At 41.8% G+C, this 72,089-nt stretch overlaps 2 protein-coding genes across 3 annotated transcripts; both read right to left on the bottom strand.

Moving 5' to 3' along the window:
- Positions 1–28,076: 28,076 nt before the first annotated feature.
- Positions 28,077–49,936, bottom strand: LOC139420701 (divergent protein kinase domain 1C-like). The gene is made up of 4 exons (XM_071170925.1): positions 49,083–49,936; positions 37,725–38,408; positions 35,336–35,500; positions 28,077–31,263 (listed from the first exon to the last, which is right to left on the bottom strand). The coding sequence occupies exons 1-4, from the start codon at positions 49,296–49,298 to the stop codon at positions 30,994–30,996; spliced, it is 1,335 nt and encodes a 444-aa protein (XP_071027026.1). The 5' UTR covers positions 49,299–49,936; the 3' UTR covers positions 28,077–30,993.
- Positions 49,937–64,384: 14,448 nt separating this feature from the next.
- Positions 64,385–67,554, bottom strand: LOC139420700 (tubulin beta-5 chain-like). Of its 2 annotated transcripts, XM_071170923.1 has the most exons (4): positions 67,498–67,554; positions 66,877–66,985; positions 66,244–66,354; positions 64,385–65,503 (listed from the first exon to the last, which is right to left on the bottom strand). In XM_071170923.1, the coding sequence occupies exons 1-4, from the start codon at positions 67,552–67,554 to the stop codon at positions 64,440–64,442; spliced, it is 1,341 nt and encodes a 446-aa protein (XP_071027024.1). In that variant the 3' UTR covers positions 64,385–64,439. The 2 variants fall into 2 exon arrangements, with proteins under 2 accessions (XP_071027024.1, XP_071027025.1); XM_071170924.1 differs by lacking the exon at positions 66,877–66,985 and having other exon boundaries at positions 67,521–67,554.
- Positions 67,555–72,089: the final 4,535 nt, after the last annotated feature.

The raw sequence follows: 72,089 nt of genomic DNA, 5'->3' as shown, positions 1-72,089 counted from the left end.
CAAGGTATTGGAGTGGCCATCACAAAGCCCTGCCCTCAATCCTATAGAACAATTTTGGGCAGAACTGAAAAAGTGTGTGCGAGCAAAGAGGCCTACAAACCTGACTCAGTTACACAAGTTCTGTCAGGAGGAATGGGCCAAAATTCACCCAACTTATTGTGGGAAGCTTGTGGAAGGCTACCTGAAACGTTCGACCCAAGTTAACCAATTTATAGGCAATGCTACCAAATACTAATTAAGTGTATGTAAACTTCTGACCCACTGGGAATGTGACGAATGAAATAAAAACTGAAATAAGTCTCTCTACTCTTATTCTGACATTTCACATTCTTAAAATAAAGTGGGGATCCTAACTGACCTTACATACCTAAGACATGGAATTAAATGTCAAGAATTATGAAAAACTGAGCTTAAATGTAATTGGCTTGTCATGTTCGTCGTAATGAGGAGACCAAGGTGCAGCATGACAAGCGTACATAACAGTTTTTTTAATAAAAGAATGAACACTGAACAAACTATCAAAACAACAAAACGAACCGTGAAGCTAATATGTGTAGTGCAGACAGACCTAAACATATATGGGAGGGTCTGGGTGGGCATCTAACTTTGGTGGCGGCTCTGGCTCTGGACGCCGCCCCTTTTCTTTACATTGAGCCCTCCGCCCTTGTAGCACTGACCCGTGGATCGTCGCCGGAGGCTAATTACTGCTGATCATCGCTGGAGACCCCGGGCTGGGGACCGTCGCTGGAGACCCCGGGCTGGGGACCATCACTGCATGGATCATCACAGGAGGCCCTGGGCTGGGGACCGTCGCTGGAGACCCCGGGCTGGGGACCATCACTGCATGGATCATCACCGGAGGCCCTAGGCTGGGGATCGTCGCTGGAGAGCCCGGGCTGGGGACCGTCGCTTGAGACCCTGGGCTGTGGCCCGTCGTGGGAGGTTACGGACTGTGGCCCGTCGTGGGAGGTTCCGGACTGTGGCCAGTCGTGGGAGGTTCCGGACTGTGGCCCGTCGCCGGGAGGTTCCGGACTGGGTACTGTCGCCGGACGCTCTGGACTGGGTACTGTCGCCGGACGCTCTGGACTGGGTACTGTCGCCGGACGCTCTGGACTGCCGAGGCGCACTATAGGCCTGGTGCATGGTGCCGGCACTGGTGGTACCGGGCTGGGGACACGCACCTCAGGGCGAGTGCGAGGAGTAGGAACAGGGCATACTGGACCCTGGAGGCGCACTGGAAGCCTGGTGCCGGCACTGGTGGTACTGGGCTGGTGACACACCTCAGGGCGAGTGCGGGGAGGAGGAACAGGACGTACTGGACTGTGGAGGCGTACTGGAGGTCTGGAGTGTAGAGCTGACACAACCCGTCCTGGCTGGATGTTTATTTTCGTCCTACAAATGCAGGGCGCTGGCACAGGACGTATTGGGCTGTGTAGACTCACCGGAGACACAGTAAGCAAAGCTGGCGCAGGATATTCTGATCCAAGGAGGTACACTGGAGACCAGAAGCGCTGAGCCGGCACCCCTCCTTCCTGGCTGGATGCCCATTCCAGAGCTGGAATAGAGCGCACCGGGCTAGAATAGCACACTGGAGACACCATGCATTCTACAGCATAACACTGTGCCTGACCAGTAACACGCTCTGCACAGTAAGCACGAGGAGTTCGCTCAGGTCTCCTACCTGACTCAGCCATTGTCCTCGTGTCCCTCCCCCCACCAAAACAATCTTGGGGCTGCCTCTCGGGCTTCTGTGCTAGCCGTGTACCTTCATATCGTCACCGTTCCTCTATTCTTCGGTATTTCTCCTCGTAGTATTGCCGTTCCGCTTTCGTTGCCCCTCTTTCCTCCTCAGAAAGGCGATACTCCCCCGGCTGCGTCCAGGGTCCTACCCCATCCAATATTTCCTCCCAGGTCCATCTCCCCATTAAATGCTGCTCCTCCTTTTCACGCTGCTTGGTCCTGTTCTGGTGGGTAATTCTATCACGTTCGTCATAGTGAGGAGACCAAGGCACAGTGTGATTTGAATGCATTCTTCTTTTATTAACGAAGAACATTAAACAAACTAACAAAAATAACAACCCAAACGTGTCGCTATAAACAACGAGTGCTGAAACAGGCAACTAAACATAGACCGTAACCCACAAAATACCCAAGGAATATGGCTACCTAAATATGGTCCCCAATCAGAGACAACGATAAACAGCTGCCTCTGATTGAGAACCAATCTAGGCAACCATAGACATATAAACCCCTAGAAATACAACACCCCCATGACATACAAAAACCCCTAGACAATAAAAAAACTAAACAAACCAGCCTTGTCACACCCTGACCTAACCAAATAATAAAGAAAACAAAGACAACTAAAGTCAGGGCGTGACATGGCCCTGACAAGGTGTATGTAAACTTCCGACTTCAACTGTACCTCAATTATGGAATGATTCATTTTGTACATTTTATAGTATTTAAAGCTGGTGCAGATCTGGGCAATATTTAATACTTTTTTAAAGTGCCCTGCTGCAGCAAAGTACAGGTAACTGACAAAATGAAGGAAACACCAACATAAACAATCTAAATAGGGTGTTTTGGCCACCACATGCCGCCAGAAGAGCTTCAATGCGCCTTGGCGTAGATTCTACAAGTGTCCAGTACTTTATTGAAGCGATGCGGCACCATTCTTACACAAGAAATTCCACAATTTGGTGTTTCGCTGATGGTGGTGGAAAATGCTGTCTCAGGAGGCGCACCAGAATCTCCCATAAATGTTCAATTGGGTTGAGATCTGGTGACTGAGACACACACTCACGTAGAATTAGTGCTGCCACTTTGACTGATTCGTTTTCGGGCCGGGCACACATAGGCACTAAATTGACATATTGACTTAAATGGCAGCATTGCAATGAAGACCCAGGAATCTGCAGGTTACCCCTGGATTTCTTAAAGTATCTGTCCAGTGTTCCAGATTTTTATAAAATATGACCTAAAATGTATTACAATATGAATGAAATAGATGTCCTTCCAAAAAATTACAATTAATCTTTTCTCTTTGCCCCTGCTTGGCCTGCTAGGAAACAACAGAGTGGTCTGGGCATGTATTGGGCATATACTGGTAAAAACAAGTGAGACACTCATACACTTGGATACACAGTATGCCCGGCTCTACTTTTAAAAATAGATTTTTACTGTACAGTTACTTTAACATGCAACTAACGGAAGGTTTACAAGGAGCTCCGAGCTAAAATAACGCTGGTTGCAATGAAAAAACTGCGGAACAAAACTAGTAGACCAGCTGATCTGACGGTGTTATTTGTCATGCCGGCTTTATAATAGACATCGGAAATGGCATGGGAAATGGTAATAGTCTGCATTCACTACTTCCGGCCCATTAAAATAACATTCTGTTAGGACAAACGATGGAAGATAGACGGAAGAATATGACATATTACAAACAAAATGAAATGATTCGACTGGAAATCTAGTCCATGTCAATTACGATGATTTATCCAACATGTTGATTTGCAGACAATTACTTATGCCTGCACCAAGTGATATGGAATGCAGCAACATGTGTGATAGAAAACTTGAATATCATTATAAAATTAAGAATCTGTTTGGTTAAGATACCGACTTCCAAATGATACGAAATTACTCTCCCTACCAAATTTCTTTCCAATTCAGAATGTTTTTTCTTCAGTAGAGTGCAATATGCCACAGAGTGTTATACATTGTTCTACAAATAAATAATCTCCATTATCCACACAGCATAGGAAATGCTACTCATAATAGCTTAAACACGATAAACATTTTTGCAACTTTGAATAACTTTATTAGAATGCAATATAATTTCATTCAAAATACAACACAATCACAATCAGTTTAGTTTCAAATGTCAAATGTGTAGCCTACAGTTCAGGAATATTTCCTTTCCCCCTCTTGATAAGAAATTAGCATATTTTTTTAGGACAAGTAAGGTCATTAATGAATTTGTCACGACTTCTCCCGAAGTCGATGCCTCTCCTTATTCGGGAGGTGGTCGACGTCGCCGGTCTTCTAGGCATCGCCGATCAATTCTTCATTTTCCATTTGTCTTGTCTTGTTTTTTCCACACACCTGGTTCTCAATTCCCTCATTATGTGTTGTGTATTTAACCCTCTGTTTCCCCCATGTCTTTGTGTGATATTGTTTATTCTGTTTCATGTTATGTGCACGTTAGTCTGTTGCGCTGGGTTATGTTAACCCAAATTGTTATTTTGTGTTTATTTTTGCCGTGTGCTTTTGGTTCGCCGTAATAAAAGGCTCCGTTAGCTACCCAATATCTGCTCTCCTGCACCTGACTCCCTTACTGACAATTACGCACACCTGACAGGATTACATCAATTGAAAATGAAAAATGTATCGTATACCATGAAAGTATCCAAAAGGGCCACTAGATATAACTTGTGATAAATTACATAAAATACTTGAAAGTTACAAAAATTCTGGCAGTTTGCTGGGAAACTTAGAAAGTTTCCAGTAATATACCCTCCCTTTGCAACCCTAATCAGGACTAAAAGATAACCCCCGACATCCGTGTTATGGAGTGGTAAATCGGTGGTGGATGATGGTTGCCAGTGAGATCAGCTGTTCCAGTGATTTTAGCGCGTATTGATGGTTTAATGAGAGCTCAGTTGGCGATACCCTAGTGGCCATCAGTGGTTGCCATTGGCTCTATATACTTTAGGGAGGGCCAGATGAAATCTACAGGGTTATTAATCTCCAAAAGAACTTTACAGTTACTGCGTAGTTAATTACTACAGAAGTAATTTATCGTTTGTACCTGCATTGGGTTTGGTTTTATTTGAATTAATTACACAGGTTAGATAAACTATGGAAGTCCGAATTTAGTTTCTCTTTTAAAAAACACCCATTGGAGACAGGAAATTTGCTTACATCTCCACACAATCTACAGAAAGTCCATTTTCTCTGTACAATAAAGAATACTAGCGATCGCAACCCATAATGTAAGGAAAACACTCATGTAAGAAATGTCTCGACGTTTGAGGTGCTCCCCCTCATAAAAAGGTGAAGGTTTCTCACTACTGTGTCTGATGAAATCACTCTCAACTCTCGTAGGCTTCCTTAATCTCCGAACTCTCCAGACGTTCCTTATCTGTCGATTCAAGAGCTATAATTCGGGAACTCAAGTAAGCAAAGTCAGCATCCAGAAGATGACATTACACAAAGATTACAGTATACCTGTCAGGAGATTCTCTACCGCCTCAGATTCTTTGTCGACTTACAGTGGGAAGAGTAGTATGTAAAACGTGCTTTATGAAATACATTTGATTGATTGATTGATTTATTCTCTGTCCGAACGTGTCCTGTTTGCTACTCAGCTTTTGAAGACCCTGCAGGCCTGGCTGAAGAGCATCGGAGTGGTGGTACGACTCCAAGGACAGGAAAGTGGAGCTGGTGTCAAAGGTCATGCGTTGCCTGAGTGAATCTTGAGTGGTGAGGGCCACCTTCCAGACAGACACAGCGACGGGTCACATTACACTCTGCAACATCACTGAGAACGAGCCGGTTTTAAGATAATTGATAGTGAGCTTTGCATTGCTATCATCAGGTTTCACCATGGTTTCAGGTTTCACACTATGGTGGTCTTGTCATGGAGTTAGTAAGATGTTTCTGGCATTGAGGTTCAGGTAAGAAAATATGCTTTTAGCTAATATATTTAGTTAACATATAAAGAGTAAGATATCTTATTTATATAGTTTTGTTTTATATATGCGTGTTTTTATGAATCCCCATTGCTTGCTTTTCTTATTGTTCAGTACATAATTTTATGTAGTGTGTCTGAGCTTTATTCCAGAAAAGGTAAAAGCTAATGTTTGTTAGTTTAGTTTTCATTTGCAGAGTTCTAATGCTTAGTCAGTATTTATTCAGATCCTTTGAAATTGTGCATACACATTGACTGCCATAATAAAACAAAGATGTTGTTTTACATAGACAGAAATAGACAGAAGGATTCCCCATCATATGCCGCATTGCACTTTCTGCTTTCTGCAAAGTGAATGTTCTCTGACCAGACCTGAGATCCATTACAATTAGAAATCTTTCAAAGACTAAGAGTAAGAGTATTTGCTTTAACGTGCATGGAGTGCCAGGTGAGTGAGGTTTGCACTTTGGGGACATTTCTATTGTTTCCATTGCAACAGGCAAGCTCAATAAAGCACAAATAAAGTATTTGGAAATGATATCAAATAGAATTTGAACCCAGGTCTGCCATTGTCCACATTTACTTGTGTTATGTTTACTGAGCCAGCAAGGCAACTCACGTATTCTGTTCAATGCCTCTCTCAAAGACAGAATTCTAGAGTGTGACGGCTGCTGTGACAGCAGAAAAGCGTGGTCTAACTAAGTATGATGGAAAGCGCTGCGATGGTTGTTTGAGCCAGCTGTAATGATACCCTCAGTATGGATTGACGGCAGCAGAAAAATAAGCATTTGAGTGAAATGTAAATGAAGGATGCCGACTTTGATGGCAAGCGTCAGAAGCCAAACTGTATCACTTTCAAAGAGGACACTTTAAGCTCTTTCTTTATGGTTTATTCAGACAAAAGCTTAATGATCCGTACAAATCTGACAGCTATGCATTTAGTTAGGGTTCACGACATGGCAAGATTCTACTTTTCTTTCAAGGTTTTTTAAAGCCATTATTTTGGAGGGCTGGTGTTTCATACATCAAAGTTTTTAATGTGAAACAGACTGGATTGATTTTTCCTCTTCCCTTTCTTGTCTTTAAGGGCAACTGTTAGTTATTAGAGTATATGGCCCCATGCATCATGGCTCTTTTATGGATGCATGTGCTCTTTGTGACAGTAACGTGATATTACTTTGATAATTAGCCTGCTAGTCATTACCAGCACTACTGTAGTTGTGTTTCAATCTTCTTCTTAATCAATCCATTAGTCCAACATATCTTTTGTCAAATATGGGTTGCATATCTAATTTCCAATGCCTACGGGTACACAAAATGCAATGGGGTGTGATTGGAGGCCAAAATCACATCAAGCATAATAGTCTTAAAGGTCCAATGCAGCCTTTTTTATCTCAATATCAAATCATTTCTGGGTAACAATTAAGTATCTTATTGTTTTCAATGAGATGGTCAAAAAGAAACAAATATAGCTTCTTAGTAAAGAACAATTTCTCAAGCAAGAACTTTGATAGGACTGTCTGGGGAAAACTGAATACTGGCTGTTTACATTTTAGTAATTTCGCAGACACTTTTATCCCGGAGCAATTAGGGTTAAGTGCCTTGTTCAAGGGCACATTGGTATATTTTTCACCTAGTCTGCTCGGGGATTCAAACCAGCAAACTGTTCCAGTGCTCTTAACGGCTAGGCTACCCACCACCCTGCTGTTACTGGCAGAGAGGTTGTAAATCTCTTTCTTATTGGTCTAATAATGAATTTACTGCATGGTAATGCCACCAGGCACCCCAAAACTCCATCCCACCAAAACAGGCTGACATGTTCAAACAGATCGTACACTAAAAGTGAATTATTGTACTTTTCACAATTTCACAGTATTATTCAAAATTCATACTGTGGGAATATACACTGCTCAAAAAAATAAAGGGAACACTTAAACAACACAATGTAACTACAAGTCAATCACACTTCTGTGAAATCACACTGTCCACTTAGGAAGCAACACTGATTGACAATAAATTTCACATGCTGTTGTGCAAATGGAATAGACAACAGGTGGAAATTATAGGCAATTAGCAAGACACCCCCAATAAAGGAGTGGTTCTGCAGGTGGTGACCACAGACCACATCTCGGTTCCTATGCTTCCTGGCTGATGTTTTGGTCACTTTTGAATGCTGGCGGTGCTTTCACTCTAGTGGTAGCATGAGACGGGGTCTACAACCCACACAAGTGGCTCAGGTAGTGCAGCTCATCCAGGATGGCACATCAATGAGAGCTGTGGCAAGAATGTTTGCTGTGTCTGTCAGCGTAGTGTCCAGAGCATGGAGGCGCTACCAGGAGACAGGCCAGTACATCAGGAGACGTGGAGGAGGCCGTAGGAGGGCAACAACCCAGCAGCAGGACCGCTACCTCCGCCTTTGTGCAAGGAGGAGCAGGAGGAGCACTGCCAGAGCCCTGCAAAATGACCTCCAGCAGGCCACAAATGTGCATCTGTCTGCTCAAACGGTCAGAAACAGACTCAATGAGAGTGGTATGAGGGCCCGACGTCCACAGGTGGGGGTTGTGCTACAGCCCAACACCGTGCAGGATGTTTGGCATTTGCCAGAGAACACCAAGATTGGCAAATTCACCACTGGCGCCCTGTGCTCTTCACAGATGAAAGCAGGATAACACTGAGCACGTGACAGACAACGTTCTGCTGCCTGCAACATCCTCCAGCATGACCGGTTTGGCAGTCATGGTGTGGGGTGGCATTTCTTTGGGGGCCCTCCTGCCCTCCATGTGCTCGCCAGAGGTAGCCTGACTGCCATTAGGTACAGAGATGAGATCCTCAGACTCCTTGTGAGACCATATGCTGGTGCGGTTGGCCCTGGGTTCCTCCTAATGCAAGACAATACTAGACCTCATGTGGCTGGAGTGTGTCAGCAGTTCCTGCAAGAGGAAGGCATTGATGCTATGGACTGGCCTGCCCGTTCCCCAGACCTGAATCCAATTGAGTGCATCTGGGACATCATGTCTCGCTCCATCCACCAACGCCACATTGCACCACAGACTGTCCAGGAGTTGGCGGATGCTTTAGTCCAGGTCTGGGAGGAGATCCCTCAGGAGACCATCCGCCACCTCATCAGGAGCATGCCCAGGCATTGTAGGGAGGTCATACAGGCACGTGGAGGCCACACACACTACTGAGCCTCATTTTGACTTTACATTACATCAAAGTTGGATCAGCCTGTAGTGTGATTTTCCACTTCAAATCCAGAACTCCATGGGTTGATAAATTTGATTTCCATTGATAATTTTTGTGTGATTTTGTTGTCAGCACATTCAACTATGTAAAGAAAAAAGTATTTCATAAGAATATTTCATTCATTGAGATCTAGGATGTGTTATTTTAGTGTTCCCTTTATTTTTTTAAGCAGTGTATTTTACAGGAAATTATTATGTTTTTGATTGCACTGGGCCTTTTAACAAAGCTGAGATTTACTTTGAAGTCCAAACTCTATGAATACAGGTCAAATCAGTTATTGATATTGACGTGGTGGCGTTGCAGAAAGATCGCAATGCCATGAATCAAGAGATTATGAATTCATATCCCATGTTGATTAATAATTACTGTATAAATAAGCATACAAAGTGTGTCAAATATGTAGGTTGCAAACACTGCGAGCAACTGTGTGACGTTCTGGGTACATCCTTTTTATTTAATTTTGTTTAACGTTTATTTAACTAGGCAAGTCAGTTTAAGAACAAATTCTTATTTACAATGACAGCCTACCCCGGCCAAACCGGGATGGTGCTGGGCCAATTGTATGCCGCACTACGGGACTCTCAATCACGTCCGGATGTGAAACAGCCTGGATTCAAACCAGGTACTGTAGTGAAGCCTCTTGCCCTGAGATGCAGTGCCTTAGACTGCTGCGCCACTTTTGTTTGTAGAGAATTACCTGTGAAATGTCACGTGAAAAATATCAACGTGAAACTTCCTATGAAGTAACATGACATGTGAAGTGTTCCAAAACCACATGGATAGATTCACATGATTTCAAATGTGGAAGGTTATTTTTGATCACGTGAAAATCCACGTGAAATTTCATGCGAAATATCTTTACGTGAAGTGTTCCAAAACTGCATGGTTTCACATAATTTCACAAAATAGAAGCGTGAACATTTCACATGTGAAATCATGTAATTTCCATATGTAAAATCATGTGGATTTTTCCATAAGGGACTGCTTTGTTTAATGTTGACCTGTATATGCTTGGAGAAAAACAAGGACATGTCGACGTCAATGTTTTCACAACAAGGTCTTTCTCAAGACCAGTCTCAATGAAAAGTGCACTGTTTTCATTGAGACTGGTCTTGAGAAAGGCCTTGTTGTTTTTCTATATATCCCCAGGGGATTCGCATCCATTGTGTAGCGCATATCTTTCTTATTTCTACCCATATACTGTATGCTGCCATTTCTATCCAGCCATTGATTTGAGCATTAACTCACTCGGACAGCTCAGTAAGCTTTCTCTCACGGGTGGTTTTCCATGTGGTGGGAACTGCTAATCAGTTTAGAAGCAGTCTAGCTGCTCTCTTCTTAGCTGACACAGTTAGCAGGATATGCTCCTCATGCTTCCTGCATGTCAGTATGGGTAACACCACCACAGGAAGATAAGCATTACCACGCTTTAGTCAGGCTGTGTTAGCGCTGTAGCAGGTGTCAGCTGGCTTCGTTCACCCACCCCACTCCATCCAAATACATCTGATTAACCCTTTCTCTGACCCCCGAGTCTAGATGCAAGCTGGTAACAACAAGGTGGTCTTATGGGATACACAGTCTCCGATGATGGAATTTTTCCAAAATGTGTCACCCAAAACACTCCCCCCTCACAGGTTGATCAATAATGTTGGAAGTCCTTTACTGAACCGGTCTCTCTTGCAAAATAGATTTGTATCTAAAAGAGAATACATTTTATTAATAAAGGTTCAACAAAAACTAAGTAGAGACCATAACACTCACTGCATTGCTGTGGCTCTTGAACAAAAGGGTTGGACTTGAGACGATCATGAGGTTGTACTCAATGGGCAGTAGAGGGGAAAAGAATAGGTGGAGAAGTCTAGCCTAACAAAAAGGACTCGAGTGTAACAAGCAGATGGATGTGAAACAGCCTGGATTCGAAGTAGGTACTGTAGTGAAGCCTCTTGCACTGAGATGCAGTGCCTTAGACTGTCCATTAAAACTGTTGCGCTCCCATGGTTTATGATGAGAATTTCACAGTTATATTTTTGGGGAGAGAGCAGTTCATGTAATGTATTAGTTTTTGTTGTGTTAGCTGGAGAGTCCATTTCCACACTGCCATGGGGAAGGTAGTTGGATGTTGATAGAGAAAGGCCAGCTGCATAGGCTATGGAAATATTTTTCTGGTTTCAAAAAGAAATCCCTCAATGAAAAATCACTGCCAAAACTGGCACTTATTTTGTTTTCATAGGACTCAAATTATTGATGAAAAAAGATTTGTTACAGAATATTAATATAATTTTGTGACCTAAAAATGCAGGTTTCCGTAGACAAAAGTAACAATATTACTGTCATGATGGATTAATGTTAGTGTTCTGGGCTTTTCATTTGGGTCCATACAGTATATATACTAACCAAGTATCTGTTTTGCATTTACATCCAGCAATGCTACATTTCTCAAACAAATTATGTAAAGAAAGACCGTTGCCAGTTTACCACCTTTCTCAATTACGTTCTTGTATCATCGCTCCCCAATGGGCTCGGGAGAGCCTAAGGTCGATTCCTGCGTCCTCCAAAAAATGACCCGCCAAACCACGCTCCTTAACCTGGAAGCAAGCTGCACCAATGTGTCAGAGGAAACACTGTTCAACTGACAACCAGAGTGAGCCTGCAGGCACCTGGCCAACCACAAGGAGTTTCTAGAGTGCAATGAGCCAAGTAAAGCCCCCCCGGCCAAACCCTCCCCTAATCTGGACAATTGTGTGCCGCCCTATGGGACTCCCAGTCAAGGCCAGTTGTGACACAGCCTGGGATCGAACCCAGATCTGTGGTGATGCCTCAAACACTGCGATGCAGTGCCTTAGACCGCTGTGCCACTCATGAGGCCCAAATGTTGCCAAATCTGATTGTGCAATAGCAAATTGGGGTTTTATGGCCCAAGCCACTGTGACGAAGAATCATCTATGGCCTTTAGAAATATTCCAGACTATTATGATACTGTTCCCTCTTATGTAATGTGTCCAAATTAATTTTACGTTAAGGTTTGGATTCAATAGAAATCACAAAGGTCTTGCTCTGCAGCTCACAAAATGATTCATGTGGCGTAAGTATTTCCATGATTTGTCTCATGGGGATATTTGCATTGTTCATTCAAAAGGTGGTTATGTCAATTCAACTTTAAAATACATTTCAATTCCATACAGGTGAAATTATTTTACTCCTCTGCCCTCCCATTAATTACAAACATGTTAGTGCTCCCCGATCCTGACTTACATTTCACTACATCTGGTCGGCTTGTCTTTAGGCGACCGCTCCCTCTCTTAAACCATCCTCGCTGTACTTTCAATGGAGATGGCTCAGCTAAATGTTGGGGGCGTAGCCAAGAGATACTTCCCCTAATCGTGTTATTTCCCCTGTGTGACATTCTTTGCTTCCTGACCTGGCTTTCCTCACCGGGGGACGAAGACCGTCCTGCCTCCCGAAATAAAACAGTTCCCACCTGGGATGGGAATCTGTCCTTCATGGATACATGCTATCACTTGGACACATCTGACTGTACTGTAAAGGGACAATGTTTTTACTGAGAAACGGATATGGAAGATGTCACGGGAAGCAAGGCATCATCGCGAGACAGCCTCACACCCTCTCTGATGTCTCAATGTCAGCTCACGGTTTACAAAGGCTTGGAACAGATCATCTCAAATGCTTGAAGGGACTACTCACAGCTGTAGATGAGGCGCTGTCATAAATGTGACTGATTTAGGGCCAGTGGGATTAGGCGGACGCTCAGGGCAAATAATCTGAGAGCTGAAAATATAGTAGAGAAAGAGCACAATTCATAACACAACCTCTTTGAAGTCCTCTTCAAGCGGTTCTGCTTTATAAGCTAAACTTTTCACCTCAACCTAATCTAACATACTTGTCCCCTGAATGTACGGTCATTGGAACAGACATTACTGGTATTCATAATAATTAGCATTTCTGTATTTTCCTGAAGGGTTCGAACTATGATGATAAGGATGACCGACACAGTACCGTTCAGAATACATGTTGTGACTTAGTATGTGACATTATTGGATATGGCCTGTTATCTACTGTGGAGACTACTACTGGGTTTCACGTTACTTGATCTAAATATCTTTAACCAAACTTGAGTTCGGCTGCATCCAAATCTCTTTAAAGACATGCTATGGAACTTTGGCTACTACTAAGTATTTTTAAAACGTCCCGATTTGGGCTGGATGTGTCAATGTGTAGTTCATACATGCATAATCTATGAGCCCAATTACTGTTTAACTTCAATTAGCAACAAAATTCCTAGTTTGAAAGCGACAGTTTTTATGGATGCTGTGCTGTGCCATTGTCCTAAATGTCCCCCCACATGGGCCAGCCCACCTAGCAATTTCAGTTCAACCATTGAGCTTCAGCCCCTCGCCATATGAGTGACAGCTAGAAAGAGGGACATCATGCACACAAAGAATATCGAGAGAGAGAGAGAGAGAGCAATGATGTGGTGCACAAATCTGCACGTATGTGACGTAGTACTTAATTTTCGGGGACAACTTTTGGCTCGTGAGCACTACTTTCAGAATTACTGGCTAAAAAGTACCGGAGCATCTCTTTAAGCGTCAGGCCTTGGAGCAAGTGGAAACTTGTCATCCCAAAATGTATGGATTCCTGTATGAAAGCCTGCTCCTAAACTCAAAGCATTATATTGAATGCATGCTATTTATTTTAAGTTCCCAAGAAGCTGACACCACGCCAGACATCACATGGCCACCTCTGTTTTTGTGAGATGGAAACTAGATTGTTGCAAGCCAAGGCTGATATTAATTGGAATATCCTTGTTAACCCTGATTGCCACCACAATGAAAAGGCTTTATACAAGTTGGTAAACAGAAGGATTGTGGGAAATCCTCTAATTGAGTAGAGCTTCAGATTCGCGGAGATGACAGGACAGGTGGGGACAGGCATGGAGCTTCTGCAAACTTAATCCAGCCCCTGGGGAGAGATCAGACAGGTGTTGAGATAGACCTGCCTCAGGTGCAAAACATTGCCAAGGAACTGAAGAATTTGACACTGCTGTACTAAACACAAGAAATCGGATCAACTTTGGAGGAAATTACAACATTGTTCATTTTAAGAGTGTGCAGATGGAGATAGGACTGAGCTCACTCTTTCTTTAGCAAGTCGTGCACAGTGGCCTTCCTGCAAGATCTGAATAAACAATGTTCCTTTTTTTGTAGGTCACTACCATTCAACATACTCAGGCACGGCCCATGTGGTTGTACATTTTTTATTTTTATGACAACTTTATTGTCTTCAAATGAGGTTAATGATAATAAATGAGGATGATACATACTGTATAACAAATGTATCAAATGAACACAATCAAGCTTTTTCCCTTTTTTTATTTGACTTTACAAAGGTTACACCGAGAAAGGACTCATTCATTTGGTGTGTGGCTGACCTAGAAAGTAAAAAAGGTACTGGCAAGCACACAAAAGTTTCACTCTGTCTGAGCTCACGGAGTCCAACTCCTGCCTTTGTTGGGTGACATTTCTCACACGTCGCTCCAATGGGTTGCCCTGGAAACGTACTGTTTTCACCGTTTTTGTGAGGCCAAGCTGTCCCTTTGGAGAAATCAGTTCACCTTTTATACTGAACAAAAAAATTGCAACAGTTTCAAAGATTTTACTGAGTTACTGTTCATATAAGGAAATCAGTCAATTGAAATAAATGTGTTAGGCCCTAATCTATGGATGTCACATGACGGGGCAGAGGCACAGCCATGGGTGGGCCTGGGAGAGCATAGGCCTAACCACTTGGGAGCCAGGCCCACCCACTGGGGAGCCAGACCCAGCCAATAGGAATGAGTTTTTCCCCACAAAAAGGCTTTATTACAGACAGAAATACTCCTCAGTTTCACCAACTGTCCGGGTGGCTGGTCTCAGACGATCCCGCAGATGAAGAAGCCGGATGTGGAGGTCCTGGGCTGGCTTGGTTATACGTGGTCTGCGGTTGTGAGGCCGGTTGGACTGTCAAATTCTCTAAAACGACATTTATGTTAGGGAAATTAAAATTAAATTCTCTGGCAACAGCTCTGTTGGACATTCCTGCAGTCAGCATGCCAATTACACGATCCCTCAAAACCTGAGACATCTGTGGCATTGTATTGTTTGACAAAACTGCACATTTTAGAGTGGCCTTTTATTGTCTCCAGCAAAAGTTGCAACTGTGTAATGTGTAATGATCATGCTGTTTAATAAGCTTCTTGATATGCCACACCTGTCAGGTGGATGGATCATCTTGGCAAAGGAGAAATGCTCACTAACAGGGATGTAAACAAATTTGTGCACAACATTTGTGAGAAATAACGTTTTTGTGCTAATGAAACATTTCTGGGATCTTTAATTTCCACTCATGAAACATGGGACCAACACTTGCATTTCTATTTTTTTGTTCAGTGTAGTTTGATTCTTCAACCTACTTCTCCCTGTGATGATAGTCAATGCCCTTTATCTCTGACATTGAACATTGGTGCATAAGGTGCGCGTTACCGGAGCAGTGAAGTAGAGATTGCCCAGATACCCATCAAAGGTGCGTGTCTCTGTTAACATGCTTTTTGAGGTTCTTCTGTGCTGAGTACCCCATAATTTGGTGGTGTTCGACTACACCTTAATTAAATTCCATTTAGAAATGCCTTCGTAAAGTATTCACACCCCTTTACTTTTTCCCCATTTTTGTTGTGTTACAAAACGGGATTAGAATGGATTTACTTGTCATTTTTTTGGTCAACAATCTACACAAAATACTCTGTGATGTCAAAGTGGAAGAAAAACAAATATAAAATTAAAAAAAACACTCATATCTTGATTATATAAGTATATAGCCCCCTGAGTCAATACATGTTAGAATCACCTTTGGCAGAAATTACAGCTGTAAGTCTTTCTGGGTAAGTCTCTTAGAGCTTTGCAGGCTGAACTGGGTCTTCCTCTAGGATTTTGGCTATGCTTAGCTCTATTCTCTTTATTTTTTTCAGAAAACAACTCATACCCATAAGCATACCCAGCATACCCATAACGATGCAGCCACCACCATGCTTGAAAATAAGAGGTGGTACACAGTGATGTGTTGTGTTGGATTTGCCCCAAACATAACACTTTGAATTCAGGACATAAAGTTAATTTATTTGCCACATTTTTTGCAGTTTTACTTACGTGCCTTATTGCAAACAGGATGCATGTTTTGGAATATTTGTATTCTGTACAGGCTTCCTTGTTTTCACTCTGTCAATTGGGTTAGTATTGTGGAGTAACAACAATGTTGTTGATCCATTCTTAGTTTTCTCCAATCACAGCCATTAAACTCTGTAACTGTTTTAAAGTCACCATTTGCCTCATGGTGAAATCCCTGAGTGGTTTCCTTCCTCTCCAGCAACTGAGTTAGGAAGGACATCTGTATCTTTGTAGTGACGGGGTGTATTGATACACCATCCAAAGTGTAGTTAATAACTTCACCATGCTCAAAGGGATAGCTTTTTTATCTTCTATTTTTTTACCCATCTACCAGTAGGCACCCTTCTTTGCGAGGCATTGGGAAACCTCTCTGGTCTTATGGTTGAATCTGTGTTTGAAATGCACTGCTCGACTGAGGGACCTTACATATAATTGTATGTGTGGGGTACAGAGATGAGGTAGTAATTCAAATATCATGTTAAACAATATTATTGTTTACTCCTGAAGACATTTAGGCTTGCCATAACAAAGGGGTTGAATACAATACACTGACTCAAGACATTTCAGCTTTTCATTTTCAATTAATTTGAAAACATTTGCGAAAAACACCATTCCACTTATTGTGTCTAGGCCAGTGGCAAAAAATATATTGAATCCATTTAAAATTCAGGCAGTAAGTAAATGTTTTTTTTTTTTAAAGTCAAGGGGTGTGAATACTTTCTGAAGGCACTGCATAGCTCATTGGGTTAATATTTAATTTAATTTAAACCTCTTAAGGATCGGACCCTTTAAATTATTTTTTTTGCCTAAAACGACATACCCAAATCTAACTACCTGTAGCTCAGGACCTGAAGCAAGGATATGCATATTCTTGGTACCATTTGAAAGGAAACACTTAGATCCTTAGATCTACCACATTAGATCTGGTAAAAGATTATACAAAGACAATTATTTTTTTTTTTCATCAACTTTGAAATGCAAGAGAAAGGCCACAATGTACTATTGCAGTTTAAGCGCAATGTAGATTTTGGCCACTAGACTGCAGCAATGTATGTGCAAAGTTTTAGACTGATCCAACCATTGTATTACTGTTCAAAATGTTGTATCAAGTCTTCCCAAATGCGCCTAATTGGTTTATTGATACATTTTCAAGTACATAACTGTGCGCTCTCCTCAAACAATAGCATGGTATTAGCTACTGTAAATTGGACAGTGCAGTTAGATTAACAATAATGTAAGCTTTCTGCCCATATCATATATGTCTATGTCCTGGAAAATGTTCTTGTTACTTAAAAAGTCATGCTAATCACATTAGCGCACATTAGCTCAACCGTCATGTGGGGGGGACACCGATCCCATAGAGGTGTTTAACCTTCATTTAACTAGGCAAGTCAGTTAAGAATAAATTCTTATTTACAATGACGGCCTACACCGGTCAAACCTGGACGATAATTGGCCAATTGTGCACCGCCCTATGGGACCCCCAATCACGCCCGGTTGTGATACAGCCTGGGTTCAAACCAGGGTGTCTGTAGTGACACCTCAAGCACTGAGATGCGGTGCCTTAGACTGCTGTGCCGCTCCGGAGCCCCAATCACCTGGCCAACAGTGAGTGACATGATCACAATGGACAGCGTTGGCAGTTGTGAGGAGCGTCAACATCTGTGACAAGTTAGAGAAGTGTATCCATGGATCCCATGGATAATGTTTCATGCTCCACTGCTTTTCCCATCCATACTATGCCAATGAGGTGATGTATCATGTGTGTACGCCTCTCCTCTCCTCCTCATAACCTGTACTGCACCACAGACAGACTGGCTGGCCGGTGGCAACGGAAGTGGTTAGTCAATGAGGTCCAATATTTTCGACTTCATTTGCGGTATGTACAGTAATGTGATTGACTGGGATAGAATCTGGGTCTGCTGCACACCACAGCAATGAAATAACCTGCTGAGCAAAAGCTTAGGCAAGTCTTCAGGTCTACTCATTACATGAGTGTTTTCCATTGTTCCACCTACAGTAGCATAGTGAGCATAATAAGATTTATAAACATTGGAAGGTATTTTTCTATTAAAATGTTATGAACTTGCATTTGCATCTGGGAAGCCTACATCTGGGAAACCTACTGTAACAGCCACTGTTTGGGATCCATGGATATAGTTCTCTAATTTGTCACAGATGTTGACGCTCCTCACAACTGCCAACGTTGTTCACAGTCACTCACTTTTGGCCAGGTGATTCCCATCATGGCAGGAGGCCAGTGAACTTTCCAAACCTAACCCTGGGAAAATGCATGGAAGCTCATGGTAACAGACTCTCAGACATTTCCCAAGAAAGTTATGAGTTCTGTGGTTCCTGTTTTCCATTGAAATTTCAACATGCTGGTATGTTTATGGTAAATGCCCCCATTGAGAGGGTTGTTGGTCAGTGATACAGGCCATTGGTTATTTGTAGTCTGGGTTAGTACTGCAATTCCTTGGCCTCCATATTGTCACATTTTGCAGGAACACTTCGTATAAGTACATTTCAGCTTTGGACCCTGTTGTGCAATCACAAAATATTGTTTACTGAGATGCCACATGATTGCATTGACCCTTTGATGTGAGCATGATCCCTTTGTAGTACAGAACATTTATCATTTGTGGGATTCCACTCAAACACAACCGCAGTGTGTTTTTCCATGAAACACTGGATATTATGCCTTGCTTGGGAAAATGGACTGAATCTACACCTGATTTCACGTATGGAAAATCACATGATTTCATGTTTTGCACATGTGAAATTGTATTTCTCGTGAAATTCCATTTGAAATCATGAGAAACCTTGTGTTTTTTGTACAATTTACATGTGATGATATTTCACAAGGAGTTTCACGTGGATTTTCACATGATCACATAACCGTTCATATGTGAATTAAAATGTTCACGTGAATATTTTTCACATGAGATTTCACAGGTGATGCCCAGCGAACAAAAATGAGTTGTTAGGATACACACACCAACAGTGCTTTTAACATAGTGTTTTCAGGTTACATATTTGTCACTATTACATTGTGTATGTTTATACTGTAATTTTTATTCACAATTTTGTACTCACCTGGGATTTGAACTTACAACTTATTGGTTCAAGGTATTCCGATGTTCCTGCCATGCCACCATGTCTGTGTTGAATACTGATTTCACTTGTATTCCTGCACTTTGGACTTAGGTCAAGTAAATAGCTGCTTTGTTAAAAATACACAGAAGAAAAACGATTACATTTATCATAATGATTCAGGAGTAACATTAAAACTGAATAATATGCCCCACCTACATTAGAGAACTTTACAGAAAACCCCTCAAATTTCTGAAATAGGTTAATTAAATCTATGATGAGAGAGTAGTCAGATCAACTGATAACAAAAATAAGTGCATAGATGTATTGTAGGTAATGAATGTGTAGAGGAATGCAACAGACTTGGCAGGACAACAGAAAGGTCAGCATACATGTTGAGCTGAAATTTACACGTAAAAAAAAGAGTCACGTGAGGTCAAATCTAACTAGCACATGTATTTTGTGAAAAGATTTCTTGAAATGTTGCATCCCCATAATGTAACATATATTTCACGTTAACACATGTTGCTTTCCCATGTTGTCACATGTTATCCCATTCACTTCACATGCGATCACATGTTTTCCCGTGCAAAATGTGTGTTTTTTCTTTAAGGCTAGACCTAATTCATCACCATCTCTCACTCAGCTCCTCGTAAGAAAAAAACTATCATAAGTGCTCTAAAAATATATGCTCTCCCCCTCAAAGAATGCATGCTACTGATCCTTTTACTCTGGCAAGGGTACATATAGCGAATGACACAGTGGCAACCGATGAGACGATGACTGAGAAATGATCCAATTTTCAATTTTTACTTCAGTCAATTATTTACATTTACTATGGAATGTGAGTCTTTTGGCCAAGACTGTCATACATGAGCACTGCCTGGCTGCTGATATCCCTTCTATCGGATGTTATTATGCACTTTCCGATGTCATTACTCATGTGGAATCTACTTCAGGGTCTTACAAACTATTTAAAGGAGCACTGCCTTTATTCTTTTATAACTCACTGCGGTTTTCATTGTGGAAAACTTCATCATATTCAGTCAGGCTTGAGTGGAGGGCAGACCGTATACATCAAATATTTGATCTATTTATGAATTTTGATTGGCAACACTGTTGTAAATTTTGTGACTACGCGTTAACTTCAACCAGATTCAATATCCTTCGATGACTAGGATTGTTAACTTTGCTCTTTACCGTTGATGTTTATTGTGGGTCCAAAATTATTATTTTTTTACACCCCATTTTGAAGCTCCATCCCAAAGTAGTGTTCTTGATTTCAGATTAATATTTTTTTTTAAGTGAAAGATTTCTGGGCAGTTTTAGTTTCCCAGCAGTGGTGATCCTCTTCTTGATTTTTTCTATATACCTTGGACAGCTTCTCCGCTGTAGGGAAACGGTTGAGGTAATGTGAGGCTCATCCACATCTGTTTCGCACTACTCTTGAAATGGATCCCAGATTTCAATGTTAACACTCTGCTATCTTGTTCAAGAGGATTTGCAAAGGTATGATTTATGGCAAACTCAATTAGTTGAACTGCGCTGCGTTCGCTCAGAAAATTAATTAAGAACCATGCTGATTAATGAAGTGACTGGAGAATTAACTCATTAACATTTCATTTCATGCGCAGGGCTGTATTATGAGTAAGACCAGACAAATTTGTCTTGCAGACAGCTCATTTTGTGCATCATGATGAATTAGGGAAAGCTTATTGACTTGATTACCTGATAAGGAACCATTTTCCTTTCCTGCATTTTGTTGATTGGAAAAAAGCCTTCCCCAGCGTTATGCCAAAAGGAACGGGAGACTGTCCAGCTAGCACATAACGTTCTGAGAACCATATGTTTTTTAGAGCTTGGCGACAGCGTGATTGTCCTATGGTTATTTTGCATACAACCTTCCCACAGAGAGGAAATTCAAAAGCTAATTTGACTCATGCACTAACAAGGCTTTTCAGCATAACCAGCGTGACTACTGCTAGAGTACTGTCGCTTTATTGATCTACTGTACTTCAACAACAGATGTACTCACATTGATGTGAGGTGATTAGAATTCAAACCTTCTCTCAAACAGCCTAATACAAAACTCTTAGAGTAGATTTACCCCATTAATGTACTTGGTTTGGTAAACATGTTTTTACATGTAAGACATCATCCCAGTTCACTCATTTCTACATTAAAATCAAATCAAATCAAAAATGGATTGGTCACACACACATGGTTTGCAGATGTTAATGTGATTTCTGGGGATTAGAAGCCGAGTAGTGAAGAGCAATGAAGTACTATTCTACATTGTTCAATTTGAGTAGGGTAAATAATAAATCAAATCAAATCAAGTTTTATTTGTCACATACACATGGTTAGCAGATGTTAATGCGAGTGTAGCGAAATGCTTGTGCTTCTAGTTCCGACTGCAGTAATATCTAACAAGTAAACTAACAATTCCCCAACAACTACCTAATACACACAAATCTAAAGGGGTGAATGAGAATATGTAAATATATGCATATGGATGAGCGATGGCCGAGCGGCATAGGCAAGGGGCAATAGATGATATAAAATACAGTATATACATATGATATGGGTAATTTTAGGATATGTTAACATTATTAAAGTGGCGTTACTTAAAGTGGCTTTGTATAAAGTGACTTGTGAACCATTTATTAAAGTGGCCAGTGATTGGGTCTCAGTGTAGGCAGCAGCCTCTCTGAGTTAGTGATGGCTGTTTAGCAGTCTGATGGCCTTGAGATAGAAGCTGTTTTTCAGTCTCTCGGTTCCAGCTTTGATGCACATGTACTGACCTCGCCTTCTGCATGGTAGCGGTGTGAACAGGCAGTGGCTCGGGTGGTTGTTGTCCTTGATGATCTTTTTGGCCTTTCTGTGACATCGGGTGTTGTAGGTGTCATGGAGGGCAGGTAGTTTGCCCCCGGTGATGCGTTGTGCAGACCGCACCACCCTCTGGAGAGCCTTGCGGTTGAGGGTGGTGCAGTTGCTGTAGGCTAGGTCAAATGTGGGGAGGTTTTCCCGGAAACAGATTAAGCCTAGTCCTGGACTAAAAAGCAAGATCAATGGAAAATCTCCATCCCAAATTATTACTAGTCCAGGACTAGGTCTAATCTGTGTCAGCAAAAACACTCCTTAATAACTTCTTCGGGTTCGGTGAGACAGTTGAGCTAACGTAGGCTAATGCAATTAGCATGAGGTTGTAAGTAACAAGAACATTTCCCAGGACATAGTCATATCTGATATTGGCAGAAAGCTTAAATTCTTGTTAATCTAACTGCACTGTCCAATTTACAGTAGCTACTACAGTGAAATAATACCATACTATTGTTTGAGGAGAGTGCACAATTTTGAACATGAAAAGTTATTAATTAACAAATTAGGCACATTTGGGCAGTCTTGATACAACATTTTGAACCGAAATGCAATGTTTCATTGGATCAGTAAAAAACGTTTCACATACACTGACACCATCTAGTGGCCAAAATCCAAATTGCACCTGGGCTGGAAAAATACATTATGGTCTTCTCTTGCATTTCAAAGATGATGGTACAAAAATAATACAGGAAAACGGTTGGATTTTTCTTTGTATTATCTTTTACCAGATCTATTGTGTTATATTCTACTACATTCCTTTCACATTTCCATAAACTTCAAAGTGGTTCCTTTCAAATGGTACCAAGAATATGCATATCCTTACATCAGTGCCTGAGCTACAGGCAGTTAGATTTGGGTATGTCATTTAGGTGAAAATTGAAAAAAAAGGGGCTAATCCTTAATCCCACATTTTACTTAGCCTTATACGTATGCCTACTCAGACAAGGTAGTTGACAGCATTTTAACATATTTTGGTTTACGTTCCTGTTATAAACAATGGAGTAATGCAATCTTATATTTTGGGATATGGTAGGGTAAAACAGTTGTGCTATGACTTTAATACATTCTAGTATTTAAAGGGTCAATCTGTGATTACTTAATACATTTTGTGACTTTTAAATTATTAACACACACCCATTGATTCTTAAAGAATATACATTATTTGAAAAATGCATCATAAGTTTAGTCCAATTGTCATTCTCCATCAGAACCCAAAATATATTCTTGTTTTACTCAATGGAGCCCATTTTGCCATTCCCACTGTCTTAAAGCAGCACAGCCGTCCCGTCCTGTACTCCCTGTTCACACACAACTGCATGGCCAGGCACGACTCCAATACCATCATTAAGTTTGCAGACAGCACAACAGTGGCCTGATCGCCGACAACGATGAGACAGCCTATAGGGAGGAGGTCAGAGACCTGGCCGGATGGTTCCAGAATAACAACCTATCCCTCAACGTAACCAAGACTAAGGAGAGGATTGTGGACTACAGGAAAATTAGGACCGAGCACGCCCCCCATTCTCATCGACGGGGCTGTATTGGAGCAGGTTGAGAGCTTTAAGTTCCTAGGTGTCCCACATCAACAACAAATTAGAATGATCCAAACACACCAAGACGGTCGTGAAGATGGCACGACAAAGCCTATTCCCCCTCATGAAACTAAGATTAAGATTTGTCATGGGTCCTGAGATCCTCAAATGGTTCTACAGTTGCAACACTGCCAGGTACAGCAATTGCTCGGCCTCCGACCGCAAGGCACTACAGAGGGTAGTGCGTACGGCCCTGCTGCCTGCCATCCAGGACCTATATACCAGGCTGTGTCAGAGGAAGGCCCTAAAAATTGTCAAAGACCCCAGCCACCCCAGTCATAAACTGTTCTCTCTACTACCACATGGCAAGTGGTACCAGAGTGCCAAGTCTAGGACAAAAAGGCTTCTCAAAAGTTTTTACCCCTAAGCCATAAGACTCCTGAACAGGTAATCAAATGGCTACCTGGGCTATCTGCATTGTGTGCCCCCCCCCTAACCCCTCTTTTACGCTGCTGCTACTCTCTGTTTATCATATATGCATAGTCACTTTAACTATACATTCATGTACATACTACCTCAATTGTCCTGACTAACCAGTGCTCCATCACATTGGCTAACCGGGCTATCTGCATTGTGTCCCGCCACCTGCCACCCACCACCCACCAACCCATCTTTTACGCTACTGCTACTCTCTGTCCATCGTATATGCATAGTCACTTTAACCATATCTACATGTACATACTACCGCAATCAGCCTGACTAACCGGTGTCTGTATGTAGCCTCGCTACTTTTATAGCCTCGCTAGTGTATATAGCCTGTCTTTTTACTGTTGTTTTTATTTATTTACTTACCTATTGTTCACCTAATACCGTTTTTCCCACTATTGGTTAGAGCCTGTAAGTAAGCATTTCACTGTAAGGTTGTATTTGGCACATGTGACAAATAAACTTTGATTTGATTTGATGGCTGCTGTTTACAAAACTGTTGTGCTGCCACCCTGTAGCACAGCAGTTCCACTTTGCTTTTCCTCTTGTCTCTGCACACTATAACAGGTGACCTTGCCCAGCTTTTTTCATAGTAGAGAACGCTCAAGTTATGTGACATATTTCTTAACATCTGTTTTCAATTCAGTCTAGCAATCATAGGGTGAAGAAACTTCAAAGTGTCACACAGGATAATACGCATTGCAACAAAGGATGGTGCATTTGCACCACAGAACCATGACATCAGTGGTTCTAAGCCCACCAACGATGAGATGGGGAAGCTTCCCACTGGGCACACCACGTCATTTCAGTGTGGAGAATCGGGTAATAGTTGGTAGATATGCTGAACAATGAGATTCCGTCCTCTTTTAACACACTCAAAAAGACAGCTATAAGTTGGTTGAATCCCAACTGCGTTATCACTATGGTTTCAACCATCTAAAAGCACAAGCAAGTTCCAAATTAAAATCATTATCTGATTTTTGGTTTAGTTGTCACCTAATGTGTTATCACTGCGCTTTCAACCATTTAAAGGCAAAATAAAGTTGAAATGGGAATACAATGTCAGATATTTTGTTTGTTTATACATAAACTTAATGTGTTAACACTGCTTCATCTAATAGCACAACAAAATGACTTGGATTACAGTTGAGATTACATTAAAGTACATGGTATAAGTGATCAATGCTGTTTGAGATTCTGTGCAGATTATTCTATCAATTGTGAAGATTTCCAAAGACCTTCGACCCTGAACATGCACACTTTTTATGATTACATGAGAAGGCATTTGTGTTACAGTAACATACAAATGTGGCCATGGATGTGTTACTCATTTTAAGGTTGAATAAATACTGTTACATTAGTTTGTAAGACAGCCTTAACATTAGGCTGTTTATTTATTATTATTTCAAAAGTATTATTGAATTGTGTTTGATCAGTCGCATGTATTCATGGGTACCAAGGGAAGCCATGCTTCCACCAAAAATGTACCAACATGAAAACTAACAATTTTCTTTGTCTCTCTGTGTTTCATAATTTTCCTTCAATTTGCATGAGGCTGAATAGATTTCACTGGAGAAAGCATTCGAGCGAGCGAAACAGCGCCCCTCTGTATATGTAGACCATCTATCTGATGCTGTCTGGTCAAAACGAGTATGACATTGTTGCCGCCCATTTCAATGAATGCAATGGAAGCCACCGAGCATTTCCTTTCTCTTGATAAAAAAATCTATAAAATAATAGCCAATCAGCGTTAAGCTAAACTGAGTGAGTTCAAATGTGAATGGTCCTGGTGCACAAAATAAGTATCATGTGAAGCCAGTTTGGATTTGGCTTCACACCAATCACATCACATCAAAAGCCAAACGTCATTAACAGAAAAAAAAAAACTTGTCATTTTCCTAAAATAGCCAAGGATGGAGATAAAAATTTGGACTTGATGTTTCACTTAATTTTCCGTACTGGCCAATGACTATAACAATGATTATGATCCAACCAGACACTCATACATTGTTTCACTGGCCTGAGAGGATGGAAGTTTAATATGTATCTAGATGTAGTAGGCTAATGTTAACTAGCTGGCTCATCATTGCCCATGAAAAGAAGTGAGGCTAATGAGCAAGCATTTTAGCCAAGTAGTCAAGGACAACAAAAACTAAAGGCATGTACAGTGCCTTGCAAAAGTATTCATCCTCCTTGGCATTTTCCCTATTATATTGCATTACAACCTGTAATTTAAATGTAATTTTACTTAGATTTAATGTAATGGGCATACACAAAATAGTCCAAATTGGTGAAGTGAAATGAAAAAAATGACTTGTTTCAAAAAAAATCTAAACAATTAAAAACAGAAAACTGGTGAGTGCATGTTTTCACCTCCTTTGCTATGAAACCCCTAAATAAAATCTGTTGCAATCAATTACCTTCAGAAGTCACACAATTAGTTAAATAATTAGTTAAATAAGTGTCACATGATCTGTCACATGATCTCAGTATATATACACCTGTTCTGAAAGGCCCCAGATTCTGCAACACCACTAAGCAAGGGGCACCACCAAGCAAGGGGCACCATGAAGACCAAGGAGCTCTCCAAACAGGTCAGAGACAAAGTTGTGAAGAAGTACAGATCAGAGTTGGGTTATAAAAAAATATCCGAAACTTTGAACATCCCAAGGAGCACCATTAAATCCATCATAAAAAATTGAAAGAATATGGCACCACAACAAACCTGCCAAGAGAGGGCCCCCCACCAAAACTCACAGACCAAGCAAGGAGGGCTTTAATCAGAGAGGCAACAAAGAGACCAACGATAACCCTGAATGATATGCAAAGCTGCAAATTGTCCATAGGACCACTTTAAGCCGTACACTCCACAGAGCTGGGCTTTACTGAAGAGTGGCCAGAAAACAGTTATTGGTTAAAGAAAAAATAAACAAACACATTTGGTGTTCACCAAAAGGCATGTGGGAGACTCCCCAAACATATGTAAGAAGGTACTCTGGTCAGATGAGACTAAAATTGAGCTTTTTGGCCATCAAGGAAAACGCTATGACTGCCGCAAACCCAACACCTTTCATCACCCCCGAGAACATCATCCACAGTGAAGCATTGTGTTGGCAGAATCATGCTGTGGATGTTTTTCAACGGCAGGGACTGGGAAACTGGTCAGAATTTAAGGAATGATGGATGGAGATAAATACAGGGAAATTCTTGAGGGAAACCTGTTTCAGTCTTCCAGAGATTTGAGTCTGGTTACGGAGGTTCACCTTCCAGCAGGACAATGACCCTAAGCATACTGCTAAAGCAACACTTGAGTGGTTTAATTAAGGGGGAATACCCTAAATGTCTTGGAATGGCCTAGTCAAAGCCCAGACCTCAATCCAATTGAGAATCTGTGGCATGACTTAAAGATTGTTGTACACCAGCGGAACCCATCCAGCTTGAAGGAGCTGGAGCAGTTTTGCATTGAAGAATGAGCAAAAATACCAGTGGCTAGATGTGCCAAAGCTTATAGAGACATGCCCCAAGATGCTTGCAGCTGTAATTGCTGCAAAAGGTGGCTCTTTTTGTCTTATTTCTTGTTTTTTTCACCATAAAAAATATTTTGCATCTTCAAAGTGGTCGCCATGTTGTGGAAATCAAATGAAACAAACCCTCCCAAAAATCTATTTTAATTCCAGGTTGTAAGGCAGCAAAATAGGAAAAATTCCAAGGGGGTGAACACTTTCTTTCGTAAGCCACTGTACTGTATGGCAGAGTCATAGACCATTTCATCAACATGAAAGGAGGATGGCATTGGCATTTGTATAGAAGTAGGGTGAGTCAACGCATGTTTCTCATTATGCATGCAATTGTGCTCCACACTCTCATGCTCTGAGTGTAATCTCCTACGACGCTCTCTTTTTTTATTTAAAAACAAACACATTTATTTAACCTTTATTTGACTAGGCAAGTCAGTTAAGAACAAATTCTTGTTAACAATGACAGCCTGCCCCCAAACCTGGACGACACTGGGCCAATTGTGCCCCGCCCTATGGGACTCCCAATCATGGCCGGATGTGATACAGCCTGAGAAGGTTCTTGTGAGGCCGAGAGTGCGGAGAACACATACATTTGAGAAGCACTCACACTCCCCCTACTGTATTACCTCACTCTTCACCTCCCCATTCACTGATACTTCTTCCAGCCAGGACAATGGTAACAATAGACGAAACAATATGTACACAAAGCAAACATTCTACTTCATAATTATCAGCTAGATGTGTGAACCATAATAATCTAGCTAGCCAGCTAGTTAAATGGGCACAAATGAATGTTAAGCAAGGTAGATGTAAATTTTTCGTGGCTAGCTGGCTTGCCAGTTAGCCCTATTGACCTATGCACTTACCCATTCACTGAACCGTCTTTCAAACAGGACAATAGCAACAGAGAAGAAACAAGATAGACACAAAATATCAATTTTACTTCATAATTATCAGCTACAGTAGTGGCAGTGCATTCGGAAAGTATTCAGAACCCTTTACTTTTTCCACATTTTGTCACGTTACAGCCTTATTCTTCAATTGATTGAATAACAACAAATCCTCATCAATCTACACACAAAGCGAAAACACGCTTTTAGAAATGTTGGCACATTTATTACAAATTATAAACAGAAATACACGTTTTACATACATTCAGACCCTTTGCTATGAGACTCGAAATTGAGCTCAGGTGCATCTTGTTTCCATTTATCATACACTTGTACACTTGCATGTCAGAGAAAACAAACAATCCATGAGGTCGAAGGAATTGTCAGTAGAGCTCAGAGACAGGATTGTTTCAAGGCACAGATCTGGGGAAGGGTACCAAAAATGTCTGCAGCATTGAAGGTCCCCAAGAACACAGTGGCCTCCATCATTCTTAAATGGAAGCAGTTTGGAACTACCAAGACTCTACCTAAAGATGGCCGCCCGGCCAAACTGAGCAATCGAGGGAGAAGGGCCTTGGCCAGGGAGGTTACAAAGAACACGATGGTCACTCTGACAGAGCTCTAGAATTTCGGCAAATGTATAAAAATAACAGGATGCGCCTGACCTCAATTTTGAGTCTCGTAAGCAAAGGGTCTGAATACTAATGTAAATAAGGTATTTCAGTTTAACATTTGTAATACATTTGCAATAAAAAATGTAACACTGTTTTTGCTTTGTCATTAAGGGGATTGTGTGTAGATTGATGAGGAAACAAACGTATTTAATCAATTTTAGAATAAGGCTGTAACTTAACAAAATTAGGAAAAAGTCAAGGGGTCTGAATTATTTCCGCATGCACTGTAGGTTGCAATATGGCTTTTTTGGAGGGGGTTCCTCTGTGATTTTACCCACACGCAGCTTGTGTGTTTGGGAAAGGGAAAAGGGGGTTGACACTGTATCCAAATATCAACATTTAAAGGATATGCATCTACTGCTTAGATAGTTAGATCTGAGTCACTGGCTTATTCCTATTATTTTTATTTCTTTAACGTTTAATTTTGGTTGAGATGGAGACGTGAATCCTCATATCATTTGTTAACTTGTTGACAATTAATAGACTATTTAACGCGCATCGCAATCAAATATCAACATTTGAAGGAGACGTTTATTTTTCTTGGATATATCCATCTGTGCCTCTGAGTCTGGTATTAATTCCAGTTTGTCTACAAATTAATAATTGATATGTTGGATTCAAGTCTCCTTTTCAACCAAAAAAAATCCACCATGTCATTTAGATTAAAAGTTGGGTGAAAAAAATACGAAATGCCCTGTTTTCACGTACTCATACAAATATTTTGGGTTGAAATTACGTGGAAACAATGTTGATTCAACCAGTTTTCCAACCATATCCGCAGTGGGATATGCCTAGGGTTTCAAGCTTTAGATGATTTTAAATGGAATCTGCAAGTTAATAATACTTGTGTTGTATTCACTTCTCCATCTCAACCAAAAATCAAAGTTAAAGTCAAATCAAACCTTAAATGCACTTTAAACACAGTTTGACTTGATTTAATCCGATATTTTCACTTACATTTTTGGTTGAGATGGAGATTGAGATGTGTTTTGCCCCCCCCCTCCTCCTCCTCCCATCCCACCCTCCCTTCCTGTCCAAAGCCTGTTCTTCATCTTATTTCCTCCCCCTGTCCTGTGGTGAACCAGCTGGAGAGCCTAGGGAACCTGATTTTTTTTGGAAGCTCAGGCCACTGAAGAAAGAGGGGAGTACTCGCACAGCAGCATCGCCATTTCCCATTGGAACAGACGACCAGGCCGGATGGTGGGAACCAAGCGCAGTTTCTGATATATGCTTCTCTCTGTCCATTAGCCTGGAAAGTGTTGACATGTTACTTGAAACAAAAGGTGGACCTGACAACAGGCAGCTGTGGTTTTGGCTAGTGGATCACAAGCGGGTGCATGACTACAAACCTTCCGTTCATACAGACATTGCAAAATATTTTCAAAAAGCTCTGAAGTGATCATGAGATTATAGGCCGACTGTACAAAAGGGTCAAAAGAAAGTTTCTGCATTCATTTGAGGTAAAGATGACTCAAATAGAATGACCACTTGCTTGATAGACCATCAGTTATTGGCAGATGCTACAGTAATACCTCTGAAACTGCCATAGTCTGCTTACTGTAGGTACTAAAGCACATAGTCAGTGCTAACAGCATCAGAGCATCTTTTGTCACTTCAAAAAACAGTATCATCCAGTCCTCAGGAACCACCTCACAAAATGCAAAACATCAAACACATGTTAAATTAGCGTCTCATGAAGCCAATACTGTTGGTTTCTCCACTGAATAGTTTTTGTGAGGGTGAACAGTGCAATGCTTCAGAAGTTAAGAGCTGTGTGAGGGTGAATGCCCTCTCTATCTTCTCCCCCTTCGCCCCAATGCTCAGAGGATGTCCCTTGGTGGAGGAGGCCCGTGAGGAGGTCTAGCAGCCGCTTCTGGACAGCCCGGTCTTGCTCCTCGTCCTCGCCCCCCGCAGTGTCTACGCACTCTTGCACCGCCCGCTGGAGGTCCACCTGGGGGGGGAGGCCCGCCTTGGCGCCCAGCAGCGTGGGAGAGAACCAGGGCCTAAAGATCTTCTCACAGATCACCTGTCCAGAGCAGAAGAGGGGGTGACAGACCAGAGAGGAGTGAAGAAAAGAAGAGGGGGTGACAGTGAGAGACCCAAGAGGAAAGAGGGTAACAGAAAGTTGAGAGAAGTGGAGGGGGCAATCAGTAGTCATTGTGAGAGTGACCTACTGTTCCTCTGTTCTTATTTAATTATCACTGGGGTCATTATCAGTCATATTCTTATTACACACCAATTTGAAGGGGACATAAGCCACCCAGACACAAATCCCCTCCTCGACCCCTGCAATCGTTAAAGGACAAAGCCTCTATTTACTCCTTGTATGGCAGGCCGTACAATGGAGAGGTAGGGGTCAGCGAGGGTTACGATAAGTGATCAGAAGTGGAGGAAAGGTATCGCAGCAGCCACCTGTGGCCTTGAGGTGGACCTGGTGTAATCACGTAAATGGCATTGTCTGGGAGCTATCCACTTCTCCAGTGCATCCGGCAGTGTGAGTGACAACAGTATGTCAATTTATCAATTGGATGCGTAGTATGTCAAAGACTAGGTATTGACTCAAAGCCGGTATTCAAACAAATTCAGATCTGCGATCTGCGTACTGCATTTACTTTTGGGTTGGGATTCAATCTGATGTGGACAATATGTGATGGACAATATGCCAAGGTAATTTTCGATTGAGCCTGTCGTGCAGTGTTCACCATGAATGTGGTCTCCATGAACACAGAAATAGTGCCTTTATAACGTGCATTGCCGGAAAAATGCAATCAGATTGGATCCCGGCCTCAAGGGTGTTATGCGTGTGATTTCCGCGAATGTCTGGGAAATGATATTTAAAAATGTCTTTCCGTGTGCAAGGCATTAATAATCTGCATTAGATTACATCCTTTACAATCCCTTGCAATTAGTGATTTATTTGGATCAATGCCCCTTGAGACTAATGATACTATTGAGGAACTCTTGAAGTCTTATCTAACCTGGATTTACTTCTTGTATTATGAATATGCTCTGAAAAACCCTAGTGTTATCATAAGAAATTAACATTCCTTGTAGCACTCAACTACACACTCATAATTAAAGTAATTAAAAGTTGAGGGTGTGACTAGGGTGGGCATTCTAATTTCTTTATTTCTATTTCTTTGGCCGGGTGTGGTTCTCAATCAGAGGCAGCTGTCTATCGTTGTCTCTGATTGAGATCCATACTTAGGTAGCCATTTTTCCACCTGTCTTTGTGGGAAGTTGACTTTGTTTAGGGCACATAGCCGTTAGCGTCACAGTTTGTTTTGTAGTGTGTATTGTTTTGTTCTGCGTCTTTTCAAATAAAGAGAAAATGTACGCTCACAATGTTGCACCTTGGTCCAGTTCCTTCAACAACCATGACAGAGGGCTTTAGTATAGATATTGAGAGGATCAGCCAAGTTACAATTCAATAACTTGTTTAATTGTAATGTGTAGAGTGAGTTGAAAATACAATGAACAACATATAAATGCAACTTAAAACAATTTTAAAGATTTTACTGAGTTACAGTTCATATAAGGAAATTAGTCAATTGAAACAAATTCATTAGGCAGTAATCTATGGTTTTTACATGACTGGGAATATAGATATGCATCTGTTGATCACAGATACCTTTTTTAAAAAGTAGGGGCGTGGATCAGAAAACCAGTCAGTATCTGGTGTGACCACCATTTGCCGCATTCAGTGCAACACATCTCTTTCGCATAGAGTTGATCAGGCTGTTGAAATTGGCCTGCAGAATGTTGTCCCACTTCTCTTCAATGGCTGTGAGAAGTTACTTGATAATGGCAGGAACTGGAACAACCTGTTGTACACTGTTGTACACGTTGATCCAGAGCATCCCAAACGTGCTTAATGTGTGACATGGCTGGTGAGTATACAGGCAATTGAAGAACTGGGATATTTTCAGCTTCCAGGAATTGTGTACAGATCATGGGGCCATTCATTATCATGCTGAAACATGATGTGATGGCGGCGAAGGAATGGCACGACAATGGACCTCAGGATCTCGTCACGGTATCTCGGTGCATTCAAATTGCCATGGATAAAATGCAATTGTGTTCGTTGTCCGTAGCTTATGCCTGCCCATACCATAACCCCACCGCCACCATGGGGCACTCTGTTCACAACGTTGACATCAAGAAACTGCTCGCCCACGCAATGTCATATGAACTGTCTGCCATCTGCCCGGTACAGTTGAAACCGTGATTCATCTGTGAAGAGCACATTTCCCGAGTGTGCCAGTGGCCATCAAAGATGAGCATTTTCCCACTGAAGTTGGTTACAACGCCAAACTGCAATCAGGTCAAGACCCTGGTTAGGATAATGAGCATGCAGATGAGCTTCCCTGAGATGGTTTCTGACAGTTTGTGCAAAAAATGTTGGTTGTGCAAACCAACAGTTTTTCATCAGCTGTCCGGGTGGTTGGTCTCAGACGATCCCGCAGGTGAAGAAGACGGATGTGAAGGTGCTGGGCTGACATGGTTACACGTAGTCTGCGGTTGTGAGGCCGGTAGGACGTACTGCCAAATTCTCTAAAACTATATTGGAGTCGGCTTATGGTAGAGAAATTAATATTACATTTTATAGCAACAGTTCTGGTGGACATTCCTGCTTCAGATTGGCTAATTGACATCATTTGAGTCAATTGGAGGTGTACCTGCGGATGTATTTCAAGGCCTACCTTCAAATGGAGTGCCTCTTTGCTTGACATCATGGAAAAAGAAATCAAAAGAAATCAGCCAAGACCTCAGAAAAACAATTGTAGACCTCCACAAGATTGGTTCATCCTTAGGAGCTATTTCCAAACGCCTGTAGGCACCACGTTCACCTGTTCAAACAATAGTATGCAAGTATAAACACCATGGGACCACTCAGTCGTCATACCACTCAGGAAGGAGACACGTTCTGTCTCCTAGATATGAACGTACTTTGGTGAGAAAAGTGCAAATCAATCCCAGAACAGTAAAGGACCTTGTGAAGATGCTGGAAGAAACGGGTACAAAAGTATCTATATCCACAGTAAAACAAGTCCTATATCGACATGACCTGAAAGGCCGCTCAGCAAGGAAGAAGCCACTGCTCCAAAACTGCAATAAAAAAGCCAGACTACAGTTTGCAACTGCACATGGGGACAAAGATCATACTTTTTGGAGAAATGTCCTCTGGACATTTAAAAATAGAATGGGTTGGCCATAATGACTATCGTTATGTTTGGAAGAAAAAGGGGGAGGCTTGCAAGGCGAAGAACACCATCCCAACAGTGAAGCATGGGGGTGGCAGCATCATGTTGTGGGGGTGCTTTGTCTGCAGGAGGTACTAGTGCACTTCACAAAATAGATGGCTTCATTAGTAAGGGAAATGATGTGGATATATTGAAGCAACATCTCAAGACATCAGTCAGGAAGTCAAAGCCTGGTCCCAAATGGGTCTTCCAAATGGACAATGACCCCAAGCATACTTCCAAAATTGTGGCAAAATGGCTTAAGAACAACAAAGTCAAGGTATTGGAATGGCCATCACAAAGCCCTGACCTCAATCCTATAGTGTGGGCAGAACTGAAAAAGTGTGTGCGAGCAATTAAGCCTACAAACCTGACTCAGTTACACCAGCTCTGTCAGGAGGAATGGGCCATAATTCACTCAATTTATTGTGGTAAGCTTTTGGAAGGCTACCCGAAACAGTTGACCCAAGTTAAACAATTCAAAGGCAATGCTACCAAATACTAATTCAGTGTATGTAGACTTCTGACCCACTTGGAATGTGATGAAAGAAATAAAAGCTGAAATAAATCATTCTCTCTACTATTATTCTTACATTTCACATTCTTAAAATAAAGTGGTGATCCTAACTGACCTAATACAGGGCATTTTTACTGGATTAAATGTCAGGAATTGTGAAAACTGAGTTTAAATGCATTTGGCTAAGGTGTATGTAAATTTCCGACTTCAACTGCATTTGTACGTATAGAACATTTCTGGGATCTTTAATTTCAGCTCATTAAACATGGGACCAACAGTATTTTTTTTGTTCATCATAGTATGGAATACCGTTCATATTTCGATGCAACCATACATACCTGCAGGTTGCTATTTCTCCGCTTGGAACTGCACTTGTTCGTCTTCATGTTGCATTTGGATATGCAGTCAAAGAAGTTGCAGTCGTCGTCGTTAGTGCAGTTCTGCTCAAGGATGTCTCGCATTTTGGGCTCGAAGAAGGCCATGTCCACATCTATAGCCACCACCTGCAGAACAGCATAGAGAGAGGGGAGTAAGTGCCGGAGTCTGGTCATGTTGCATTGCTGCCAACTCCGGAGCTCACACTGACCACAGAGGCAAGGATTCAATAGTCAAATGTATTAGGCCTATCCTTTCTTACATCCACCACTATCAGTCTTGCTTTTGCCCTTTCATCCATCTCCCTATTCCACCGTCTGAAAAACAACATTTTTTAAAAGGGAGGGTAATAAATCAAGAGTAACCAAATTGTAAATATTCCTGTTGGATAAATGTGGAATTTGTCATTGACGTGATCATATAGAAAAAAAAGTCCTCATTTTCTCTCACATTGCTGTTTAAGGGAGTTGCTGTTTAATCTGCATGGCTTGATATGTTCGTCCTCTTTGCAGTAGATGGCTCGTAAAGAATGACTCCACTGCAGCACTTCATGTCAGCTACAGCTGATTTATGGCAGAACACGCCACCAAATAAATAAAACCCTGTCACTGTCGAACCTTGGAAGGTCTTCGTGATCAGTGAAAATAAGAGACAGTAAGCATACGTAGCGTTTGAAGGAGCTGTAGATCTGACAGACATGATAATAAGTGCAATTCTCAACGAAGCAAGCCAACCCAACATGTACCCCAATATACTTTTAATATATACAATATAGCCCCTAATATACTGTTTGCCCCAACATACGTTTAATATACACAATATACCCCCTCAATATACACCCCCCCCCCCCCCCCGTATATAACATAGACATTTCACTTCCTCTGTTTATTATCACATGAGAAAACGGAAGCAGGGATCAGCTGTATCCCCTGGAGCTATAAAACAGAGAGAGGAGGGATTGAAAGTCTACTTTGTTTTAATTACAGAGCAGCTGAAACGTAAACAATAACAAGCCTCCTTTGGATTCATCTCCTTTCTCCTGGTCTTTGTTCACATTGTAACATGAGCTCACTGTTTGTGTGAGCCATGACAGGTACAATAATATTATGTTTCATTTCAAACAGTGAAATCTTTTGAACTTCGATGCTTTCAAGAAAAAAGTGTAAACTTACCAGCAATTATACAGGGGGGGAAAAAACATGATGGAGAAAAGGTTTCCAAACCGTTTTTTCTTCCGAACATTCACAAGCTAAATAAAAGCTTGCGTGTTACTTTTTATCTTCGAAGGGTAATTTGCATCGGCATTCTGAACCGCATGCACATTACACACTAAATGATGTCCATATAACAATGTTTTCCAGTCACGAATGCCGCTGCAACAATGATAATATGGTGTATAACAACGACGTCATTTTCTCCATCCTAAAATAGGAATAATGATTTCCTTTCTAAAGCTAAATTTGCGTCATAGTTACATAAGCCAAGTCTACAGACCCTGAAAATAAGACGTGTGTTTTTCATTGATTGCTCAAACAGCTGTTTGTGGCCCTTTTATGGAAATCAAATGAAAATGGTGCCGAGGACTGTTAATACATTGTAATACCCTCTGTTCTCACACTATCCTTTTGTGTGAATGATGTTAGCTTTTCATTCCGCTTACGTGACCTATTCAGAAAGTAGTTATATCAATGTTCGATGTCTGTTCATGCTATGAATCACCCGTCAGCAGAAACACAACACAAATCCATTGCAAGGTGTTCTTTGCACCTTGCTCTCAGTCCTTGATAGGTCATAGTCAGCCAAATATGCACAGGTTTCTAACAGACCAAACTAAGGTAAAAACCAATGTAGCACAATGTTGATAAATGGCACAAGCGGACATTTTTGTTCTTGTGGAAAACAATTAGGCAGCCTGGAGCCTCGTCATTCTTTGTACACCGCATTGCTCTCATCAAACTGTTTGCACTCTGCGGATGAATGTGCCGCTGTATTGTGTGGATAAATTAAGTAATGCGAATGGGGGCAAAATCGGGTCGGTCTGTGTGTCTTAGTGTGAAAAAAGGGAGCTAGATTTCCTAACCTTGTCTTGTTTACACAGGAAGAATCTAAACTCCCCCACTAAAGAGAAAGATATCTCAGATCTGTGACGGTTATCCAGCAGCCGTTTTGGGACTGTTTTAATGACAGCTTTCCCTTCACACAAGGCTCCCCTGTTGTTTTGTGTGAGGGAGTCAGCAACTCTTTGCTTTGAGGTGTGTGCATGTTAGTTGAATGTGTGTCTATGGGTGTACTGTGTGTGTGAGTGTGTGTTCCTTTGCAGGCTCAAGTGTGTGTGCAATTTGGTCAGCTCACTGTAAGGTCCTTCCGGATAGCAAAGTTCTCCGGCTTGATGTCACACAGGTGGAGGCGGTGCGAGAAGTCGTTGTCGAAGCGCCACGCCATGTCCAGGAAGCTAAGGGCGATGCGGTGCACCATGTCCCTCGCCGTCCGTGGGCCCGCCGATACCTCCTCCAGCGAGAAGATGTTCTGGTCCCAGGCGTGGCCTGCCGACAGGTACTCCACAGCGTAGAAGTGTCCACAGGAGCCCAACACCTTGGCTAAGTGCCGGCTGAGGTCCTGCAGCACCCTCAGGAAAGTGTACTCCTCCTGCTGGAGCAGGGACCACAGTGATGCTAGCTCGGCCCGCGAGTAGGCCTGCCCATGCTCCCTAAGCCTCTGGCCCCACAGCGGCGGCAGAGAGGCGTTGCCGCTTATATCCAGCCCCAGGGAGTTCCTGATCTCCAGGGTGGCGTAGAAGACCACGTCCAGGGGAGAGAGCTCTTCGGCTGGGTCCTGGTACTCCAGGAGACCCAGGCTTTCATATGAGGAGAAGTTTTCCAGTTTGGACTTGAGCACCACGGGCGTGCCACGCCACCGGGCCTCGATCACCTTCTTACCGTTCTCGTAGTAGAGGCAGCGCCTGTACTCCACCTGGCCGCTCACGCACAAGTCCTCGCACAGGTCACCGGTTAGGGCGCCCTCGCGATACTCCTCACACTGGGACAGACAGACAGACATAAACACACACAGACAAAATCTAATTATTTTTGGTGAACATAATACGGTTGTCATTCATTTGAGGTAACAATAATTTAGTAGAAAATAATGGCAATTTTTCAACTAAAATGTGATTTGTAGTCCATGTCTCATCCCAATAAGGGAATGGCACTGTGTGATTGTGCTACTGAACCTAAAATGGGCAATTCTGTACGCATCAGTACATTTGATGCACATTTTTCAGTTGATGCTGAATTATATCACATCACACTTCAGACTCGGCCTCTCAATGTCTCGGATTAGCGAGCAAATGGGATTGTTATAAGTCTCGGTGCATAGATGTCGGTCCAGAGGTTGGAAATTATTAGTGTTCCTGGGGGATTAGAGAGAAAATCCCTCTCTGCCCACATTCCAAAGTAAACAGCTGTCATCTTGAGTTGGTCACGATTTCAACAAGATCAGATGCTTAATGGCTTTACTGGGTGGCATGGCATTAGCACTATAGCCATAGCTGTGTTCCCCTCATCACCAACCCTCACTGGTTTATTGGTCCTTCCCCACCCTTTCCTCTGTGGCCTCTCTTACATGTTACATTGAAATTGCAAGCCTACAAGCCTAGGTCATACTTTATACACAATGTAGTGACACAATTCATTTGTATTAATTGGTGAAATAACATACATGTAATTCCCAAGTAATTACACTGGTAATAATTTAAAACAATGCCGCTGAGGACAATTTATTTTCATTACAATTAAGTGTTGTCCATATAGCTTAATTATATTTATATTTTACAAAATAAATTAACAGTCCTGGTATTGTCCTGATATTTAATGCACATTATAAATTCCTTGAGTTTCATACTATGGATGTTTTGGCAGACTTTACTGCGCTCCAACTTTGCTCTCTGTTTAGCTGGGTGACATCACAAATGAAAGTGGCCTGTCTCAAGCTGTATCATATAGTTTGACGGCCACAAGTGTCCTCACCTTACCTCCAGAGGGTTGAACTCGGAGACCCCTGCAATTATTTTGAGGTCGCTAATGTGCCCCTAAGATCTCTCGGCACTATGTAGGCTAAGCTGCACTGTGGCCATAATGTTCCAGCCTAGGCATCTGGCCCAGGACAAATCTTTTTTTTTTACCCTTTTCAGTGCTTCTGCCACGTTCCACACGTACATTTTAATTCCCTGTATTTCATGGTACTTGCATAATTTCGGGCTGCAGCTGTTTATACTGTAGCTTCTGTTTGCATGTAAACTTTCCCACCATGGTGTTTGGACTTTGTGCAAGTCTGTCATGGTGTTTTACTTGCATTTGTATATGTGTTGGAGTTTACAATGTACATGTAATTGATTGTTGGAGAAACCCTCGCTGTCTGTAAAGCGTTGAATTGTGATTAATAACAAAAGTGAATTCCAAATGAACATGGCTTCAGCTTCAGTTTATATGTCATACTATCAGTTGTGGATATGTACAGACGAGCCAAATTACAGTACAAAAGCTAAAGTCAATAAATAGCCCTGTTGACGCCCACAGCATGTTTGTTTTGCGTTTCAAACTCTAGCTAATGACAAACAGCACATTCTCCGGTGAACACTGAGAGTGTTATATCAACACTGAAAGTGTGAAGTCTGTTGACTCATATGCACACTGGAACAATTACATTAACACATTGCTTAGTTTAAAGCCTGAATAAAATATTTGCCTTGTTTTTCTAGTGAATTGTAGAGTTACCACCCATGGCTGTATTTGTTAGTGACAGACACATGGTTGTTGCATTCACACATTTTCAATCCTATGGACTTCACCAAGTGAGAACCTAAGCGAATATGTTTTTGTTTTTATTTTTTACAATTAACACAATAGCATACTTATTTCATAAGGCCTTATTTTGAGGGCATAATTTTACCCTAATATAGGGGCTTTAAATGCATCACATTGAGCAAAAACCACAAACATAGATATTGAAAAAACTATTCTAAAACTCTACCTGCAATAGAGCAAGCAGGGAAATATGATGATTATAGTTTTCGTTTTCGTTCAAAGTGATGTGTATGAGTTTCAGGCCTGTCTGTATTAGGGTAAAACTAACTAACTGTGTGTTAGGTATTGTTTTAAACATGTATTTTTTAATTATAACATATTCACTTAAGATCTCACTTGATGAATGCAACAACCATGTCTCTGTCACTAACATATACAGCCATGGTGGTAAGTCTACAATTTGCTTCAAAGGCAAATATTTTAATAAGGCTTTACACTAAGCATTGTATTAAATTAACATAGTTCAGGTAGGCATATGGGTCAACAGACTCAACCCTTTCAGTGTTGATTTAACACTCTCAGTGTTTATTTTGTTTTAATTAACATTGGATCATTTTCTGGCTATGAATAAGTGGTTCAAGGGAAACAATACCCTCCAGACTTTGAAGTAGTCCACACCTTTAATGAACCTTGGGTTAACCAGGCAATTGGTTAACCAGGCAAGACACATCATCATGATCGTTGGGTTTGGATGAAGCAGTGAAAAAATCAGAGGTTTTGTTTGTTTTCTGTACTTTTCCTTCTTTTATATTTTATTTCTCGAAATCCCCCCCAAAAGACAATGAACAAAGTAAACATCTATTGGCCATCAATAAGAATCAAGGAAATATCTGTTGGCTGAGCAAAACCTAAATTCTGTCTCTGGGGCACATTCCATATTCAAAAGTGCAAATACATTGACCTTAAAAGGCACGGCAAAAGCGAATCACGTACGTTTCTGATTTAACTCAACGGCATGGTTTTCTAAGTGTTTACACCGCTGCAAAGATTGGTCCACTTTAGAGGATAATTTCTATTGTATTCCTATTCTATGGCTGGAATTCAATCAAATAGAAAGAGACAATGTTTACCAACTACTGCCCATTTACGCACACTTTTTACTCTGAAGGCATCTCTACCTATGAAGAAAGTCTACCTGGAAGTGGCAGTAGGCCGAGGTTTTTACAGTATTCATCATTCTGTAATCGTATTAGGTCATGGGAAATGGAGCTATAGCATCAATAATGTAAAATCCCTTAGCATGTGTGTAATAACAAACAAATCTCTTGGAATTAGGTTAGTTTAAATGCATGTTGTACATTTTGTTAGATTCCTGTCATTCAAATCATCTTAAAAACAAAATGATTTTGTATAATTGCACTTTGGGTGCTTATTGAGCTCTCCCCTTGGCAAAGTAATGGTTAAGTCTGGAGTGGACCAGTGTGTCTGTGGTCTGTCGAGCGGAGCGCAGCCCGGCCCAAGCGTTGGTCAGAGTAGGCATGTGGGGAATGTCCTGTGACAGTAGCCTTAGCTCTACTTAGAGTTCTCTCCCTCACAACACTGGAAAAAATGAGCCTGAAAACAAAGATCTGCTCAAATATGTCCAGAGAAGACCTTTTAGTCAATAGACAATCATATAAATATATACGTTGTAGCCTAGATTATATAGGACTACATTTGGCTCGAATTGCCAAGTGGGAACAATGTGAGAATTATTTTGGCTCACTGTAAATCAAATCAAATCAAATTGCATTGGTCACATACACATGGTTAGCAGATGTTATTGCGAGTGTAGCGAAATGCTTGTGCTTCTAGTTCTGACAGTCCAGCAATATCTTTCAAGTAATCTAACAATTCCACAACAACTACCTAATACACACAAACCTAAGTAAAGGAATGGAATAAGAATATATACATATAAATATATGGATGAGCAATGACCGAGCAGCATAGGCAAGATGCAATGGATGGTACAAAATACAATATAAACATATCAGATGGGTAATGCAATATATGTAAATATTATTAAAGTGGCATTATGAAAGTGGCCAATGATTTCAAGTCTGTATGTAGGCTGTCTGATGGCCTTGAGATGGAAGCTATTTTTCAGTCTCTCTGTCCCAGCTTTGATGCACCTGTACTGACCACGCCTTGTGGATGATAGGGGGGTGAACAGGCAGTGGCTCGGGTGGTTGTTGTCCTTGATTATGTTTTTGGCCTTCCTGTGACATCGAGTGCTGTAGGTGTCCTGGAGGGCAGGTAGTTTGCCCCTGTGATACGTAGTGCAGACACCAGCCTCTGGAGAGCCCTGTGGTTATGGGTGGTGCAGTTGCCGTACCAGGCGGTGATGCAGCCTGACAGGATGCTCTCAATTGTGCATCTGTAAAGGTTTGTGAGGGTTTTAGGTGACAAGCCAAATTTCTTCAGGAACAGGGAGTACAGGAGGGGGCTGAGCACACACCCTTTTGGGGCCCCAGTGTTGAGGATCAGTGAAGTGGAGATGTTGTTTCCTATCTTCACCACCTGTCCAAGACCCAATTGCACAGGGTGAGGTTGAGACCCAAGGCCTCAAACTTCATGATGAGCTTGGAGGGTACTATGATGTTGAATGCTGAGTTGTAGTCAATGGACAGCATTCTTACGTGGAATAGGGCAGTGTGCAGTATGATGGCGATTGCATCATCTGTGGACCTGTTGGGGCTGTACGCAAATTGAAGTGGGTCTAGGGTGACAGATAAGGTGTAGGTGATATGATCCTTGACTAGTCTCTCAAAGCACTTCATGATGACAGAAGTGAGTGCTACTGGGTGATAGTCATTTAGTTCAGTTACGGTTGTCTTCTTGGGTACAGGAACAATGGTGGCCATCTTGAAGCATGTGTGGACAGCAGACTGGGATAGGGAGAGATTGAACATGTCCGTAAACACACCAGCCAGCTGGTCTGCGTATGCTCTGAGGACGCAGCTAGGGATGCCGTCTGGGCCAGCAGCTCTGCGAGGGTTAGCACGTTTAAAGGTCTTACTCACGTCATTCACAGAGAAGGAGAGCCCACAGTCTTAGGTAATGGGCCACGTCGGTGGCACTGTATTATCCTCAAAGCGGGCAAAGAAGGTGTTCAGTTTGTCTGGAAGCAAGACGTCGGTGTCCATCACGTGTCTGGTTTTCTATTTGTAGTCCGTGATTGTCTGTAGACCCTGCCACATACATCTCATGTCTGAGCCTTTGAATTGTGACTCCACTTTGTCTCTATACTGACATTTTACTTGTTTGATTACCTTGTGGAGGGAATAACAACACTGTTTGTATCTGGCCATATTCCCAGTCAACTTTCCATGGTAAAATGCGGTGGTTCGCACTTTCAGTTTATGTGAATGCATAGTAGTACCATAATTGATACTATTGTTGTGTGGAGTGTGAATTTGGGTGAACATTGTGTTTATTCATTGTGTTTATTCATTTTAAAATGAAGAGCAACAAATGCATACATTTTGAGAGCACTGAGTGGGTTGCCTGTTTTACAAGAAGTTCAGTTCACTATACACAACATCATTGCTGCTTCTTGGACTCAAACTAAACCAATTTATTCAGTGGCCTGAATAACGTTACATTAATTGATAGTTTAGCTGTGGGATTCAATTCTTCGTCATATTGTTTGTAATCTCAAAAGGCTGGTTTACTAGCACATATATTTACAAATCACGAAAGTTACTACAGATATTATTAAATCAGATCAAAAATCAAACCAAAGATTCCACATCTGTATTGCTTGCTGTTTGCGGTTTTAGGCTGGGCTTTTGTAAAAGCACTTTGTGACATCTGCTGATGTAAAAAAGGCTTTATAAATACATCTGATTTGATTTGACCACAGATATTATATAAATGATTTGCATGCCTGTTCCATCTTCACAAGTGGTTACATACCTGTGAAGCCATACAGTACATACATGTTGAGTGCTACTATTATCACAGTATCATTAACCAATCATGTTATTCACAACGGCATGACATAAAAGGAACACAATAGCATATTTACAGTTTTTTATTTTTTTATATATATTTTTTTACAGATGGTAGAATATATAATGTATACTTTTTGTAACAGTACTGCAATTATCCTATGAAGCACAACCATCATTAGAATTCACATTGTCGTGGCCTTGGCACCATTCCCTATCTCCAGGCAATGCCAATTTATGGCTGGCTAAATGTGTGAATAAAGAACTTTAAAAAGCCAAGCTGTAGTGTAAGCACCAGAGCAGATAGCTATTAAGGTGTGCAATAAAAAGCTTAAGGGATTTGTTCAATTAGTAAAGGCTGCCTAAACCACAAAGTCCCTATTGCCAGCTGAGAGTCAACCTCCCTTGCCATTGTGAGAAGTTGTTCCAAGCAGGATATATGCTTCATCTTTGCAAATCAAGAAACCGTAGATAATCATAGAAATATTGGGACAATGTTAGTCCCTGTGTCTATCGTCAGGATTATGGAGCATTTCCATCAAGTTTGCTCTCAAAGTCACCTACTGCCTTCCCTGTGTGTGGTTATGGTAATATAATATCTGTAGTTCACAAGGTATGAGTGTAATAGGTTTCATCTAGTAATTCAAAATACCATCAACTGATAAATAATGGCCCAGTGCAGTCAATAACGTGATATTTCTATGTTATATACAGTACCAGTCAAAAGTTTGGACACTCCAGGGTTTTTATTTATTTGTACTATTTTCTACATTGTAGAATAATAGTGAAGACATGAAATCTATGAAATAACACATATGGAAACATGTAGTAAACAAAAAAGTGTTGAACAAATTTGAGCTGTTCTTGCCATAATATGGACTTGGTATTTTAACAAATAGGGCTATCTTCTCTATACCACCCCTACCTTGTCACAACACAACTGATTGGCTCAAACGTATTAAGAAGGAAAGACATTTCACAAATTCACTTTTAACAAGGAACACCTGTTAATTGAAATGTATTCCAGGTGAATACCTCATGGAGCTGGTTGAGAGAATGCCAAGAGTGTGCAAAGCTGTCATCAAGGCAAAGGGTGGCTACTTTGAATAATCTCAAATATAAAGTATATTTTGATTCGTTTTTGTTACTACATGATTCCATATGTGTTATTTCATAGTTTTGATGTCTTCACTTCTACAATGTAGAAAATAGTAAAACTAAAAAATAACAACCTTGAATGAGTAGGTGTGTCCAAACTTTTGACTGTTACTGTATATATTTCCACACTATGAGGTTGGAATAATACAGCATAAGAGCTGTTTGAAAAGACTGACTGACATTTCTGCCTGTTTTGGTGGGATGGAGTTCTGGCCTGCCTGGTGACATCAAAATTACTTAATTAACCAATAAGAAAGAGAGTCCCAAACCTCTCTGCCAATAATTGATAGTTTTCAGTTTCCCCGAGCACACTCAGACCACTCCCAGACAGTCCTAGCAAAATTATTGCTTTTAGAAATTGCTATTTTTTAAGGAGCTATTTAATTTGGACAATTTTTATTGAAAACAATCACAGTAAGGTATTTAACTTTCACCCAAAAATGATTTGATATTGAGATACAAATGACTGCATTTAATATACAATTTAGCCTCAAGCCTGTGTTCGCCTCAAGCCACATAATATATCAATTTAGCCCCAAACCTCCTATATGCAACGACATTTAGATGAGAAGCTAAATAAACTATTAACACATTTATATCTGTACACTTTACCAGAATAATTATGTAAATCCTCTAAGTACTGTATGTGGGTACATATGAAACATATCATTGCACAAATGCAAATAAATAATGATATATACTGACATCAGACAGAATAGGAACTATCTGTCTGTACATGAATAAACGCTCAGAGAATAAAAACAGGTTGGGTGGTTTTTGTTCTGTCCTGTCAACCTGTCAAATTGTCACACAATGGTCAGTTTGACCCTAAAGAGAGGCTACTTTTTGAGGTTGGCCAACATTAGGTCCTGCAACAATGTCAAAACCAGAACCGATGGACAGTTGGCCTATTGCACTGGGCAGTTTGCCAAAAGGGAGTCGCAAAAGCAACCACTGTTTGTCTATTTTGCGCTCATTTCTTGTCTGTCCACATTATATACTAGACTAGCTGCATTTAAAGGGGAATTTAAAAGCATGTTTGGGGTTATTTATGAGGTTAAACATTTAAGCAATTGGCAGAGTAAATGTTGATGGGAGACAATGGGGTTCATGTAATCATAATATGAAATCTAGCTATCATTGCCTTGTGTATTTAGTCATATTTTGTGTCATTAAATTCATAGCTGGATAATCAGCAGTGGCTCATTGTGTCAGGTTAGATCCCCACCCTGAGTCTTTTAATTGTTTCATATTTAGAGGACAGAACATTCCTTGGAATCAAAGGTCATCATTTATCTGACCAAGGCCTTTGCCCTGAGGAGACAGAGGGGTGTAACATTTCCTCTGTGAACTGTCACTGCACTCAAAACACTGTCAAGAGAGAACACACAACTGTGTCATCCATAGAAATTTAAGTCAAAGTTATTTATTGCACAGGTCATTTGGCTGGAATTTAATAAATGTCCATTTCAAAGGGATGGTGTTCTTCGGCATGCAAGCCTCCCCCTTTTTCCTCCAAACATAATGATGGTCATTATGGCCAAACCGTTCTATTTTTGTTTTATCAGACCAGAGGACATTTCTCCAAAAAGTACGATCTTTGTCCCCATGTGCAGTTGCAAACCGTAATCTGGCTTTTTTATGGAGTTTTTGGAGCAGTGGCTTCTTCCTTGCTGAGCGGTCTTTCAGGTTATGTCGATATAGGACTCGTTTTACTGTGGATATAGATACTTTTGTACCTGTTTCCTCCAGCATCTTCACAAGGTCCTTTGCTGTTGTTTTGGGATTGATTTGCACTTCTCGCACCAAATGTACGTACATCTCTAGGAGACAGAACGCATCTCTTTCCTGAGCGGTCTGACGGCTGCATGGTCCCATGGTGTTTATACTTGCGTACTTTGGTTTGTACAGATGAACGTGATACCTTCAGGCGTTTGAAAATTGCTTCCAACGATGAACCAGACTTGTGGAGGTCTACAATTTTGGCTAATTTCTTTTGATTTTCCCATGATTTCAAGCAAAGAGGCACTCCATTTGAAGGTAGGCCTTGAAATACATCCACAGGTACACCTCCAATTGACTCAAATGATGTCAATCAGCCTATCAGAAGCATCTAAAGCAATGACAGCATATTCTGGAATTTTCCAAGCTGTTTAAAGGCACAGTCAACTTAATGTATGTAAACTTCTGACCCACTGGAATTGTGATACAGTGAATTATAAGTGAAATAATCTGTCTGTAAACAATTGTTGGAAAAATGACTTGTGCCATGCACAAAGTAAATCTCCTAACCGACTTGCCAAAACTATAGTTTGTTAACAAGAAATTTGTGGAGTGGTGGAAAAAAGAGTTTTAATGATTCCAACCTAAGTGTATGTAAACCTCCGACTTCAACTGTTAATATTATATTATATTTTTCAGTGCAAGTTGAATTACCTTTGGAAAAAATGGTGGAGAGCTTTAGAAATCCAGCCCTTTCTGTCTTGTGTGGTTTTTGGCAGTGAAGTGATGTTGGTTAGCCAGAATGGGATACGTTGCTCTATCGTTTTGTTATGACTCGGTCTCCACCTACCTGGAAGAGATTTGTCTCTCACTTCCACAAGTGACACACTGAAATTAGATTTAACCACCCACTCAATATTGTGTGTAATCTACTAGTACAAAAGTGCGCTTTATGTAAAAGTTTTAGAACCAAGAAGTAATCCCAGAAAAAAATTGCAATTATTTTGTTTGAGTTTCAGGGCCACTTCTAGAAGTTAAACTCAGATGAGTATCCAATCGTAATTTCATTGAAATACAGTTAAGTCTCACTGTATTGTTTATCAAATCAAGACTCAGGGAAAAAAAGGGTAGAAAAGTAAAATCATGGAAGATGTCTAATGCACCATGTCTTACAGTTTTATCACTACCAGCAATAATTTTTGAGAAAATGTCCTCCCCATTAAATATATTGTCGTGAAATGCCTCGAGGGCTACAGAAAGATGTTGGGGCTGAAACATTAGTCGGTGTACTTGGTAGAGAGCGTGGCAGTGCAGAAATAATTCTGTCGTTTAAGTAAACAAAGGGGTGGTCTCGGCGCTTCCCTTACGAAAAAAGATTGCAGTCAGAGTGTAGTATAACTGCAATACACTGTCGTATAACTGTCGTTAGAATGCAGTATAACTGTAGTAGGCTGCAAATACTGTGTCCAAAATAACATAGCCGACTGCAGTTACTGCACTTTCACTGCAGTTTCAAAACTTCAATCTTTTTTGTAAGCAAGTTAATTAAAAGGCATATTTCTATAGTACAGAGGTTAAGAGTAAGGGAGAGAGAGCGAGAGGAGCAACTGAAGGCATTTTTATGTCTACTACTGCTTAGGAAATGCTTCTCAATTGAGTCGTGATGTTTTATTGGTTTTTCCGCTCTACATTCTCATGGTATCCTGTCAATTCGGCTTAATTCCATCACAGTGTGTTACTCTGTGAATGTTGGTTGGTATAATTCAAAAGGTATTTGTCCAAGACAGATAGATGTCTATGGATTAAATAACATTACCTTGAGAAAATATTTTGACTCTGTCTACTCTACATTATCTTCATGCGTAATATTGTTTGGCTTAGTGTGTGGTTTGTGTTGTGTCACACACACACACACACACACACACACACACACACATTTTACGTTGTGTGTATCAGAATTCACACTAACCTCAAGTTCAGTGTCAACATCAAAATGGAAGTGTGAGTCCGGCGTCTCCATGTACTGTACTCACCACTCTCTGCAGGATCTTCTTGCTCTTGTCGTCCGTGCAGTAGTCGGAGAGGATGGTCCGGTGCACAAACACCAGGCCATTGAGGAACACCCAGGAGCCGAACCAGAGCAGGGCGAACACCAGCGTGCTCCTGCGGCACACCTTCATCCCGAGCCACCTGAGCAGACAGCGCCCCCGCGATGGCTCTGGCCCCATGGCCCTCCGCAACGACCACATCTGTTGACCGCAACCCCCCTTCAACCCCTGTTTAAACCGCTCAGGGGTGAGAGCTAATTAGTCAGCACCCACTCAGCCCGATTGTCTTGCATCTCTGGTAGTGGCCGTCTGGTGTTGGGGAGCTGCAGTGCTGCTGGTAGGGTCTGTCCTGCTGGGTACATGCTCTTCTGGTTTCTCCTCTCTCTGTCTGCTGCCTGGTAGCTCCCCATGGCTGGCCCGTTGACTGGCTGGCAGATGCTTGTCTGGAGGCCCCCCCTGCCCCCCTTGAGACAGCTGCTGGATCTTAAACTCAGGCGCTCTGCCCCATTTGGTTTCCTTCTCCTGGGCTGCCTTCCCAGCTCCTAGCTCCTTCCTCCTTGTGTGTGTTTTTGTATGTGTGTGTGTTTTTCCTGAATAAGCATAGCCAAGTGCACTGATTGAGAGGCTGTGCTGTGAGTGCACGGCCAGTCAACTGCTCTGAGCACCTCTTCTAGGCTACACTCTTCCTATCAAACTGGAGAGACTCCCCTGCAGTTTTTCTCTCTCCTGTCTTATCTCTACCCCTATTTCCATTATTTTTCCCCATCTGTCTTTCTTTCTCTCTCTCTCTCTCTCTCTCTCTCTCTCTCTCTCTCTCCCTCTCTCTCGCCCTCTTTCTCGCGCACCCCACCTCTTCCCCCTTTCCTCTGCCTCCCGCCCCCTTGTTATGAGATCGCCTCCTTTCGGGTTGCAGCACTCTTTTTTACCGTTACCACGGCAGCCGGGACTTTGCTAAGACACAGTCCCTGCACAGTTGTGTCTGCCGAGTGTGCTGCCAATTCTTATTAGTCTCTCTGTGTACTTTCTTCTGTGCCACACATAACAGGCATAACTGTAAAAACAGCCCAGGTGTTCTTAGGCTCTGTGATAACTGCTCTATTTGTAAATGGGGATAAAATAAGGCAAGTGAAATACAGCCCCCATCAATAGATTGTATTTTTTAATTGATTTTTAACAACAAATAGTTCACCGGAAGGATCATGTTTGAGACACCTATAAAGGGTTGAATCTTCAAATGTTGGTTCTGCTGCCTCAAGGGAATAGATTATTTCCCACTCTCTCCATTCTCTCTTCGCTCTCTCTCTGTACTCTCTCTCTCTCGGAGCAAGAGTAGCAAGTGCCCAGAATGTCTAATGACTTCACAGAAAAGGCACAAAAGCCCTTGCGAAGCTCTGTGCACATTTATACACTTAGTGAGGAGTTTTGTGTCATTTTAATTGGCAATTAAACAGTCTTGTGTACTTTGTGTAGCTCCTCAGCGTTGGCATGATCTAACACTCTTCTTCTCTAAACTCATTAATGCTCATCAGAGACGCCAGGCTGATTTTAATGGTCTGACACCATTTCCAAATTGCCGGATAAGCATATATTTTAAATGTGGTTATACCCTATTATATCTAATCTTGAAATGTACAAATCTCACATAAAATGTACAAAAAAGAAAGAGTAAACACTCCAATACAGATCTATTTACACTTATGTAATGCAACATACGTATTGACAGCGCAATGAATTGTTTGTATGACATATGTTTGATCAACACCATACCTATATGTATTTTCACACCATTCAGTTATTTTGTTGGGAACTTGTACTCACTTGCTACCTTGGTGAATAATCTGATCTCACTTGATTGTAACCTTTGCAAGTCTATAAATATACATTTACTGAGTTCTGTGTATATCCTCCTTAAAGCTGTATCACAGCGCCATCTAGTGATCATAGGTACATGTAACTATAACAGGTTATTAACAGATGAGCAGGCCCTGAATTCATTCACCTTCACTTAGGATCTTGATATTTATGTTACATCCTGCTCTCTTGTAAACAATTGCATGGGACAATTATCCAACGTGCATACAACTGAATTCCTGAATTCTAGATGATGAACCCTGAACCTTGTGTATTCGGTGAACATTTAAATGAATATAACCCATCATTGCATAGTGAATTACACACAACCCAAACCAAAATGTGACTCATTTTCACTCATTGCTTGGAGTTGATTTAAAAAAAATACATAAACAAGAACAATGGAACAAATTGATTTTCAGCCTGTGTGCATGTGGTTAATTCCTTTTCTGTGTTAAAACAGAGCAACGGAAAAATGGAAAATGGCTTGTATTGTTGTCTATTTTTGCAAATAAACCAAAATCATCTTGATATTTCGTTTTTCACATGTGGGTGGGGTTAAATGTGAAATGCTTTTATTGGCCAAATACACAGCCATCCCTTCAAAATAGGAGTTCACCATTGGAAGCTGCTGTGGGGAGGACAGCTCATAATAATGGCTGGAACAATGTTAATGGAATGGCATCAAACACATGGAAACCACGTATTTGATGTATTTGATAAAATTTCACTAATTCCGCTCCAGCCGTTACCATGAGCCCGTCCTCCCAAATTAAGGTGCCACCAACCTCCTGTGGAGTTCATCTGACTTCTATTCATCTTTTATCTATTACTTGATAGCTATTAATTAATCTATTGAAGCTAGAATCCTTAGTTGGACTTACAAATGAATGAAGAGTGTAGCTTATAACTCAAGAGCTTAGTTCTGTCACACCCTGATCTGTTTCACCTGTCTTTGTGCTTGTCTCCACCCCCTCCAGGTGTTGCCTATCTTCCTCATTATCCCCAGTGTATTTATACCTGTGTTCTCTGTTTGTCTGTTGCCTGTTCAAATCAAATCAGTTTATTTGTCACGTGCCGAATACAGTGAAATGCTTACTTACAGGCTCTAACCAATAGTGCAAAAAAATGTGTTAGTTGAACAATAGGTAAGTAAAATAGGTAGGTTAAAGTGACTAAGCATATATGATGAGCAGAGAGTAGCAGTAGCGTAAAATAGGGGTGGTGGGTGGTGAGACACAATGCAGATAGCCCGGTTAGCCAATGTGCAGGAGCACAGGTTGGTCGGTCCAATTGAGGTAGTATGTACATGAATGTATAGTTAAAGTGACTATGCATATATGAGAAACAGAGAGTAGCAGCAGCGTAAAAAGAGGGTGTTGGGGGGGGGCACACAATGCAAATAGTCTGGGTAGCCATTTGATTACCTGTTCAGGAGACTTATGGCTTGTGGGTAAAAACTGTTGAGAAGCCTTTTTGTCCTAGATTTGGCACTCCAGTACCACTTGCCATTCGGTAGCAGAGAGAACTGTCTATGACTGGGGTGGCTGGGGTCTTTGACAATTTTTAGGGCCTTCCTCTGACACCACCTGGTTTAGAGGTCCTGGATGGCAGGCAGCTTAGCCCCAGTGATGTACTGGGCCGCACGCACTACCCCCTGTAGTGCCTTGCCGTCAGAGGCCGAGCAATTGCCGTACCAGGCAGTGATGCAACCAGTCAGGATACTCTCGATGTTGCAGCTGTAGAACCTTTCGGGGATCTCGAAATGCAATAAAATGCAAATTACTTACTTAAAAAGCATACAATGTGATTTTCTGGATTTTTGTTTTAGATTCCATCTCTCACAGTTGAAGTGTACCTATGATAAAAATTACAGACCTCTACATGCTTTGTAAGTAGGAAAACCTGCCTATCAAATACTTGTTCTCCCCACTGTAAGTGTTCCTTTTGCCCAGGTGGGAAAGGGCAGTGTGGAGTGCAATAGAGATTGCATCATCTGTGGATCTGTTTGGGCGGTATGCAAATTGGAGTGGGTCCAGGGTTTCTGGGATAATGGTGTTGATGTGAGCCCTTACCAACGTTTCAAAGCACTTCATGGCTACAGACGTGAGTGCTACGGGTCTGTAGTAATTTGGCAGGTTGCATTTGTTTTCTTGGGCACAGGGACTATGGTGGTCTGCTTGAAACATGTTGGTATTAAAGACTCAATCAGGGACATGTTGTAAATGTCAGTGAAGACACCTGCCAGTTGGTCAGCACATGCCCGGAGCACACGTCCTGGTAATCCGTCTGGCCCCGCAGCCTTGTGTATGTTGACCTGTTTAAAGGTCTTACTCACGTCGGCAATAGAGAGCATGATCACACAGTCTTCTGGAACATCTGATGCTCTCATGCATGCCTCAGTGTTGCTTGCCTCGAAGCAGGCAAAGAATTGATCTAGCTCTTCTGGTAGGCTCGTGTCACTGGGCAGCTCGCAGCTGTGCTTCCCTTTGTAGTCTGTAATAGTTTGCAAGCCCTGCCACATAAGACGAGCTTCGGAGCCTGTGTAGTATGATTCAATCTTAGCCCTGTATTGATGCTTTGCCTGTTTGATGGTTCGTTGCAGGGCATAGCAGGATTTCTTGTAAGCCTCCGGGTTAGAGTCCCACACCTTGGAAGCGGCAGCTCTACCCTTTAGCTCAGTACAAATGTTGCCTGTAATATATGGCTTCTGGTTCGGGTTTGGAAGCACGGTCACTGTGGGGACGACGTCCTCGATGCACTTATTGATAAAGCCAATGACTGATGTGGTGTACTCTTCAATGCCATCGGAAAAATACCGGAACATGTTCCAATCTGTGATAGAAAAACAGTCCTGTAGTTTAGCATCTGCTTCATCTGACCACTTTTTTTATAGACCGAGTCACTGGTGCTTCCTGCTTTAATTTCTGCTTGTAAGCAGGAATCATGATTGTAAGCATGTCGTCATTCAGCCACGATTCTGTGAAACATAGGATATTACAGTTTTTGATGTCCCGTTTGTAGGATATTCGTGATCGTATCTCGTCTAATTTATTGTCCAATGATTGCACGTTGGCGAGTAGTATTGACGGTAATGGCAGCTTTCCCAGTCACCTTCTCCGGGTCCTGACCAGGCATCCAGCTCTTTGTCTACTGTATCTGCGTCGCTTCCTCTTGCAAATAACGGGGATGTCGGTCCTGTGGGGTGTCTGGAGAATGTCTTGTGCGTCGTCTTTGTTGTAGAAAAAAATAATTGTCTAATCCGAGGTGAGTGATCGCTGTCTTGATTTCCAGAAGCTATTTTTTGCCGTAAGAAACATTATGTACAAAATAAGTTACAAATAATGTGAAAAAAATAGCACAATTGGTTGGGAGCCCGTAAAACTACTGCCATTTCCTCCGGCGCCGTCTTGTCTTGTCAGGTCTTACCAGCATGGTTTCCCATCTCCTTGCTTTTCTCAAGTTCTGTTTCCCCGGTTCTGACCATTCTGCCTGCCATGACTCCTAGCCTACTTTAGATTTAGGGTTAGTTATGTGAGCTAGCCACAACAACAATAGTGTGTGTTGGCTTATCAATGAGCTGTTGTTACTGTAAATTGTTAGCTGCTAACGGATATATCCCAGCTAACCATTGGTCATCTTATTCAATTATGGCATACAGCAAAAACAACAGTATCTATGGCTAGACTAGAGATATGCCCCTTGCTATAATCTTTCACTGTTTACAGCAGGTCTCCAGCTATTCACAAAGACACTCTCTCGAGGAGGAATCAGAACTGCTGTGCTTCACTATCAGCCTGATTAGAGTGCCGTGGGTGCGTCCAGAAATTGAATGAAATACCCAACCAATTCCTCAAGTGATAAACAGTGTTAATATTGGCAGCCATTTTAAATGACATTTTAGTCATTTCATCCTTCATAGTTTTAGATATTACCAGTTGACTAAAACTCTGGATCATTGTAGTCTATTGTTAAGTCATAGTCATTTTAGTCACGTTTTAATTTTCATTAAATAATTCATATTTACCTCTAACTTCCATCATGTGCACATTAAGATAACCTTGTCCAACTAGGCCCACTATCCCCTCATATAGTGGGCAACATTGCTATTGTGGCAGATTGTGACCAATGCCATTGCCAGAAATGATTAACCATATAGACTACAGAGCCTTGGCTACAAGTTAAACAATGTAGGCCTACAGCTCTGATTTTCTCCCCATTATAATCTTGTGATGGAGGTAAATAAGAGGGATTCCCTTAAAAATTGGAGAATCTGAACATTCCAACAATCCCCGAATGATTTCCAATCCCCCATACATTTTTTTATATGCATGTACTGTATAGTATATATATTTCCACTAACCCTACCATCCCTCCCCAAATTGGAGTAAATTAATGGACAACTTCCAGCTTACACATATTATATACAATTTACAGACACAGTATAGGTTACAGTAGTTATCTTGTTGTTTTTAGTCCCATTCTTCAGCTCCACTCAACCCCTCCCATCAATCTATGAACACAATCCAATTTGTATTTGTATTTGCCATCTATTTTTCAATTGTGCTGTGATGTTTCACAAACGTTCTGAACCTTTCTATTCTCAGAGGTTCTACAGATTGTAAATTAAAGATAAACATTTTCGCTTACTGGTGCCACCAGTAAGTACATATAGTAACGTTAGTAGGTCCCCGCAGCCGGACAACTTTCTCATGGCTTCTGGAAGGAAATGCTGTAGGAATGCTCTACCGGTGTTGCTCATTCAGCCCGACAGACACTTTCAACCGGTTTTCCCCATTAAGCAGCGAGTTGGAGTCAGAGGCCGAGCCTTCTCTGGTCTCTACTCCTCCCGTTACGGGGTCTGAGATGCCGTAGCTTCCCACCGTTAGCTCTGACAAATTGAAAACCCTAGTCATTGGCGACTCCATTACCCACAGAATTAGACTTAAAACAAATCATCCAGCGATCATACACTGTTTACCAGGGGGCAGGGCTTTAAGGACGTTAAGGATAATCTGAAGATGGTGATGGCTAAAGCTTGTTGTTATCCACGATGGCACCAACGATGTTAGGATGAAACAGCCAGAGGTCACCAAGCGCAACATAGATTCAGCGTGTAAATCGTCTAGAAAGATGTGTCGGCATCGAGTAATTGTCTCTGGCCACCTCCCAGTTAGGGGGAGTGATGAGCTCTACAGCAGAGTCTCACAACTCAATCGCTGGTTGAAAACTGTTTTCTGCCCCTCCCAAAAGATAGAATTTGTAGATAATTGGCCTTCTTTCTGGGACTCACCCACAAACAGGACCAAGCCTGGCCTGTTGAGGAGTGACGGACTCCATCCTAGCTGGAGGGGTGCTCTCATCTTATCTACGAACATAGACAGGGTTCTAACTCCCCTAGCTCAACAATGAAATAGGGTGCAGGCCAGGCAGCAGGCTGTTAGCCTGTCAGTGTAGTCAGCTCAGCTATCCCCTTTGAGCCCGTGTCTGTGCCTCGACCTAGGTTGGGCAAAACTAAACATGGCGGTGTTCGCCTTAGCAATCTCACTAGGATAAAGAACTCCTCCATTCCTGCCATTATTGAAAGAGATCGTGATACCTCACATCTCAAAATAGAGCTACTTAATGTTAGATCCCTCACTTCAAAGGCAGTTATAGTCAATGAACTAATCACTGATCATATTCTTGATGTGATTGGCCTAACTGAAACATGGCTTAAGCCTGATGAATTTACTGTGTTAAATGAGGCCTCACCTCCTGGTTACACGAGTGACCATATACCCATGCATCCCGCAAAGGCGGAGGTGTTGCTAACATTTACGATAGCAAATTTCAATTTACAAAAAAACCCCAGACGTTTTCATCTTTTGAGATTCTAGTCATGAAATCTATGCAGCCTATTCAATCACTTTTTATAGCTACAGTTTACAGGCCTCCTCACTAAGTTCCCTGAATTCCTATCGGACCTTGTAGTCATAACAGATAATATTCACATTTTTGGTGACTTTAATATTCACATGGAAAAGTCCATAGACCCACTTAAAAAGGCTTTCGGAGCCATCATCGACTCAGTGGATTTTGTCCAACATGTCTCTGGACCTACTCACTGCCACAGTCATACTCTGGACCTAGTTTTGTCCCATGGAATAAATGTTGTGGATCTTAATGTTTTTCCTATAATCCTGGACTATCGGACCACCGTTTTATTACGTTTGCAATCTCAACAAATAATCTGCTCAGACCCCAACCAAGGAGCATCAAAAGTCGTGCTATAAATTCTCAGACAACCCAAAGATTCCTAGATGCCCTTCCAAACTCCCTCTGCCTACCCAAGGACATCAGAGGACAAAAATCAGTTAATCACCTAAATGAGGAACTCAATTTAACCTTGCGCAATACCCTAGATGCAGTTGCACCCCTAAAAACGAAAAACATTTGTCATAAGAAACTTGCTCCCTGGTATACAGAAAATACCGCAAGCTTCCAGAAATTTGGAACGGAAATGGCACCACACCAAACTGGAAGTGTACCGACTAGCTTGGAAATACAGTCCCGTGCAGTATCGAAGAGCCCTCACTGCTGCTCGATTATCCTATTTTTCCAATTTAATTGAGGAAAATAAGAACAATCGGAAATTTATTTTTGATACTGTCGCAAAGCTAACTAAAAAGCAACATTCCACCAAGAGAGGATGGCTTTCACTTTTTTTTTACAAAAAGATCATAATCATTAGAATACAAATTACGGACTCCACTTTAAATCTGCGTATTCCTCCAATGTTCAGTTGTCCTTAGTCTGCACAACTCTGCCAGGACCTAGGATCAAGGGAGGCACTCAAGGTGTTTTAGTACTATATCGCTTGACACAATGATGAAAATAACAATTCCTCTAAACCTTCAAGCTGCATACTGGACCCTATTCCAACTAAACTACTGAAAGAGCTGATTCCTGTGCTTGGCCCTCCTATGTTGAACATAATAAACGGCTCTCTATCCACCGGATGTGTACCAAACTCACTAAAAGTGGTAGTAATAAAGCCTCTCTTGAAAAAGGGAAACCTTGACCCAGAAAATATAAAAAACTATCGGCCTATATCTTCCATTCCTCTCAAAAATTTGAGAAAAAGCTGTGGCACATCAACTCACTGCCTTCCTGAAGACAATGTATACGAAATGCTTCAGTCTGGTTTTAGACCCCATCATAGCACTGAGACTGCACTTGTGAAGGTGGTAAATGGCCTTTTAATGGCGTCAGACCGAGGCTCTGCATCTGTCCTCGTGCTTTTAGACCTTAGTGCTGCTTTAGATACCATTGATCACCACATTCTTTTGGAGAGATTGGAAACCCAAATTGGTCTACATGGATAAGTTCTGGCCTGGGTTAGATCTTATCTGTCGGAAAGATATCAGTTTGTCTCTGTGAATAGTTTGTCCTCTGACAAATCAACTGTACATTTCGTTGTTCCTCAAGGTTCCGTTTTAGGACCACTATTGTTTTCACTATATATTTTACCTCTTGGGGATGTCATTTGAAAACATAATGTTAACATAATGTTAACTGTGTTTCAGACATAAGGAAGTGGATGGCTGCAAACGTTCTACTTTTAAACTCGGGACAAAACAGAGATGCTTGTTCTAGGTCCCAGGAAACAAAGAGATATTCTGTTGAATCTGACATTAATTAATGTTGATGGTTGTACAGTCGTCTCAAATAAACCTGTGAAGGACCTCAGCATTACTCTGGACCCTGATCTCTCTTTTGACGAACATATCAAGACTGTTTCAAGGACAGCTTTTTTCCATCTAACAAACATTGCAAAAATCAGAAACCTTCTGTCCAAAAATTATGAAGAAAAATTAATCCATGCTTTTGTTACTTCTAAGTTAGACTACTGCAATGCTCTACTTTCCGGCTACCTGAATAAAGCACTAAATAAACTTCAGTTAGTGCTAAATACGGCTGCTAGAATCCTGACTAGAACCAAAAAATGTGATCATATTACTCCGGTGCTAGCCTCCCTACACTGGCTTCCTGTTGAGGCAAGGGTTGATTTCAAGGTTTTACTGCTAACCTATATTACATGGGCTTGCTCCTACCTATCTTTCTGATTTGGTCCTGCCGTACATACCTACACATCACAAGACGCAGGCCTCCTAATTGTCCCTAGAATTTCTAAGCAAACAGCTGGAGGCAGGGCTTTCTCCTATAGAGCTCCATTTTTATGGAATGGCCTGTCTACCCATGTTAGAGACGCAGACTCTGTCTCAACTTTTAAGTCTTTACTGAAGACTCATCTCTTCAGTAGGTCATATGATTGATTGAGTGTAGTCTGGCCCAGGAGTGTGAAGGTGAACGGAAAGGCTCTGGAGCAACGAACCACCCTTGCTGTCTCTGCCTGGCCGGTTCCCCGCTCTCCACTGGGATTCTCTGCCTCTAACCCTATTACAGGGGCTGAGTCACTGGCTTACTGGTGCTCTTCCATGACATCCCTAGGAGAGGTGCGTCACTTGAGTGGGTTGAGTATCTGACGTGATCTTCCTGTCTGGGGTTGGCGCCCCCCCCCTTGGGTTGTGCCGTGGCAGAGATCTTTGTGTGCAATACTTGGCCTTGTCTCAGGATGGTAAGTTGGTGGATGAAGATATCCCTCTAGTGGTGTGGGGGCTGTGCTTTGGCAAAGAGGGTGGGGTTATATCCTGCCTGTTTGGCCCTGTCCAGGGGTATCATCAGATGGGGCCACAGTGTCTCCTGACCCCTTCTGTTTCAGCCTCCAGTATTTATGCTACAGTAGTTTATGTGTCGGGGGGCTAGGGTCAGTCTGTTATATCTGGAGTATTTCTCCTGTCTTATCCGGTGTCCTGTGTGAATTTTAGTATGCTCTCTCTAATTCTCTCTTTCTCTCTCTCGGAGGACCTGAGCCCTAGGATCATGCCTCAGGACTACCTGGCTGTCCCCAGTCCACCTGGCCGTGCTGCTGCTCCAGTTTCAACTGTTCTGCTTGCGGCTATGGAACCCTGACTTGTTCACCGGACGCGCTACCTGTCCCAGACCTGCTGTTTTCAACTCTCTAGAGACAACAGGAGTGGTAGAGATACTCTGAATGATCGGCTATGAAAAGCCAACTGACATTTACTCCTGAGGTGCTGACTTGTTGCACCCTCGACAACTACTGTGATTTTTATTATTTGACCATGCTGGTCATTTATGAACATTTGAACATCTTGGCCATGTTCTGTTATAATCTCCACCCTGCACAGCCAGAAGAGGACTGGCCACCCCTCATAGCCTGGTTCCTCTCTAGGTTTCTTCATAGGTTTTGGCCTTTCTAGTGAGTTTTTCCTAGCCACCGTGCTTCTACACCTGCATTGCTTGTTGTTTGGGGTTTTAGGCTGGGTTTCTGTACAGCACTTTGATATATCAGCTGATGTAAGAAGGGCTATATAAATCAATTTGATTAGGTCTGAATACTTTCAGTATCAGCTAACCACATCATATGTTATCTCTGGGCTTCAGAGATTACGTCAATTGTTGTAATCTTCCTCTGCCCAGGACTGCACAGCTCCATATACATTAGAAGCACAGACACATACACACACAGACACAGACTTGGCTCAAAAAAGCATATCCACTTCCTACTCATGACCTAGCATTTGGGTTGTATGTCTGACCCATAGAGAATGATACAGGCAATAGTGTTCAAAAACCTGTTGTACACTGAACAAAAATCTACATGCTTCATGCAAGAATTTCAGGCTGTTGATTGTGGCCTGTGGAATGTTGTCCCATCCTCTTCAATGGCTGTGTGAAGTTGCTGGATATTGGCGGGAACTGGATCACGCTGTCGTACACGTCGATCCAGAACATCCCAAAGAGGCTCAATAGGTGTTGATATGCCTGGTGAGTATGCAGGCCATGAAAGAACTGGGACATTTTCAGCTTCCAGGAATTGTGTGCAGATCCTTGCGACATGTGGCTGTGCGTTATCATGCTGAAACATGAGGTGATGGCGGCGGATTAATGGCATGACAATAGGCCTCAGGATCTCGTCACGGTATCGCTATACATTTAAATTGCCATCGATAAAATGCAATTGTGTTCGTTGTCTGTAGCTTATGCCTGCCCATAAAATAACCCCATTGCCACTATGGGGCACTCTGTTCACAATGTTGACATCAGCAAACCGCTTGCCCACACAACGCCATACATGCTATCTGCCATCTGCCTGGTGCAGTTGAAACTGGGATTCATCCATGAAGACCACACTTCTCCAGCTTGCCAGTGACATTTGCCCATTGAAGTCAGTTACGACGCCGAACTGCAGTCATGTCAAAACCCTGGTGTGGACAACAAGCATGCAGATGAGTTTCCCCGAGACAGTTTCTGACAGTTTGTGCAGGTTGGGCAAACCCCCAGTTTATCAGCTATCCTGGTGGCTGGTCTCAGACGATCCCGCAGGTGAAGAAGCCGGATTTGGAGATCCTGGGCTGGCGTGGCTGCCGTTGTGAGGCCGGATGGACGTACTGTCAAATTCTCTAAAAAGACGCTGGGAGGCGGCTTATGGTAGATAAATTAACATTAAATACTCTGGCAACAGCTCTGATGGACATTCTTGCAGTCAGCATGCCAATTGCTCACTCCCTCAAAACTTGAGACAAAACTGCACATTTTAGAGTTGCCCTTTATTGTCCCCTGCACAAGGTGGACCTGTGTAATGATCATGCTGTTTAATCAGCTTCTTGATATGCCACACCTGTCAGGTGGATGGATTATCTTGGCAAAGGAGAAATGCTCACTGACAGGGATGCACAGACTTTGAAAGAAATAAGCTTTTACTGCATATGGAAGATTTGTGGGATCTTTTATTTCAGCTCATGAAACAAGGGACCTTACATGTTGCGTTTATATTTTTGTTCAGTATAGCGTTGGGCAGCACTATTGAGGAATTTCACTATTTTTAAGTAGTCAACCTGGTTGGACTTCCTATGGGTTAAGGATGGACCACATAATTCCATCCAGGTCATCAGGAGGGATCAGCCAATGAATTATATGAGCAAATATTCCATAACTGCAGGTGACAGTAAATCGTCAACCCTGGCTTCATACCGGTTCAAACCACACACTCCAGATGGCAGTAGGTCTAAGCATCCTTTCTGTTTGTTCACCGTCTCATAAAAGTAGTTGTATAAAATTGACTACTTTTAAATGGAGATTGCCTCAATGGCTCTTACAGACGCCATAATGGGACAGATATGATGTTGTGCCTTCTAACTATCTCTACGGTGTGACCCTTGTAACCACTTTTAAGGTTTGTGAGGTGAAGGGGGTGGGGTTATAAACAAGTGTGTATAATTTTTTTTTACAGTATCCTTAAGTTATTTGTTCACTATTTAACCACAAGAGCGCACCATGCACATATCTCCCTAATGCAGTACCAATGTGCACCTTCCATTCATCTCCATTAAGTACACTAAGTTTCATTTCATAACCTAGTCTGAGAGCCAGTGCACAGTCCTCCTTAAATAGGCAGTGGGGTTCTGTAAGACTGTAGAGCGACATGGGAGTGTTTCATGTGTTCTTCAACAGCTTCATGTGCTGTCTCTTGTGGTTATTTTTTTCCTCAAAGTCACACAATTTTTTCCAATTGTAGGGAAACGTTTATTCAGACTGAAGTCCTCTGCCGTAGTTGCAATGTTTTGCTTACTTGCTAAAGCAAAAATAATTGGCTCGTTGTTGGATGTGACATACTGCAATCCAGCATGTCTGGTTCTGGTTCTCATGCAAGAACAGCTTTTTAAAGAGTTAAATTGTCTTTATTCTTTTCATATATTAGTTTTGCTATCAAGGATCCATGCTGTCACTTTCTGAGGAAGTAAATCTTTTACCAGGAAAAACACTTAACAGTATCTGCTAACACTTAAACAATCACTATTAACTGCCAAGATCATTGCTGGATAGATGTGCTCCCAGGGGTAATGCCTTGGCTTTAGCTCAGTGAGATAACATTGCCTTCAAAGATGGGGGCTTTAAGCTGTTGTTCTTCAAGGTTCCATTCCCTGTTGGATACAGGACACAGTTAGCATGCATCAATATCAATATCAAAGGGTGATAAACAGCTGGCTCTTAATAATGTAATAATAATGTTCACACCCACCCACACACCCACCCACACTGGAGTTGTTCTCGGGGTCTGTGCCATGGTAATTTGAGTGGCATGACTCAGACACACTTAACCATTTCTGCAGCTGACTTCCCAGCTGACTGGCCAAGCCAAGACCGTCTGTGACACCAGCTGTGAATACCACGCCAAGCCCTTCCAACCACTACGTCAATTTAACACACAGCCCGTACCAATTCACTTCCTACCCCTTCCCCTGACCTTATCACTTAGATGTTCGCAGATCTGAAGGATCTAGATAGGTTTAAGCTTCCACCATACAGAGCTCCAAATTGGTAGGGGCAAACGGCCTAGTGGGCTGGTATAGTGAAAGAGCCTTTACAATCAGATGCGGATCATGCTTCATCTTTTTCAAATCAGGGGGCAAGATTCCCTTCCAGTTTGTTTTTTCACATTTGTGAAGTTTATTGAAGTTGTACAGTTTTTCACACATAGGCTACTTGGGTATCTTTTTTTCACATCAATGTCTCTAATATTTAGCAGTGGACTGGGGCAGTTAGCTAGTACGTGTATTGCAGAAGACTCATTGAGGCCATGAATAGCTCTAAAATAGTTCAGTAAGTGCAGACTGGGAGTCCCCCCCATTGTTAGCTCCACAGTTCTAATTAGAGAAAGCCTTGCTCAGCAGCTGTTGTGATTTGCCCCCACCATAGGAGCATTGAGGCCTGTCTGTTGTGGTACATGACTGAGGTGGATATGAACAAAGCACTTGGTTTTGGCAATGGCTGGTTCCCTTTCTTAATCCCCTAAATAGAAATGCGAGTTAATAAAGTCTAAACAAAATGGAGCGAGAATGATTAGCAAACTATTGACAATGCACTTTTCTGTATTTTCCATCATCATAGTCATACAATAGAATAACCTTTATTTATCCAGGAAGAGTCCCTTGAGGTTTGTAACTTATTTTATGAGAGAGACCAAGATGTAAATAGGAACATGTTATATTCTAATGGGTATACAACCACAATAGTTGAAGCCAAAAGAAAGATGGACATGGGAAAGTTAATCAAGACAGTTTCATGTTTTGCCTTTGTTTTTGTCTTCCATCCCCTTCGAACGAGACTAGAGCAGAAGCTTTGCAAAACAGCCTCCCAATGTGCCAATCAAATACGCAGCAACCATCAAACATATCATGCCCACAACCAACATGAATTGAGAAAAGTACATACGGATTTGAAAATACACAACATATCACAAAGCACCCCCAGATGAAAACGTAACACATTTGTTTCAAAGCCTTTATTTTCACCACTGCTTCCGTGACCTCCGGACATGAAAAAAAATGTCACACTTCAAAACAAATTCTGTCCACATTCTCCTTACTCATTGAGCTCTTCTTCCTCATCGTCAAATGTCTCTTCCCCGTCATTGGCCGTGGCCTCCTGGTACTGTTGGTACTCAGACACTAGGTCGTTCATGTTGCTCTCTGCCTCAGTGAACTCCATCTCGTCCATGCCCTCCCCGGTGAACCAGTGCAGAAAGGCCTTGCGGCGGAACATGGCCGAGAACTGCTCCGAGACGCGCTTGAACAGCTCCTGGATGGCTGTACTGTTGCCGATGAATGTGGAGGCCATCTTGAGGCCGCGAGGTGCGATGTCACACACGGCCACCTTGACGTTATTGGGGATCCACTCCACGAAGTAGCTGCTGTTCTTGTTCTGGATGGCCAGCATCTGCTCATCCACCTCCTTCATGGACATGGGCCCGCGGAATACAGTGGCCACAGTGAGGTAGCGGCCGTGATGTGGGTCGCACGCCGCCATCATGTTGCGGGCATCGAACATCTGCTGGGTGAGTTCCGGCACCGTCAGGGCGCGGTACTGCTGGCTCCCTCGGGCGGTTAGCGGTGCAAAACCAGGCATGAAGAAATGCAGGCGGGGGAAGGGCACCATGTTGACGGACAGTTTGCGAAGGTCGGCGTTGAGCTGACCGGAGAACCGCAGTGAGGTGGTCACGCCGCTCATGGTGGCCGACACCAGATGGTTGAGGTCTCCGTAAGTGGGCGTGGTCAGTTTCAGGGTACGGAAGCAGATGTCGTAGAGTGCCTCGTTGTCAATGCAGTATGTCTCGTCTGTGTTCTCCACCAGCTGGTGCACAGAGAGGGTGGCATTGTACGGTTCAACCACCGTATCCGACACCTTGGGAGAGGGCATGACGCTGAACGTGTTCATGATGCGGTCGGGGTACTCCTCGCGGATCTTGCTGATGAGCAGAGTGCCCATGCCCGAGCCTGTGCCCCCACCCAGGGAGTGGGTTAGCTGGAAGCCCTGGAGGCAGTCGCAGTTCTCACACTCCTTCCTCACCACATCCAGCACAGAGTCTACTAGCTCTGCTCCCTCAGTGTAGTGGCCCTTGGCCCAGTTGTTCCCTGCACCTGTCTGCCCTGCAAGGGCAGCAAAAACAAAAAGGGAGGAAAATTGTCAGTGAAATCATATAGCTCCAGTAACCCCAAATCCCCCCCCCCACTACCCCCAACACACGAGCCAATTGTGAGCCATTTATCATCCAGTCTAGTTTGAGGAGAGTGCACAAATGCGTGTGTGTGTGTGAGGTGAGGTGGGAGAGTCCATGTGTAACTCTGAAGAATCTGTCTCGTAGTGTGTAAGGAAGTCAACTGTGACATAAAGTATCATCATAAATCAGACTTGGGATTTCCTTGACTTGAATTTTCGTTTTCAATTGCAGAATTCTTGTTGATGTTTTCTGTTGTGTGCCCTAATGAAAACGGCGCTGGATGAGGACATCATATTGATTATGATGTGTGTTGATTAGTTTTTTTATGACAATCATATGTGTAGGTTAGAGTCATATCTTCGGTTTCTACTAGACACAACAAGTGATTGTCAATCTACCACAAGGACTGGCATGATATCTTTGGTTAATTATGTCTGTTGAGGATCCCAGTTTAACAGCCTTCACATATTCACATGTTTTCCTCACACATTTCCCATTTCCCATTCAGCTTAAACAGTAATTTTGAATTAAAAAAATAATTATGTTTTGCTACAGAGAAAAAATATACCATATAACAAGATGTTATAAATGCTCATAGATACCAATAATATCGAATAATTATGCATTATAGCGGTTGGCTTTAAATAATGTGCTACAATGTCCACTTACCGAAGATAAAGTTGTCAGGTCTGAATAGCTGTCCAAAGGTCCCTGACCGGACACTGTCCATGGTCCCAGGTTCCAAGTCCACAAGGACTGCTCTGGGAACATACTTGTGTGCTGCAAAAAAAAAAAACAGACCCCCATACAGATAGGAATACTTGTCAAGTAGGCCTACTTTGAACTATACCTAAAACACATTCCTTATTTTAGACCTTAGGAATTGCCAACAACATGATACAATGTTCCTTTTCAATCTCTCATTAGCATTGAATATTCCAGTCCTTAAAACTAACAATAACTCTGAAGGCTGAATGAAAACATCCGTTCTTTATAAGGCCTCTATATACTGTATAAGGTGTGTACTGTAGATGCTTCAGAAATAATGTATGCTTGTCATGCTATATAAAGGGTGGCAAAAGGGGTTATGGCAATTTTGCAAAGCACCATATGTAAGGACCTGTTGTAGCCCATTAGTTTTCTTATGAAGAATGCTATGAATGGTAAAAGTTGGGACCAATATTGCTTTTGAGTGATGAGGAGAATCAATATTTATTTTGAGTGATGGTGAGGTAAGGTGAGTGTAACATTTTGGAAACATAATGATTAATTAATTGAAGCCCAAGACACAGACTCACTTACAGGACGCTTCGTTGTAATACACATTAATCCTGTCGATTTGAAGTGATGAGTCACCCACATAGTTTCCTGCCGGATCGATTCCGTGTTCATCGCTGATAATTTCCCAAAACTGTCCCGAGTTATCAGAATGAAGAAGAAAACAGGATATGCTTACAGTTAAATCTCCAATAAGTTATCAACACAGCATGAAAAAACAACGATTGAACATTGTGCGTCTTCGATCTTATTTGACAACTGAAGCGCGCTCAGCTGCTGAAATGGACACGCACAGCTGGAATGTCATGCCACTCCCGTACAGCACGCTAGGGACCGTTATAAAGTTTATTATAGGCTAAACATAATTTGAATTAAGCAATGGCAAAATACATTTTCCAGAGTTAAAGTAGTTGGGCCTACAGCATGAATTTTGAATTGTTAGGCTACATACACCAGTACAATTAGCCTATAATTTGACACATAAGCTTTAAAAAATGTCGGCGACCGCCAAACTAAGACGCATGAAACCCGTGTGCTGACTGCCTTATAAAGGTAAGCGTCCCCCTCACCCACAACACATCCAACATTAATTGTGTTGTTTTATTAAAATGATAAAGGCATTCAGTTTAAACGATCTTTACTTGCCTTGGTGCCAATCTGATTCCCACATTGTCCGGCTTGTATGTGAACTATTTCTCTCATTCTCGCGGTGTGCGCCCGGTTAAACGCAACTGATTTGTAAGAGCTCAATTCCGGTCTTCTCCTCTGCTCAAAAGTACAAGAGAATGACATGCCAGCCGTGCAATAGAGTTCAGTATGGTCTCAGACTAGACGTAACATAGTAAACGTAAATCCGGGACACTCAAATGTAACCGACCACCTTGATTCTGTCTTACTAGTAAAATTTAAAATTGTGTTTTTTACATTGGATTAAAAGCAGAGATACAGAGCTACACAATGGTATATCATACACTGCCTTTGAGGAACAATGGGAAAGTAATTCTGCTTTGAAAGTTGATGAACTTGTGACCTTACATTTGAGAAAATGGCCTTTGAATGTTTTGGTACCTACTGGAGAGCTCTTTGTCTACACCCATTCAGCATCGTTCACACCCTCTTAAGCTTTAGCCCCACCAATCACTTTAAAGTTGATCAGAGCGTTCTGTCCTAACAACAACAGTCAAGCACCCAAGCTAATTGGCTAACATTGTCTAGTTTGCTAGCTACCTCCAGACACAAATGAGAGAACAGCTCACTGACCATTTTACTCACCTTAGCAGAGCTTGTAAGGCTATTTTTATGTTATCCAGAGCGGTTGTGACTGCAACTGTGCTGCTGGCAACAATTTACACTTTTTTTTTACCAACATTTACTGAGTCTTTTGTTAAGACATGTAGCTAGCTAGCTCGGTAAACAATGAACCATAATCCCAACTCATGATGTTACTACCCTGCTGGAATCTGCAGGTATCTACCCAACCAGGTTCAATGTTAGCCAGCCAACATTGGGCTATATCTAGCAAAGCAAATGGCTCTGAGATTTGGATAATAAGATCATACACGTAACATTAGCTAGCAAGCCAGCCAACTAACGTTAGCTAGCTAGCTAACACTACACTTTAACTTGAAATGAAAACAACTTTCTGTCAAAATTAGAAACATGTAATATCTGAAAATGTAGCTAGATGGACAATCTTACCTGTGCTCTGAAATCGGAGTAGATAGACAGAAAATTCTCTGACATTCTATTGAAATGGATGCTTGCATAGTGTAGTCTTTTGTTAAGACATGTAGCAAGCTAGCTAGCTGAACAATGAGCCATAATTCCAACTCATGACGTTTCTACCCTACAGGAATCTGCAGGTAGCTAACCAAACAGGTTAATTTTTAGCTAGCTAACATTAGGCTATAACTAGAAAAGCAAATGGCTCTGAGATACGAATAATAAGATCATACACATAACGTTAGCTAGCTAGCTGACAGTACACTTTAACTCAGTCCACTTTAACTCCGAACTCATCTCTCGGCATGTCCAGCCCACTCATTATCTCAATCAATCATGGCTAGTGGGAAGGTTGCTAACATTTTCTGTGGCTAAACCAACTCGGCCCGTAATTTAACCAATTTATTCGTATTTACAGATGGCATACAAGTCTGTTATTAATGCACATGAAAGTCACATGTTCCAGAAGACATTTCTGCAGGTGTCAAGATATATTAAGGATCAAATCAGATTATCCAATTGAGCATATCAAATCAGAGGTGTGGCTTCCACACTGCTACCTTTGGGACTGCCCTTAAATGAACCAAGGGCCTTTGTCCAGGAGGGTACAACGTTCAGATAGAATTGTACCATGTAGAACAAACAGGATAAACAGTAATTTATTAGGAATTGTGACAGCAAGTAGCCTGTTGCAGCATTCCCCAATTCCAGTCCTCGAGTACCACAAAGGAAATTATTGCAGTTTGCAAAATGAGAGCATCTAGGCCCTTTTACTGAGTCATGGGAGCCTCAATGTCCATGTATGACAATAGCCTACAGAGAAGAATTACAATGCCCTTTAGAAACAAATAATGTTGACAACGAAGTAATAACTTGCACAAAGTCAGATCTAAAACTTTTTACAAAAACCTTAATAGATTTGACAGATGGGGCAAATATTCAGTGACATTATAGTTTCAGAGCGCTTCCAAATTTGACTTTTTGTTACTTAGACGATACAGTCCCAGACAATTGGGTTTTGATGATTGATGGGGTAAATGTCTAAAGTATTTTTTCAATTCCTGTAACGACGTTCGTCTGTAGAAGGAGAAGCGGACCAAAAAGCAGCGTGGTGGTTACTCATGTTCTTTAATGGAAAATGAACGATACATGAAATAACTTAAATCTACAAAACAACAAACGGACCGTGAAAAACCTATACAGCCTATCCTGTGACAACAAACACAGTGACAGGAACAATCACCCACAAACACACAGTGAAACCCAGGCTACCTAAGTATGATTCTCAATCAGAGACAACTAATGACACCTGCCTCTGATTGAGAACCATACTAGGCCGAAAACATAGAAATGCCCCAAAACATAGAAAAACAAACATAGACTGCCCACCCAACTCACGCCCTGACCATACTAAATAAATACAAAACAACGGAAATAGAGGTCAGAACGTGACAATTCCTCGCATCCTCAAAATGTATTGGAGGAGAATATTTGAAGTTACTCCCCTCAGATCTTCTCCTCCAATGCCTTTTGAGAAGGTGCGGAGAGAGGATGCAAGGAATCAAGGAAAGATTTGAGGTTAATCTCAGTAGATTATGGTCAATCTACTGATTAGGAATGGAACCACACAATGACACAATGAGGACATCCAGAGTTAAAGGGATAGCTCAAGAACACTGACCTTTTGCTGCAAAGGACAATTGGAACAGGTTTTAAAATGCTTTAAAAACAACAACTGTACATTTATTGGGTGGTCTATTTTTTATTTATTTCACCTTTATTTAACCAGGTAAGCTAGTTGGGAACAAGTTCTCATTTACAACTGCGACGTGGCCAAGATAAAGCAAAGCAGTGTGACACAAACAACAACACAGAGTTACACATGGAATAAATAAGCGTCTATATACAGTGTGTGCAACTGGCGTGAGGAGGTAAGGCAATAAATAGGCCATAGTAGCGAAGTAATTACAATTTAGCAAATTAACACTGGAGTGACAGATGAGAAGATGATGATGTGCAAGTAGAAATACTGGTGTGCAAAAGAGCAGAAAAGTACATAAAAACAATATGGGGATGAGGTAGGTAGATTGGGTGGGCTATTCACATATGGGCTGTACAGCTGCAGCTCAGATAGCTGATGTTTAAAGTTAGTAAGGGAAATATAAGTCTCCAGCTTCAGTGATTTTTGCAATTCGTTCTAGTCATTGGCAGCAGAGAACTGGAAGGAAAGGCGGCCGAAGGAGGTGTTGGCTTTGGGGATGACCAGTGAGATACACCTGCTGGAGCTCGTGCAATCGGTGGTTGTTGTTATCGAGACCAGTGACCAGTTACCTAGCATAGACTTATAGATGACCTGGAGCCAGTGGGTCTGGCGAAGAATATGTAGCGAGGGCCAGCCGACTAGAGCATACAGGTCGCAGTGGTGGGTGGAATAAGGGGCTTTGGTCACAAAACGGATGGCACTGTGATAGACTGCATCCAGTTTGCTGAGTAGAGTATTGGAAGCTATTTTGTAAATTACATCACCGAAGTCGAGGATCGGTAGGATAGTTCGTTTTACGAGGGTATGTTTGGCGGCGTGAGTGAAGGAGGATTTGTTGTGGAATAGGAAGCCGATTCTAGATTTCATTTTGGATTGGAGATGTTTAATATGAGTCTGGAAGGAGAGTTTACAGACTAGCCAGACACTTACGTCCAAAGGGTCCCAGCTATAACATGTATTGTCGTTTTGTTAGATAAAATCCTTCTTTATATCCCAAAAAGTCTGTTTAGTTGGCGCATCGATTTGAGTAATCCACTCGTTCAACAAGCAGAGAAAGGAATCCGAAAACCTACACCTAAACTTTGTTTCAACAAGTCAAAATAGATTTCTATTTATTCCTCAGATACCCTGAAATGTAATCAAACTTGAAAATTTCTTAAGAAAATAAGTATGTTCAATAGGAAACCGATTTTAGCAGGTACGTCCTGTCTTCTTGGCACGTGCACATTTCCAAGACTGTGTCGCTGTACTAAAACTGTTATTTCTTATTAGTTTTCAAGTTAAAAGCCTGAAACCTTGAACATAGACTGCTGACACCCTTTGGAAGCCATATGAATTGCATCCTGGGAGCTAGAATTGAGTATGACCTTATACTTGCCATTGGAAGAGCATTGGCTCTCTCAAAAAAATAATTCTGGTTGGTTTTTCTTTGGATTTTCTCCTACCATATCTTTTGTTTTATACCCTCCTACATTATTCTAACATTTCTACAAACGTCAAAGTGTTTTCTTTCCAATGGTACCAATTATATGCATATCCTGGCTTCAGGGCCTGAGTAACAGGCAGATTACTTTAGGGACGTCATTCAGACTGGAAGTGGAGAAAAAGGGGGCCTAGCCCTAAGAAGTTTTTAAGGAGCCTTTTGGTCCTAGACTTGGCGCTCCGGTACCGCTTTCCATGCGGTAGCAGAGAGAACATTCTGTGCCTTGGGTAACTGGAGTCTTTAACAATTTTTTGGGTTTTCTACTGACAC

Source organism: Oncorhynchus clarkii, chromosome 11 (assembly GCF_045791955.1).
Source record: "Oncorhynchus clarkii lewisi isolate Uvic-CL-2024 chromosome 11, UVic_Ocla_1.0, whole genome shotgun sequence".
NCBI classification, from domain to species: Eukaryota; Metazoa; Chordata; class Actinopteri; order Salmoniformes; family Salmonidae; genus Oncorhynchus; species Oncorhynchus clarkii.
This window is presented reverse-complemented; position numbering and strand designations above follow the sequence as displayed.

Bases quoted from the DNA above. Each gene is read 5' to 3' on its own strand.
- LOC139420701 (XM_071170925.1), bottom strand. From the start codon at position 49,298: ATGTGGTCGTTGCGGAGGGCCATGGGGCCAGAGCCATCGCGGGGGCGC. The intron at 35,501-37,724 runs GTGAGCTGACCA...GCTGTTCTGCAG, and splicing joins CTATCCGGAAGGACCTTACA to GTGGTGGCTATAGATGTGGA. The intron at 31,264-35,335 runs GTATGTATGGTT...TGCTCTGGACAG, and splicing joins GGAGAAATAGCAACCTGCAG to GTGATCTGTGAGAAGATCTT.
- LOC139420700 (XM_071170923.1), bottom strand. From the start codon at position 67,554: ATGAGAGAAATAGTTCACATACAAGCCGGACAATGTGGGAATCAGATT. The intron at 66,355-66,876 runs GTAAGTGAGTCT...TTTTTTTTGCAG, and splicing joins GTATTACAACGAAGCGTCCT to CACACAAGTATGTTCCCAGA. The intron at 65,504-66,243 runs GTAAGTGGACAT...CTGCCCTTGCAG, and splicing joins ACCTGACAACTTTATCTTCG to GGCAGACAGGTGCAGGGAAC.